Source organism: Populus alba, chromosome 6 (genome assembly GCF_005239225.2).
Source record: "Populus alba chromosome 6, ASM523922v2, whole genome shotgun sequence".
NCBI classification, from domain to species: domain Eukaryota; kingdom Viridiplantae; phylum Streptophyta; class Magnoliopsida; order Malpighiales; family Salicaceae; genus Populus; species Populus alba.
Genome location: NC_133289.1, coordinates 1,092,454 through 1,164,542, shown reverse-complemented (window position 1 = coordinate 1,164,542; position 72,089 = coordinate 1,092,454). Strand labels below are relative to the sequence as shown.

Here is a 72,089-nt window from a genome sequence, read left to right as displayed (position 1 = left end):
GCTTCTTCTTCCCGTCGGCTCTTTATCCAATCTGCTTCTTCTTCTTAATCCATTTCTACTGGGTGTTGACCTTAAATTCAAGCTTAATTACATTTAATTTCAAGAAAGTTAACCTCATTTTCTCACCATAGGTTTCAACAAATAGTTTTTACAACATATTTTTAGGTTTTTTTTGTGAAAGGCTTAAATCTTTTTTTTTATTGTATTTATATGCAGGAGTTGATACTATTTGGTTTATGGCATCTCTATACTCCATTTTTCATTTTTTTGAATTAATTTACATGAAGAAAATTTCAGGGTTTTGATTTAATGAATGTTCACAAATTTAGATATTTTTTATTGCAATATATAATGTAGATATAGTGATATTTGGTCTATGGCATCTTCTACTTGTTCCTTTTTTTTTTTAATCAATGACACCTTTTTATTTATAAAAAAAATACTATAAAGTCCAATTTATATTTATTGGGTTATTGTAATAGCATAATTGCACAATATCTTTGTGTTTGGTATTATGATGAATGGTGCTTTTCAAAAATGTTTTTTTACCTAAAAACACATCGAAAATATTTTTTTATATATTTTTTTATTTTTAACATCAGCACATTAAAATCATAAAAAAAATACTAAAAAAACATTAATTTTATTAAGTTAGATGTATTTTTGAAACACATAAAAACAAAAAGCTATTATACTCCCAAACAATCATTCGTTGTAATTAATACTAGAAGTGTTCTCAAATACTTTAATTTTCGATTGCATCAACCTATTTTGCTAGTGTTTACGTTGCATAAGCATATATATAATTCACTATAAATCATAATCAAGCTAGCTGCATAATAGAAACTTGTGTTGGTGTGCAATAAATTGTGATTTGAATTAGGGAATAATAGATTCACTCTAGGCTCTCTCTTTTTTCAAGTTGGTACTAAATTGTTATATGCTTTTCTTTCAGTTTTCTAGTTTGGTCCGGGCCAACCCTCCCGGTCCAAGTCCTAACCATTGTGCCAAGTCAATCCTTAGGTGGAGATAAAAAATTATGGTAATTAATAGTTATATTAGAAATAAGTTTCAATAATGAAAACATTAAAGCTAATGAGATGGCATTGATGATATCAAAAGTGGTTAGATGTTAATTCTAAATATGGTTTTTTTATTTATACTAATCGATGTATTGTTATGTTATTAATGGTTAAGAATTAAAACTTAAAAGTACATAGATCCATTAAGGTCTCCTAATAAAAAGATTGCTCCCAGACCATACCTTTCAAAGTGATAGGGAATGTTTTTAAAAAATATTAATCCCCATCACCCACTATCCTGCTTGATGATGTCTTAAAAATCCAAGTAATTTTAGGAGTAAGGTTTATGTGTTTCATAATCAATTAATCTATTAATTCTAAGAATTTGATCCATTCTCTCAAGCCAAGGTAGTTAGTAGCTTGCACCTGATGTTAGTAGGCTAAGGTGGGCAATGGCTGGTAACCTATAAAAGATCTTATTTTGTAGATTTGAGAACTCTTAGATGCTTAAGTAAATATTTTTATAGAGAGAGAAAGTGCGATGGTTTTTTTGAGAATAGACTCTGAAATATAAATGCTAAAAAATATTAAGAATAAAGGATTGTGAACTACAGTTTAAATTATTTATAATGATATTCTATAGCCCTAGAGAAACCTAACTCCTATTAAAATAACCCCTTTGGAGGAACTCTCATCTCCAACTCATTAAGATGAACTTTTTATTGGAAAAACTCTCATTGGAGGGAAGTCTCTTCTCCGAACTCGATAGAGGAACTCAACTTCCATTAGATGAACTCCCATCTTTAAAACTCACTCGTTAGAGGAACTCAACTCTCTTTGCAAGAACTCTCATCTATGCGAACTTATTGGAGGAACTTAACTCCTATTATTTTCATCTCTAAATTTAGTGGACGAACTCTTAACTATCATCTCCATCTAGTAATGTTAGATCATTAGTTGAATGCTTAGAACCATCGAAACGGGCCCTAAGATGTTGGATGTATATATTTTCTTTACAATGAAAAAAATATTGTAATAAAACATAGAGAGAGATCAATTTTTAGCTGTATGTTTTGTGTTTATTGTTTTTTCTTGACTCAAATGAAAGTTTATCTTATAAGCTTTTATTTAAGATATATATTGAATATATATTTTCTTTACATATGATATTGAAAAACAAACATAGGAAGAGATCAATCCTTCCAAAGTTTTTTTAAGTTATTTAGATTTATAATATTATATTAGTTGAATTATGGTGTAAATTGGTCATTTCATGATAAAATTATAAAATCATGATATATAATTTGTATTTAAAAAAATAGGAGAGCAATTAAACGTGAATATTTGTTGAATACATGTTCTTAAAGTTTTTGTTGGGTGGTAATTTGCTCAAACTATGCATCACGGTTTGGCTGGATGACAAAAAATTTAGATTCAGAGGCAGAGACGTTCTTAAATTCATATGGCTAGGGTTCGCCTCCCTCTCCAATAACTAACTACCCTAATGACCACTGAACAACAATAGGGAAAAAGAAAAAAAAATGGTAATTTTTTTTTTCTCAAGTTCGTTTTGATCAGTTTTATTGGAACTATGCTGATTTATTTTTGAAAAATGTGTTTTCTAGGGACGCGTCGTCAAAGATTAATTTATCCCATTTGTCTCAAGATATCGTAGATTTATGGAATGAGTGGCAGATTCGGTCACTAATGTTACTCAGTCTCTTTCTTCAAATCTTCCTCTCCATTTTTGGAGAACGACGGAAGTTTTCTACTGCACGCTGGCTTGGGCCTTCTCTTTGGCTAGCATACTTGTCAGCAGATTGGGTGGCAACTTTTTCGTTGGGTATCCTTTCTCGCAGCGAAGCCAACTATAAAAATCCGAACTTGATTCCAGTATTTTGGGCTCCAATCCTTCTTGTTCACCTTGGTGGCCCTGGAACTATTACTGCTTATTCAGTGGATCGAGTCAACATATTATTCCTAAGTCGCCTTCTTCAGCTAGTAACCCAAGTTGGTGTGGCTTGTTATGTCTTGTTCCGGTTATGGAGCAAGAATGCCATCACGTCGGTCGTAATTCCTATCTTAATTTTAGGAATTATCAAGTATGGTGAAAGGATTTGGGTTTTGATGAGAAGCCACGAAGACCATAATGGATCGCAGCAACCTGGTTCGAAAGTGTCTTGCATCCTTTGTGCTGAACTTTTCAACAACAATCGTATAAGTGAGGTCGGATTTCTTCAAGATGCTTATCTTTTGTTCCAAGCGCTCCAGACACTGTTAAACAATTTTGATCTCGTCACTTTTGATCAAAACTTCACCTATGAGTTGGTTTCTGTAAAGAAAGCCGAGGAAGCCTTCCAGTTGATAGAAGTTGAGCTGGGATTCAAGTATGATCGGCTTTATTATAAGGTGACAATGATTTCCAGGCTTCGTATCATTCTCCGCTCTATCACCTTCTTATCCTCTATTTTTGCTTTAGTTTCCTTCTCGTCAAAGAGCAAAAGCGTCTATTCGAGAAACGATAGGATTATTTCTTACGTGTTGCTGATTGGAGTTGTCTGCCTAGAAAGTTACTCTATTATTGTGCATCTCTTGTCCGACTGGGGTATGATTTGGCTTAGCAGAAGTGAAATAGCGTATTCTATTGTCTCCCGAATCACTTATCGTTCTTGGTTAGTATCATTTTGCATGAAGAGCAAAAGATGGTCGAGATTAATTGGACAACACAACATGATAAGGGCTCAATCAAACAAACCAGTGAGCAAAATTCTTAAGAAGTACTTTCCAGGGAAATGGAACGTTGATAGCAGGGAGAAGGTGGACAAGGAATTAAAAGAATTGATCTTCAAACAAGTCCTGAATAAACGTTCAAGGTACAATCCTTCTACCGATGATTTCAATGACCTCGAGATTCTATTGGAAGAGAGAGGTTTAGAGGTGCTTCGAAGCAAGCATTGCTTTCATACATTTGGATGGACTGTCGCTGGTGTAGAATTCATTCATAGCCTCCTCACTTGGCACATCGCTACTCATGTTTGTTACTTCGATGATACTCGGAAGAATACTTTTGACAAGACTCGAAATTGCGTAATGAGCAGCAGATCATTATCTAATTACATGTTGTATCTCCTGGTTAATTGTCCAACTATGTTAGCGACAGAGCCCAGCGAAACAAGGCATGCTGATACTAGAATTCATTTGCGTCGTCTCCTTTTCAGAAATACTCGTAAAGATGTGAAGCTCAACATTCCCTTGGATGCATTATCGTTTCACGAAGCTGAAGTGAATGCATTTTTAAAAAAATTGCTTGAAAGTCCTCCTACCATGTTAAAGGAAATTAATGAACAAGACGAAGGAGAAATGTCAGCCCTACTAGATGGTTGCATGCTTGGTTTGTCATTGCAGTCATTGGATACACAGGATGGTTGGTCAAATGACAAGAAATGGGAAATGATAAGTGAAGTGTGGGTGGACATGTTGATGTATGCTGCAAGTCATTGTAGATGGAAGGAGCATGTCCATGCACTTAGCCAAGGTGGGGAGCTACTCACTCATGTCTGTCTTCTCATGGCACATCTCGGTTTAAGTAAGCAATGTCGACCTGAAGTGAACAATTAGCTGCTCGGTCTCAAAGGCTTGGTGATTTTGATGGGCATGAGGCATAGAGTATTATTGTTATTTCTTTGGATTCGTACTGTTATTCTTAATGCTTCAATTAGGATGGAACTTTCTCATGTATTATTATATGATGCCTTTTGGCTCTATTTCAATATTCCTCTTGATCACCTAGTTTAGTCCTTCTCGGGTTCAGATTTACTTCATTTTTTATGAATATCAAGGAAATTTATAAAACTAGTCATCTAGTGGATGAAAATCCAGCAAAACAAATAAAAGATAAAAGAATAAATACAATGAAAAGCAGCATTATGAGTTACAAACACTAATTACAACTGCCGTTACATACTCCATATTTCTTACAAATCCATATTAGTATATATGAAACTGGATTTATAGGAATGAATCCAAAATACAATCCTGTGAAAGAATAGACAAAGAACAATGATAACTTCAAACATAAATTTGTTCCAAGTATGCTAAATAAGCCAGACAATTCCATAGAAAAATCCTTGCCACACCTTTCACTAAAACATTCCATTAATCAATGCTTGCCAGTGCTGAAACAAATCATCCAAGGAATGACGAATGCGCCATGAAAGGCCCCGCCAACTAACTATTTTGTTTCAGAAATTTCAAGATACCGTGCAATGAAAACGAATGTGATACGTAGAGTTGAGAATACTTAGCATGCTTAACTTTTTGGTTAGCTAATCTTTTTTTATTTGTAGCTGGAGGGTAATATATAATAGTAATAGAGGTAATTATAACATAAGAATATAATTATAATATATTTTATAATGTCCTCTTAAACTGAGGATGAAGGATTTACATAAAGTTTGAATTAAAAAGCAGTAAAACAGAGTAGCAAGAAGCGGCTTAATAAAAATCATTTACAAATTGATCGTGAGAGGAGATATTATATTATTTTTTAAGTTGAAGTATTTAAATAAATAAGGTTTTTAGCCTACATTGAAAAAAATTAATTTTTTCCTTGTGAACATAAAATATATATACTAAAGGGTTTTAAAATCCTATATTATAAAAATAAAATATTTTTTTAGTATTTATATAGTGAACTTTAAAAAGTATTAATAACCAATTAAAAAAATATGAAAAAAGAGATATAGGAGAAAAGCCATATTTTGAAAAAAAAAAAAAAAAAATCAGGTTTCATCTGAGTTTACCCAGGTCGCCTAGGTCATGAGTCGATCCATCAGGTTGACTAGATTTTACCAAGTTGTTGTACTAACTAATCTTTTATCTTACCCGGACTTGTCTAATCAATGAATCTAGACCGGCTCGAGTTTAATAACAGTGATGCCACATAGAAGCAAGGCAAAGTATCATTCTTACAATAAATGGAATCAGCCAAATTAGCACAATAAGAATCACACATATTTATTTCTATAAGTGATCTTTTATAAAAATTAATTTATAACTATGAAGATAAGAGAAAATTATCTAAGAATTGTTTGCACCACCTACAGAGATGATAAGAAAGGAAACTATGAGTAGTGTAACTCAACTGGTCAAGCTCTAATTTTGTTCTCTAGTAGTCAATAATTCGAGTTCCATAAATCTCAGGACCACTTGAGATTTATATAGTCGTTAACTTTATAATCTGTGAGATTAGTCAAAGTACATACAAGCTGATCTGGACAGCACGTTAATTAAAAAAAAAAAAGCACAAAAACCAATGTATCATCAGCATAATGTAGATGACTTAAATAATCCCCCGTTTTAAGCTGAAGACCCAAGAATAAAGAAGTAGATGCTGCACGGCTAAACAGAACTGATAATCCCTTCTGCTATATCAGAAAGGAACGGAGATAGAGGTTCTCCCTGCCTGATGCCTTAGAAGGGGAACCATAAATCAGAGCTGCACGCTTCGAACCAGATAAGCACTCGTGAATCATCTCTCGCCATCTGATGCCAAAACCCATATACTCCATTGTCTCATTCAAATATTCCCATGAGACTGTATCAAAAGCCTTTCTTCAAATCCAAAATAAGCTCATTCGCAATCATGAAACCATCAATAATTTGTCTTCTGGAGATAAAAGAATCATACTGATTGGCTGAAACTCCTTGAACTCCGTAGGCTGTCTTTTTTGGAACTAAAGATATATAAGCACGTTTCACCCCCTTTGGCAGCACACCTGTTCTAAAAAATTCCGAAATAAGATCCATTAAATCATTTGCAATGAACTCGCAAGCTAATCTGTAGAATTTGAAATTAAAATCATCTGGCCCCGGGCTTTTGTCACCATCACAGCTCCACACACTATCTTTGATCTCCTCAATTGTCACAGGACTCTCTAGCCATGAAGCAGATTCTTCACTTAGGAGTTTAAATCCCATAGGACCCAAATGGGCTCGAGTCGTATCAGGGGGCTGAAACAAAATGGAATAATAGTCTACTGCTGCATCCTTAATACTTGCAAGAGTGTCATGGAAAATATCATTGTGATGAATTTGCAAAATTTGATTTTTAGCCCGATGAAAATTTGCAATTACCTGGAAAAATTGAGTATTTCGGTCTCCTAGATGATACCAACTCTGTCTAGACTTTTGGCGGCAAATACTCTCTAAATGTTTGGTACAAATTGTGTCTAGACTTTTGACGCCAAATACTCTCTAAATGTTTGGTACACTGCCATTGATCTCTTATCAGCCCCTTCAAAGTATTCCTTTCCAAATCAGATAAATCACCAGCCTCTTGCTTACGCTCAGTGTCTGCTATATCCGATTCTATCCTCCTCAGCCTGTGTTCTTGCACCCCAAAATGATCCTTGTTCCATTGACGCAGCTTGACTGAAAGGAAGTGTAACTTTTTCATTATAGTAAATCAACCTGGATACATCATGCATCCCTCAGTCCACATAGCCTGCACCACATTTTTAAAGTCATGATGATAAAGCCAGCAGTCCATGAATTTGAGTGGCCTCCATCCTGATTCAGTTTGTTGATGTGCTAAGATTAGGGGACAATGGCCCGAAAGTCCACGAGGGAGACGAAACAGAATCAAGTCAGAAAATTGAAGCAAGCAGGGCGGATTGTAGAAAGCCCGGTCAAGTTTACTCATTGAATGTCTACGAAACCATGTGTGGTAACCTCCTGTGAAAGAGTATTCTATTAAGTCACAGTTTTCCAGGAACTTTTCTTTGAGCTGCTAAACCTGCTGAATTCAAGGAGCCACTGTTTCTGTTGTTGTAACCAAATTTTGACCCACTTATAGTTAAATTAATTTTAAGGAGGGTAAATCTTGAAAAATTAAAAGACCAAGGGTTTGAATGCAAGGATTTAGAAACTTCAAGGACTAGATTGGAAATAACCATTCTCAGCCCAAAAAGCACCGTTTCAATCAGGTGCTGTCCGTCATCTTCGTCTCCAAAACACCGAACGTCCGCCTGCAAAGAAGGAAACAAAAGCGTGAAACACCAGTATCCTAGCCCATTCAAAATACAGAAAAGCAATAACTATCTTCATGATAATTACAACCCGGCGAGATAAAGATTGCACTTCGAATTCGAGTCCTAGCAGGAACCGTCTCCCTCAGTCGTGCTTATCAAGAGGAGAGACGTGAGGCTGAGGGAGAGGAAAATTGACCTCTATAAATACCCAACAATTCACAGCGCAAAAAAAAAAAGGAGGGAGAAAAAGCAGAGCAAAACAGAGCATAAAAATCACAGAGAGCAAAACAGAGCATAAAAATCACAGAGTGGAGTCAGTTCGGCCTTTGCCTTCATCCTTACATAAAAACGACCAAAAAATCAATACCCACAGAAGCCAGCAGCTTCGTTCTCGTTTCTGAAAACAGAGGGAAAGAGATCAGCCAGGCGAAAATCATCAACAGCCGTTCCAGCCCGAGCTTCACCATCGTCTCAACGCTTCTAACAGAACAGGTACGCTCTGTTTCTTCTTCTTTTGTCAAATTAAATGGTCTTTTACACTGTGCAAGTGAATTAATTCACTTGCACAGTGTAGCAGCACGCGTGCGCTAGCGCACGCGTGCTGCTTAGCCCTAGGGGTGAGCAAAACCGGTTCGGTTTGGTTTTTATCTAAAAAACTAACCAAAATCAAATTTTAAAAAACTTAAAAATTCAAACCGAAACCGGTTCAAACCGACCGGTTTCGGTTCGGTTCGGTTTTTTTAACAGAAAAACCAGAAAACCTGTTGAAGTGGTGAACAGAAAGGAGCCAAGATTGAGGAATTAAAGAGAGAAATGAAGAATCGAAGATGAATTAATTAACTTGATTTTGTACAAGAAAGGGAGTCAGAGGCGACACCGGGTGGGAAGAGAGCACCCTAGTTTGCTCCATACAGGAGCGAGGGATTCTTCTAGAAAAGCAAATCAAATTCCAAAGAACTATAAGTCTGTTCTCAATTTCACCTTGAGAAGCTTCGTCCTTTTCTTCTTCACGTGCAAAAGCCCTTTCAGGGCTGGTAAAGTCTGAACGACTTGGGTTCTGGAATGCCAATGAAGATGAGTGAGTGAAGTGTGGATATGTGAGCACGGCTGTGAGGATTGAGGGAGCGGCGCTAGAGAGAAAAGTATCTAGGGTTTTTAGTTAATTAGGTTTCAGGAATTAGAAAGTGTTTTTTTTTTTTTTTTGTATTTATAGTACCCCTTAAACCGAACCGGTTCGGTTCGGTTGGGGTTTTTCCGGTTTCGTAAACCGATACCGAACCGAACCGAAAATTTTAACAAAAAAATAATCGGTTTAAATCGGTTTTTTTTTCGGTTCGGTTTTTTTGGTTGTTTTTTTCTCGGTTTACTCGGTTTACTCGGTTTCTCGGTTTTTTTGCTCACCCCTACTTAGCCCAGCCGGGCCACTGGCTTGGGCCAGTGGCCAGGCTGGGCTGGCTGGGTCTAGCCCAGCCCATGTGGGCTGAGCTGGGCCCAGCCCAAAAATGTATAAAAAATATAAAATTGTGTAAAAAAAATATATGAATTTATTGTTTTTTTTTTATTCGTTGACTTCAGATTCAGAATAAAAATACCCATTCAAATTTATTTCATTGTATTTTAATAAGTTATATAAAATAAAAAAATGTGTGAACCAATAATAATAATAATAATAATAATACAAGATAAAATAAAATAATTTTATTTGGTATATTCACTGACGCCAGAGTCAGGAATATAAAAATACTAATGTAATTTTTATTTTATTTTATTTTATTTTATCTTATTTTTATTTAGCTACATAAAAAATAAAAATGCGTATGCGTAAAAAATAAATAAATTGATTTTTACTTGTTTATTCACTAACGTCAGAGTTAGGAATATTAAAAAATGATGATTTAAATTTATTTACTTTTATACCTACGTAATATTTACCAACGCCAGAGTTGGAAATATCCGTAGTTGAATAATATAAGATAAAATAAAATAAATTTTATTTGGTATATTCACTGACGCCAGAGTCAGGAATAAAAAAAATACTAATGTAAATTTAATTTATTTTATTTTATCTTGTTTTTTTGCTACCAAAAAATAAAAATAATGCGTAACATTTTATTTTACTTTGATACATACGTAATATTTACCAACGCCAGAGTTGGAAATATCTGTAGTTGAATATTCACTGACGTAAGAGTCAGGAATATGACGCGCAAACGACCATAGTATAAACCAACCAAATGTTAGCAATTAATGATAAATATAAGCAATGCAGTCTGCCTTAGGCAGGACGTTAAAGGGGTGATAATATCTTTCCTTTTACGTAACCACTCTCGGACCATAGAATCTCTGTTGACCAGTTAGGGTTCTTAGTAACTGTAATACTAGGTGGCGACTCCTTAAACAAAGAATATCCCATTTAAAAAACATAATGCCAGAAATCCGTTCTTTCCAAAAATATTTAATTAAATTTTTAAAACCGCCGTGATGTCGGGTGCGACATCTGTCATAATAGTTTAAGGGTTTCATTGAAATCCCCTATCAAGAACCAGGGGTCCTCAAATGCATGCTTCAGTAGACATAACTCTCTCCACAACCATCTTCGCTCTCTGGTGCAGCAAGGAGCATATATCCCAACAGCTACACAACGAAAACCACTAGCTTTATGAGCACCGAACAAAGCCACCCAACCATGCCCATACTCAATGTTTGCTACCTCAAATTTAGATTGGTTCCACAAAGCAAATAAACCCCCCTTCCTACCTTCCGCTATATTTCCAAACCACGAAACAGATGGGGCATTCCATAAACGCAAAACAAGAGTCAGAATAATCCTGCATTTTGGCCTCCTGGATGAAACAGACTTCCAAGTCATAATCAGAAATTAACTTCCCAATTACCCTTCGTTTGCTAGCAAACTCCATACCACAAATATTCCAGGACATAATCTTCATGAGAATCATAAAAACACATATCATTCACTTGCACGACAAACACTTACTGCATAGGAAGCTTATTGCTGCTTCTTCCAGTCCTCCTTCTCACGGTCCAGTTGCCTTTGAATTACCCCAACTGAGAGCTTCTCCTAACTGAACCATTTTCCTGGCTTCACAGCAAGACGCCTCCCCTTCACTTTCTTCATGTGAATGTATACTCTGGTTCAGATGCCGAACGTTGCTTTTCCTTGTGTTGTTGAAGAGTCTAAAGATTGAAGGCTTCCAGTAGAAGATATTTATCTTATCTTGGGTTGCTTTGAAAGAATAGTCCTCTGATGCTTGGGTGTGGACAGGTCATTGTTGGGTTGCATAGCATTTGTGTACTTATAGACGTGTGTGTCTTTATGGGCTACCTTTTTAGATGCAGTGATGAGCTGAGTGCTATTTGGGTCTTCTGGACACATTTGCTGGGGAAGGCCCAAACTATCAGTACCCAAATTATGCTGGGCTTCCAACTGGTTTAAGCCCATATTATGATGGACTGAGTCCTGGCCCGCATGAAAGTATGGTAAGGACTCTGGGATTATTGTTTCTTTTGAATAGCAGCTGTCAGTCAGAGTGAGAGTAGTAATTTGCAGCCCTAATCTCTGGAAAGAGATCTTTAACCATTGTGGAAATTAGATTCTGTCCCCCAATTTGGTAAACGCCATTTACTATGACAAGAAAGCTAGGATCATATCTTACTGTTTGCTCCCTCAACAAAATCGGTCACCATCATGTAGTATTTCTTCTCCTGCCACGTCATCGCTAAAAGAATTAAAATTGCCAAACTCGTTCGGCCACTTCATCGTCCATGTCATCTGAGTCCTTGTCCACGTCACCGTCATCTTCTCCTTGTGACAGCATAGCCATGAATTCTGGCATTGTGAAGGATATAGCTTCTGACACAGGGTAGTTCAAAGATTCAATTTCGGCAATACGCACCTGGTGAACTTCCCCATTCAATTTCTGACACAAGATGTTTATATCTTGGATTATTGTGCTTCAATTTCTAGAATTTAGCCTCTAGCTCTTGAAAACTGGATCAACGCCTTATTGGCATAAGATCAATTATTGATATTCATTATTACACGCAAGATTTTTGGAACAATTGAAATTCATGGCCATGTCATATGCTAATTCCGAGTAAGAAAAGCACTAAATATAAGTACTATTAACTTTAATGTGCTGCCCCATCATTTAAAGATTTGGCTTAATTGCGACAAAAGAGATATATTCTCACTTTATTTTTTTCTCTTTTTGAATAGCCCCAGGTAGTTTTAATTTAATTTTTGGGTATAATGCATGCGGTGTAAAGAAAATTCAAATTTCGTTTGATTCTAGCATATGATTTTGAAAGCCTTGTGTTTAATTTTGTTTGACGGAGTTAGCTTGCGAAAAGAAAACGTAAACAACTATGTCGTAATTTATTCTCTTTTTTTGCTCAATTTCTTACACTTTTCTTATACTCTTTATTTTTTTAGTCTTGGCTTGAGACAAGAGAAAGTAATTTATTCTTGTTTTTTTCCCTGTTCAAGAATGAGCTTTGATTTAAGTTGTAAGTGTTTAAATTCCTTACGTGCATCTTTCTATAACAGCTAGCCTATCGAAGCTTTAACTTGTGATGAAAGTAAAACATTTATTCCTTTTTTTCTTACAAATAGCAACCTATGATTTATTTGCTAAAATATATGCATACAAGTTCCCATTCACCGTCACTTTGAATAAACACACAATTTGGTGGCTGGGAAATTGAAGCATTGTTCTTCAGGTATGTTGAGATATGAGTTAATGTGTTTATCTTCCATTTCTTTTAATTAATCCTGATAATTTGATTTGTTGAGCATAGTTAAGGGAGCTCAGAAGGGAAATTTGTGATTTATTCTTGTTTTAAATTTATGCATTACTTGAATTATAAACACTACGTAAATTCTTATGTAATTACTAGCATTTTCTTTGATGTTTCTTTAGTTCAACATCATTTAAGCTGGTTAGAAGTTAATGTGCTAAAAGTGTTATTATTTTCTTATTTTGGTTGCTGGCACACCTGGTCGAACTGAAGGAAATGATCAAACTTGGGCATTCATTCAAAATGTGTCTGAAACTGCTTCAAAAAATAGATTTCCTTTCATATCATAACCTAAATTAATTTGATTCCCTTAAAGACAATAGGATGGCACTATCACTTGACATAATTTGCTACTAAAATAATAATATTAATTATTAAATTGCTTTTATGAATAATTATTTGATCAAATATTTTAATGATAATTAAAAATATATTTTTTCGAAGGTAGTTAAAGGGAAACACTAAATCCACATAGGATTTTCCTGAATCCTAGGTAACTATAGCACTATGCATCACTTTTCATTTATCACTATTGCGCTTCCCATAGCTAAATGGTGAAAAAAATATGATAATGTTTGGTTCTATGAGTTTTTTAGTTTTTATTTTACTTGAATTTATTTAATGTCAAGGATCATAAATAATTTGAACCCAAATTATATATATATATATATATATATATATATATATATATTTGTGTTTAAAGTTTTGATTTAAAATGCACTTTATTAATTCCTTGAATTGTCAATAAAAATTCAATTATTATATATATAAAAAAACTCCTTGAATTATCAAAATTGATAAGGTTTTGCTAGATGAAGAGTCAATCACAATTTTTTTTTTTATAAAGGTTCTGGGAATTTTTTTTAACACAAGGTTATACATCATCAGACCAATACAATTCAAGAATAAAAAGTGTCATTTAATTATATTCATAATTTCCATTATTATTATATGAAAATTTAATGTTCCTTTTAAAATATATATTCAAATTTGTTTTGATTTTTTTTTCAATAATTTTATTTTTTAATAGGAAGTAAAGAGGAAAATTTTATATCATTCACAATTTAACTAAATATTTTTGGACAACTTTAATGTACTTGGAAGAGGAAAAAATACATACCAAAAAGAAAATCCCTAGTTTTCGTATAAATATAATTAAATTTTAGAGTATATGTTTATAAGGAAAAAAATGAAGCACGTATGTTATTTGTGAAATTGTTGTGTGAAACAGATTTTGTTTTCTCTATTAGTCGATAAATATTAACATGCATGTTTATAAAGAGAAAAAAGAATAAAAAAGGGGTGACTTATTTGAAAAATTGATGTGTAAAAAGATTTTTTTTTCCTGTCCTGATAGGACATACCCTCATTTTTAGACATAAAAGTCTTTTAAATAATATTCCTATTTTGTAAGAACCAATAAAAGAATAATTAATTTATCATTATTTTATTTTTCATAATTTAATCTAATATAATAGCAACCAATCAAAAAAATATTTTTCATAATTTAATATAATACGGGTGAGTCAAAATGATGGACATAATGAGAATACATTTGAACACTCAAAAACTTATTCGAGAATACGTTCGAAGACTCAAAAACTTTTTCTTATATATATATATATATATAGACTAATGAAAGGACCTTTTTTTATTTTAATAAATTTATATTTGTCAAACATGAATGATTTTCTAGTTTTCCTATAAATGTTTTTTTAAGAATAATTAAAAGAAAAGGATGAAAATTATTAGAAAACTATTTGGTTAAAGTAATTTAAACCCGACCGGATCCCTGATTAAGAAAAAGTAACTCCAATGTAATTTATTATTTCAACTATTTTTTGGCTTATTTCAAAACAAAATACTAGGCTTGGCTTCTTAAATGAATTACTTAATTTAAAATTGTTTTTTGTTATTAATTTACAAGTCGTGGGATATCTCCGTTGCTTGAAACTGACATTTTTTAGTTTTCTTTAATTAAGTTAATTTTGGCTTATTTCAAAACAAAATACTTTGGAAAAAAAATTTTTTTTAAAAGCATAGGTTAATTTTATTTTTTAATTTTGAATTTAGTTATAATTAAGTTAATTTTGGGATTGTTTGGAACTATGCTGATTTTGTGCTGATTATTTTGGAAATTTTGTGTTGTGATGCCCTAGTCATCAACGATGGATACGCTTCGAATATTGATGTTACTCAGTCTCTTTCTGCAAACTATCCTCGCCATTTTTGGTCGTCGGCGGAAGTGCTTTACTGGATTCTGGCTTCGTTCTGTTGTTTGGTTAGCATACTTGTCAGCAGACTTGGTGGCAACTTTATCATTGGGTATCCTAGTTCGCAGCCAAACCAACTCTGCAAATCCTAACATGATTCCTGTATTTTGGGCTCCAATCCTACTTCTTCATCTTGGTGGCCCGGAAACTATTACGGCTTATTCATTGGCAGACAATGAATTATGGCTAAGGCGCCTTCTTGAGCTGGTAATCCAAGCTGGTGTGGTTTCTTATGTCCTGTTCAAGTTATGGAGCAAGGATACGATCATATTTGTAGCCATTCCCATCTTTGTTTCAGGAATTATTAAGTATGGGGAGAGGATTTGGGCTTTGAGGTTAGAAACCTTAAAGGATTTTAGAAGCGAAGATATATCATCCAGCACCAGAAGTGCATATGAGGTCAGAATTGTTCGTGAAGCTCGTCTTTTGTTCAAAGCGTTCCAGAAGCTGTCCACAAATTTTCTAGTCTTCGATTTTGATCAAACCAAGACCTATGAATTGGTTTCTAAGAAAAATGCGGAAGAAGCCTTCCACTTGATAGAAATAGAGCTGGGATTCCTGTATGATCGGCTTTATTCTAAGGTGACAGAGATTTCTTGGCTACGCGTCATTCTCCACTCTATCACCTGCTTATCCTCTATTTCTGCATTAGTCGTCTTCTCAATAATGACAACGAGAAAGAACGTCTATTCAAAAAAGGATACGGTGATATCTTACTTGTTGCTGGTTGGAGCTGTCTTGCTTGACTGTTATTCTATCACTGTGCTTCTCTTGTCCGACTGGGCTGTGATTTGGTTTACAAGTAGTAAGGTAGTGGGCGATTTTCTCTATCGAATCAAATGTCTTTCTCCGTTACTATCATTTTGTAGGGAGCGGAAAAGATGGTCAAGATCTATGGGACAACACAACTTAACAAGTGCTCAATCAAACAAGCCATTGAACGAGCTTCGTAAGCAGTACTTCGCAGGGAAATGGAGCATTCATCGCCGGGTGGATGTGGACGAGGTTTTAAAAGCATTGATCTTGCAACAAGTCATGGACAAACGTTCAAGGTACGATCCCGATACCAGTGATTTCCTTATCCTCCTTGAGCTATTGGAAGAGAGAGGTTACAATGCGCTTCTAAGCAAGTGTTGTTTCGATAAACTGGGATGGAGCGTGACTGATGTAGAATTCACTCAAAGCCTCCTCATTTGGCATGTTGCTACTCGTGTTTGTTACATTGACGATTCTCGGAAAATTGGTTTTGCCAAGGAACGAAATTGCGTAATGAGCAGCAGATCATTATCCAATTACATGCTGTATCTCCTGGTTTATCGTCCAGCTATGTTAGCGACAGAGCTCAGCGGAACAAGGTATGCAGAAACTACCTTTCATTTGGGTCGTCTCCTTTGCACGAATACAAAGGAAAAAATGGAGGGAAACAGTACCTTAGACGAATTGGATGAGTTATCGGTTCAGGAAGTGGATGCATTTTTCAATAAATTGCTTCTAGATCCAGTACCTGCCATGTTAAATGATATTAAAAGTACATGCGAAGGAGGAATGTCAGCCCTGCTAGATGGTTTCGTGCTTGCTATGTTATTGCAGTCATTGGAGACACATGATGGTTGGCCAAATGAAAAGAAATGGGAAATGATAAGTGAAGTGTGGGTGGACATGTTGATGTATGCTGCAAGTCATTGTGGATGGAAGCAGCATGCTGATGCACTTGCTCGAGGTGGGGAGCTACTCACTCATGTGTGTCTTCTCATGTCACATCTCGGTTTAAGCAAGCAATGTCGACCTGAAGTAAGTAAACAATTAGCTGATCAGTCTAAAAGGCTTGATGATCTGTCTGGACATCAATGGGTCTTTGAGATTCCTCTTGCTTAGCTAGTTTAGTCCTCTTGGGGTTTAGCTTTATTTTGTTGTTTTGATGTATTGTAACTTTTCATCATTTCCGCTGCTTGGTCAGTAAAAACATTGCTTGTTCTTAGTCTTTTAGACCTTTCGTTGCCTTGTTTTCTTGGCATCTTTTATTAATGACACAGGAAAAATAAACAAATCATCAACTCTTAGGCGGATCTTTTCCAGTTTCCCTTTACCAAATGTGGTCACCTATTCCATATGAATTGATGTAATCTAGCTTGTCATAATGGATGATTCTTAGCACTCATGTGCAGGTCTGCTATAAATAGATGAGAATCTGCCCAAAATAGAATATAGAAATGGCTTAGCAAATGTATTTTGGACAAATAAAACAGGTTTGTACTTAAGAGGAGATCTAGTTATTCTATATCAAAGTAATGACTCAGAAGGACAATAACTTTTGATTTATCCGTTGGATCACACTCTAATTTTTACAAGAGCTTCCTTAATTTCCCTATTAAAGCCATTACAACGCTACATGGATTGTTGAACTTTTAGATATTGAGAATCTCACTCGTACCCCCTGGTTTTGGTTGTTATTGTGATTTTGCTTTTTATTTTTGAATTTCTTGCTTCTTTCAAATTTTTTTTTTGTTTTTGTTTTTGTTTCCTAGTTGAGGTAAGGGTTATGACTTATTTAAGTCTTCATAAACCTTCTAAGAAGGTACATCTCCAGTATTTTAGAGAAAATAAACCTACAAATTTGGGGTTCACATTTGCAGCTCTCTTTGCTTATAAAACAATTATGTGTTCTTTGTTTGTTATTGTTGTTGTAACCCATTTTTGGATCCCCGTATAAAAAAGAAAAAAAATACAAAAAAATAAAAAATATAGTCAGAAGAAATCCAAAAAAAAAAAATTGTTGTGAGAATAGGATGCCGAAGCGCTTAGAAAATAGTTAAAAAATGGTTAAGGAGGTTTAAAAATATAAAGATTGAAATTTGTCAGTATATATTTGACTGATGAGAGCCCTGTTGAAAAAAGAAATTCAATTTGAGGAGAAAAGTCTAAAATCATATGTTTATGGACTCAATTAATTTTATTAAAGGTTTAATTGAATTTATGAAGGGTTTGATTGCAAGAAAAATTAATTTTTAAGTCAATTTAGGTTTTAATTAAAAGAAATTAAAGTTCGAGGATCAAATTATAATTTTTGAGAGTTAATTTGGTCAAATCAGGGGCTTAATTGCATAATATTGAAGTTTGATGGTCAATTAGAGACTTGATTGAATAAATCTAAAACCAAGGACCAAACAGAAAAAAGCGCACAAATAGAGGGACTGATTTCAAAAAATTAATGTTTTTGCACCTTTTTTTTTTAAAAAAAATAAAACGGCATGTTTTGTCCATAACTGTTAAAAAAAATAAAAACCAAAATAGTGTCATTTGGAACGGCACTGTATGTCTTCTTCCCTTTGATGCACAAGGGAGGGGAAGAAGAAGCAATTGTTCCCCTACATCTGCTCCTCTCCCTCTTTCTTCCAAAACCCAAAAAAACCAATAAATACCTCCACTTGCCTAAATTCTGACCCGTTGCCTACCACTAAATGAAAAAAAATAGAAGGGGCAAGCTCCTCAGGCGGCCCTAAGACAGCCGCCCAGTGGCCACTCGCCCACCCTACCCCTGTGCCATAACTGGACAGGTTTTTCACTGATAAATACTAGTGGGGGAGATAGAGGGGAAGAGAAGTAAGAGGAAAAAGAAAAAAAAGAGGGGAAAGCATAGAGAGAAGAGACAAACAAAGAGGAGGGAACGAATGAAGAGAAAGATTACAGAGAGAGGGGGAGATTGACCGGGAAGAGAGGTTTCAAGAGAGAGAAAAAATATTCAGACTAAAACAGAAGAGAAACGAAAGGGAATAAAAACAGGGGAGAACAGAGGAAGATTAGGGAAGAAGAAAGAAAAAGAACAAAAGACAGCGTAGAAAGCAGAAGGGAAAAACAGAGACCAGACAGACGAGGGAAAGGAAGAAAAAGCCAGGAAGAGCAAGCCAAAACAAACGAGGGGGAGAGAAAACACAGAGACTGGTGTTTCTGCACCGAGAGGAATAAGCGTCACAGACCATGAAAACATCCCCTTAAACCTGACGACCAACAAAATGTGTGTTGCACTCTAAAAAGTGACCCAAAACAACCCTTCACCATCTATTGTGAAAGTTTCCCTCCCCACTAGAGAGGTCTATGGATTTGAAAAAATTAATATCTATATTTGGAAATGTTGTGGATGTCTATGTACTTTTCTTTTTATAATAATCGAGATAATATATATTGATATGAAAGTTAGAGCCATCACGACGATGGCACTAGAAAAAAGAGTTCCGCACTAGAACAAGAATGACTGGTTTTCTCAATGCTTTGATCTCATTAAACCATGGGAAACGGATTTAATTAATTGCTATAGAAAGGTTTATCTAGCTTAGAGTTGAGGGTGTGCCTTTACATGTATACGGTGCAGATTTTTTTCCAATTCATATGTGCTCTTTGTTGTTAACCATTTTGGGACCCTAAATCTGATGACGTATTTTTGACTAATGAAGGCCCTATTGGTAAGAAAAAATCAATTTGAGTGGAAAACTTAAAATTGGATGTTTAAAAGACTCAATTGGAATCTTTCAAGGTTTAATTGAATTTATTAAGGGATTAATTGCAAGAAAAAATGATTTTTGAAGTTAATTTAGGCTTTAAATTAAAAAAAAATTAAAGTTTGGGGGTTGAATTGTAATTTTAAAAAATTAATTTGGTCAAACCATGGGCTTAATTGTATAAATATTAAAGTTTTATGGGCAATTAAGGACTTGATTAAAGAAATTCCAAAACCAAGGACCAAACTAAAAAAAAGGTGCATAAATGTAGAAGGCTGAAATTGACCAAATCAGGGGGCAAATTGAAAAAATTAAAAGTTTTTTTTTATCAATCAAGAGTCAAAATACACAAATTTAAAAACATAAAATTTATGTGCACAATTAAAAAATGAGAGGCAATTACGTGGTTGACAGATGAGTTTAGTTGGGGTTAAATTACATTAATTTAAAACCCTATAAATACCCCCTAATGTTCAGAGCTAGGGGGCGGAAAAAAGAGAGAAATATCTTGATAAGGAACATAAATGTGAAGGTTTATGAGCTAAACACAAAGGTTTCTTAAGTTTTTAGAGGATAGTAAGTTTTGAGGCAAAACTTTACAAAGGAAAGCAAAAGAAAAATAGTTGTTCTATTTATATTTTTTTTTTATCCAAAGTGAAGTTCATATAGCCTGCTTAGGGTGATATTAATTTTTATTTTTGGTTATCTACAAGCATGTAAATAAAGTTTGGAATGATTATCAAGTAATGTTATGTTTATCCTTTTGTTGCTGTGATTTTGCTTATGTAAGTTTTTGGATGGTTTTTTTGTTTTATGTTTATGATGTAAAAACAAATTTGTAATTTAGTTGTTTTTAATAAATATTGTTGTTTTAGTTTTTGTTTAGTTTTAAATAGTGCATGTTGAAGCAAGGATATTTATTATGAGTTTACTAGGTTTGTTCATAACCAAAATATGTTTAGAAAACCAATTTGAATTCAAATTGCGTGAACATGTAAGTTTTTTTAAGTTATTAGTTTTTGAAATTGAAATCTCGTGCTTGATTTTGATGTTATTTGTTAGTTTTTTTTATTCAAACATGTTTGTGTATGGTAGGATGACTTATTGGGATATAAAAAACATGCTTTAAAGGTAAAAATAAAAAATAAAAAAAAATCCAATTTCTAGGGCTTGACAGTGGTGGGCATTTATGGGTTTTCTAAAGAAGTATTCTTTGTGTTTTTAGAAAGAATTTTGTCTTAACTCCATGATTTGAACAAGTTTTGGTCCACTTTATTTGCATTAAACCCTTCTTTGGACTTGATTAGTTAATAATTTAGAGTGTATTTGCACCAATAACAAGTGTCATACTCAAGATATCACGGTGACTGATTAAAAATTTTTCATGGAAAATGAGAAATATATTTGGCATCTTATTTTTAGAGGAAAAAATATATAGTTTAAGGAATTGTCACCTAGTATTATGATTACTAGGAACCCTAACTGGTCAATAGAGATTTTATGATACAAAACTAGTTACGTGAAAGAGATATTATCACCCTTTAACATCGTACTTGAGGCAGACTACATTGTTGGTTTTCCCTTAAATTAATATGAGTTTATTATGTTATGCTTTTCATGGTCTGCCTATGATATTCTTAACTCTGGTATCAATGAATACTAGACTACAAATATTTTCAACTATAATATTAATAAATATTACGTAACCTAAAATATATAGTATTCATGACTTTGATGTTAGTGAATAAATCTATAAAATTTAAATTAAAAGAAAAAGGAAACTGCTTTTTATTTTTGTGGATCTAACCCACTCGTACGGGCTAGGTCAGATCCCGCCAGCCCGATCCAGTTACTGGTTCATACCAGTAACCCGGCAACCCGGCTGCCGACAGAAGTACGCGTGAAGCCTACGTGCACGGGGGGTTAATTATAATTCAAAGTGAACAGTCATAGGTGAATTAATATTGAGCGGGAGAAGGAAGAAGACTTACCGTGCTAGAGACGGAGCTGTACGCGATGACACACCGGCTGGACGATGCTTCCCCATTCTCTCTTTTCGTTTTCTTTGTCTTGGTCCCTTTTTCTCCGTTTCTGTGTTTTTGTTTGGTTGATGGGATTACTAGGTGAGGGGAAGTTGAAGTCCCCTGTTCCTATCCCTTCTGTTTTTGGTTCTGGGCCCCCCCGCTGCGATGGTTGCTTCGTTAGCTTTTTATAAGGCCCTGCGTGATATTCTTTCATCACGCCTCTTTCTTCCTGGGAGGGGGATAAGGCTCGCTGGCCATGGGTGTTTTGTATAGGGACTCGGAGACCAACAGTCCTGCCATTTCAAGGCTGTTGGTGATGGCTTCCTTCACGCCTCTAATGGCGTCTTGTGGGGCGTGAGAAACACGGACAAGAAAATAGATATATGGCTGTGTAGGGAGGGTGCATCCCTTCCTTCCCCCCTCTCTTCCTTACACAGGTGGGTTCCTTTGTTTCCAGTGGAAGAAGATGAAGAACAGGAAACGTAAAACGACGTCTGAGGCGGCCTTTTTTCATTTTGGCCACTGGGCTTATGACATTGTTCAATCGGGTCCCTCATTCATGGAAACTTTCTCCTTTTTATTTTTATTTTTATTTTTTTACCCCTTGATCAATTGCAATTAGATCCCTAGATTTCGGTGCCTTTTACAAAACAGTCTTTGGCTTTTAATTTAATCAATTCAATCATGAATTGACCCTTCAACTTTTAATTCTTTCCAAATTACCCCTGTAAAAATTAATTAAACTCCCTAAAGTACCACCACCTATTCACTTTAGTCCTTGGATTTTAATTTCTTGCAATTTCAACCCAAATCAACACCAAACCTTGGTATTTCTTCAATTAAGCCCTTGATTGCATTAATTAAATCAAAGTTTAATCAAATCCCCAAACTTATTAATTCTTTTAATTTTTGACCAAATTGACTCTCAAATTTATAATTCAATCCTTATTGGTCCTTAAACTTTTAATTTGTGTTACCTTGAATTAAACTTCAAATTATTCTTCATCCATATTGTTGGGTTTTGATTTGAATGTTCTTCATGTTTTTCATGTTTTTTTCTTGTTTAAGATGTTTTGATTAAGTTTTTTTGAGTTTTTATGTTTTTGGGTGTTAGTTATGTTTTTATTAAGTTTCTTTTGAGTTAAGAACAGGAAAACAGAAAATGGAAAGAAGAAGGAAGAAGGAAAAAAAAAAAAGACCATCGGCCAAGCAATTCACCAGTTCACAACCGCAACACCACTGCCACCAGCAAACGCCACTGTGAGTCACTCTGGGTAATCTTCCTCTCCTTCTTTGATATGTCTAGAGGTGTTTCATTTGCATGCAGAACATGAGCAATTCACGTTCTGCAACAAATGAAATATAATTAGTCGATTATTGTGCTCCGCGCAATAACCAACTAATTATGATTAACTGGTTAATGCACCCAACACAGTAACCAGCTATCTTCTCGGGTTGGACTTCAGTAGTCCAACCCACACAGCTGGGCTGAGTTCAGCCTTGTAGGAAGAAGGGTTTTTTTTTTTTGCCAATCTCGGCGCAGGTATTTTTGGGCTAGATTCTGCCCATTCTAAATTGTTTTTGAAAAACATTCAAAAAAACATTTGTGATTTTCTCACGTATTTTTCTATCTATTTTGATTAATATCGGTTTGTATTTTTATACCGTAAAGATACAAATCCGGTATTAAAATCTTGGTTTTCATCAAAATATTGCAAAAGTTAGACAAAAAAAAAATGTCATGTTTTGATGCATATGACCAAGTGTCAAATAAATCATATCATAATTTCATACGACAAAAAAAAAAAAATTGTGTTAGCATGCATTTTGGCTTTAATAACCAGTTTATTAAAGCTATGAGAACAGGCCAACATTTTAAAAATTTCAAAAAAAAATATTTTTTTTTTTTAATATCTGGGATTATGAACTTACACGTATGACGTACTTCTATTATTAAAATTAGTTTCTTTTGTTGACATAGAACGATTAGGTTTTCCTCGATGAGATAAGAATCGCTTTACCGATAAGAACTTTTCTTAAACAGTAGACAGACCAACAATTAGAAAACACAATAACTCAGTTTTTATTAGACAATTAAACAATGCAGTCTATCTTAAATAGGATATAGTTGGGGTGTTAATACCTTCTCTTTACGCAACTAGTCTCCGTACTCGATCTCTAAGACTAGTTAGGGTTCCTAGTGACCAAAATACTAGGTAGTGACTTCCATTCTATTTTCCCATCGATAAAAGACAAGAATTCATTATCTCCCCATATTTGCCAGGTAGAAACGTAATATGAGAGTGAACGATTGCCGCTATGCCGCATATGTGTGACACATATCATTAATTCCATCAATTTTCATATAAAAATTGACGAAAAGGATTGATTGATAAATTAAGCAATCTCAAGAAGTTGATTGATTAATGTGGTAAAAAAAGGCTTCGGTGATAGATCAAAGTAAAATCATTACAAACTTTTCATACTAAGTTTTTTTTTTGTTTTTAAATAAACTCATGTGTTAAATTTAAATGATTGACTTGCCATAAAAAAAGTAATTTGTATAAAATTTTGTATGAAAATTTGTTTTGTATAACATTACTTCTAATTAACACAAAAAAACCTCAAGAGATTAATCTTGAAAAAGAAACCTTAATAGAGGAAATAGAAATTAACAGAAAAAAAATATAACACAAAATGAATGTTTTACTTCACTTTACTAATTAGATGTACGTATGAAGATTTTCTTCCAAAACAGGAAGTATGACAATGATAATCACAGGATATATAGAAGCCTGCAGCATAAAGTTTTTCCTTGTGACAAGAGAGAGTAAATTATTCTGAAAGAACATTAACATTTCCTCTCTTTTGTAACTTGCAAGTAATCATCATCATTCTACAGGAGTTCAATATCAAAGTATTTTACTTGTGACGTTTTGAGAAATTATGCCGAAGTAAGGTATCTATGTACTAATTCCTAACACAAATTTTCTGGAACCAGCACTTGTAAAACAGCCCAGTTGACTGCATATCATAATTAAGCTGCATAGTCCCAACTAGCAATGCTCTTGCACAATCTCTAGGTATGGTTTTTTTTTTTTTTTGTGTGATAATTGTCGATACACGACGTCGGCCGATGGCTCCGCTCATTTTGTTTATTTAACAAAAAGATTTTATTTTGATTGGGGAAATGAAGATTTTATTGGAGTCGCCATCTAGTAATATGAGGGAACTAAAAATCCTAAATTAGACATTAGTTCCAGAGATTCGGGTACTGGGTTAGTTATGATTAAGGGAAGGTAGACACCACCCTTAAAACATCCTTTCAAAAGAAAAGTTACCCTTACTTGTGTGTTTTTTATTTGATTTAAATGCTATTATATTTTGAGCTTATTTGCAATTTTGTTTTTTTTTTTAAAAAAATAGTTAACGTCGGTCCCTAAAAATAGGAGACACGTTAAAATATGACATTAATCCCTAAAAATAGAAGACTTGTCTAAAATATCGACGTTTAACCCTAAAAAGAAGATTTACGTCTGAGTTACCAAAAAAACAAAATTATGGACATAATCCATAATTGTTTGGTATTTAAATTTTTTTTTTTTTGACATCGGTCCTTTTCTATAAAAAGAGACGTGTCGACAAACAATATTTGTTTATAAAAACAAATATTTTGATATCGTTGAGAAATGGGTATAACTATATTTGAAAATTGAGCTTTGGACCCACAAACGATAACATACTAGGATGGGTGTTGGACCCGCGTTGTTATTCTTTTTTTTTTGTTTATTTTTTTTATTTTACAACATGCAAGAAAATTTATATACAAAATAACAAAAATGTTAGAAATCTAAAAAAAATTACTTGAGCGCCACAATATAGGTAAAAGAATGAAATACCCTCGGATTTATCAGAAATTCACGAAAATGCCACTGGCGGCGCATGTGGCTCACGCGCGGCTACTGTTGGTGGCGGTGAGATTTTCAGGCGAGAGTTCTGGCCAATCGATGGTCAGTTCTGGTAGATCTGAGGTCGAGGATTCTGTTGGTGGTGGTCTCGACGTCCGTTGATGGCTTACGAGGGAGAATCGACGACTTGAAGGTTCGGTGGCCGATGAAGATCGCGGCCTTTTCCGGCCAGATGAGGCGGCGAAAACGATGAAAACCGCCGGGGTTTTGCTTTAAACTAGGGTAACTACCTTTATGTGGTGGTGCGGAGGCTTGAGATAACCGGAAAGTGGAGATCGGAGGAGAGAGAGAGAGAGTCGCCGGCGAGAGGAGAGAGAGGCTCTGAGATTTGCTACGGTGCGGACGCGTGTACGGTGTACCGGTGCCGGTGAAGGATGTTATTTGTTGGATCTTGGATGAAACGATCGGATGGCTGTGATTGGCTAGATCTGCAGGTTGATCCGACGACCCAGATTGTCTGGGTTTGGATCCTGTGTGGCGCGGTGTGCCGAAAGCTTGGTGCACAGGATCAAGTGGCGCAATGGGATTAAATCTTGGATTATTTCAATGGCTGAGATGATTCGGGATATATTTGATATTTTTCAAATTATTTGTTTTTTAAAATAATATCCTACTCTTGCGAAGAAAAACTAAAAAAAACCTTCACAGTGTAACAATTCTTTCTCTTCCTTTCTATTTTTCTAACAATTCTTTCTCTTCCTTTCTATTTTTCCTTCCCCCCCCCTCCCCGTTCCGGCGATTGTCACTGGCTATTTATAGCCAGTGAGCAGGGACATAAGCCTAATTGTAAGAAAAAAAATCGTCCCTGCCTTTGATTTCTGCCTAATTGTAAGAAAAAAAAATAGTCCCTGCCTAAAAATATGTTTTTGTTTTATTATGTATAATAATAAATATTTACATAGATAAAATTAAAAACTCAAATCAGTATTAGAAAAAGCTCGACTCAAACGCTAAAAATCCATTTTAATTACCGAAAATTATGTCGAAATATTAAAAAAACTTTCAATGGGTATCAACCCGGTGAACCGGGTTTTGACCACAAAATAACAGTTTTGACCCAAAATGACCTGAAACTCATTTTTCATCCCGGTCGACATGGTTAGACCCGTATTGACCTGATGAACTCGGTCTTGGCCGAAAATGACGGTTTTTACCCGAAACAGCCCGGAAACTCCTTTTTTACCCTGGTCGACATGGTTTGACCCGTATTGATCTGGTGAACTCGGTTTTGGTCGAAAATGACGGTTTTGACCCGAAACAGCCCGAAAACTCATTTTTACCCTGGTCGACAAGGTTTGACCCGTATTGACCCGTTGAACTCGATTTTGATGGAAAGATGCGGTTGACTCGAGAAAAAATATTTTTTGAATTTTAAAATTTTTTTATTTTTTTTATTTTTATAAATAATAATAGAAATAAAATAACATTCGAGAAAAACTTGGTGAATCCAAAATTGGGTTACAACAGTAATCATCGAGAGTAACTCTAAGTATGGTTTTTGGCTATTATCGAGACGATTCATTGATATAATTAAAGCCCAAAAAGAGAAACACAAAAAATTAAAGCCAGGCAACCAAGTCCTCAAGGTTTAGCTTGTGAGTAGAGAAATTAATTTATTCTATATGAAACCTTTAACGTGGACGTTAAATCTTTCATAAAGTTGCATGTAGCTTGTGATGAGAGTAAATTCTTTATTCTATTCCTTTTGTGCAGTATAAAAAACGTTTAACATTTTTTCTTTGTGAGAGGAATTTCATTTTCAAATTCATAGTGCTGCACAGTCTCCATAAATAGATCACTATCTCAATAAATAAAACACAAATTTGTCGCACTAGGATTGGGACCGCAACTTAAGCTGGTTACACAGCAGCGTTGTCGGCAGAGATTTACTTCAACAAACTTTGGGGCTGCAAGTTTTGAGTGAATGTATGTATATATATGCTTTTGTTTTATGCATTTTTTTTTTATTAATGTTATTTGAGGTTGGTATAAAGGTGATGCTATTTCAATAAGTTTTGCTGTAGAAAGGTTGGGTTAAAAATGAATTTTTTTTTTTTTGTACATAAAAAATTAATGAAACAATTTGTACCTCAATTTGAGCACGTCGTGAACACTATCAAGATATATTGTTCCTTCATATCGTGATATTGTAGTATTTCTTAACAGTATTAACCTCAGCCAAATTAATCCCCTACTAGTAATTTTGATGTTGCATGAGCATTAACTTGGTTCGCCTGTAAATCATAATCAAGTCAGCAACTTAATCAGAAAGTGTTGCTGAGGAAAAGTTGGTGATTTTTTTTTTTTTTGAAAGATGCGTATATTATTTAAAAAAAATCTAGGTGGTAGTAGTACAGAAGCTACACAATATTTTACTATGACAAATAAATGAGTAGGATTTGAATTAGTGAATAATAGATTCAATCCAGGCTAAGTTATTTTATTATATTTTGTTCTGTGTAATTGTATGAATCTCTTTGCTTTGCTGGTTTTTCATGTACTAGATGGTTACCTTAATAAAATGGTTACCTTAATAAAATGGTTACCTTAATAAAATTATCTCGTTTTTATGATAGTTAGTGGTTATATTAGTTGTAAGTTTCAATAATGAAAGCGACGGTGCTAATGATATGATATATATTGATGTAGCCAAAGTGGTGAGACCTAAATATTTTGGGAACATGATAGTGTGATACTATTTTCATAATATTAGGAGTTCATCGACTTTTTCCTTTTATTCATTATATTTTAATTCTTAAACTAGAGAAATACTAAAAGGTTAAAAATGTATATAAATTTTTTTTTAATTATAACGATAACTATCGAAGAACATGAACCAAAAAAAAAATATTAATGCAACAAAATAACTATTAACTCATTAAAAAATATACATAAGAAATATTATAATAAAACTTAAATAGATAGAATATATACTACCAGATTTAAACAGTTTTACCGATAAATTTTTTATCAGTATGTACACTTACAGTCTATCGGTACGTATTTTATCGACGGGCTTACAGACAAGAACAATCCGTCAAAAAAGCTCTTGTCGGTAATTTATGGTATGTTAGTGAATCCATTAGTAATAAATTTACCGATATATTTATAGAAGGACAAATAAAAAAAAAAAAATTACCCACTTCATTATATTGGTATATCCATAGGTAAATTTAACATATCATCGATAGAAAAATCATATGTAATTTCATCAGTATTTGTATTTCAAAGTTAGTATATTCATCAGTAAATATAACATATCATTGATAGAATATCATCAATAATTGTGTTAGTGAGTTAATAGTAGTAGTGACATTTTAAAATTGTGTTCAAATAAAAAAAATGATAGATTTGCTTATTTAAGGTAGAGAATCCTCAATAAAATTTGAATCAGATACGAATACAGACAAACCAAGTATTATGGTGGCCGAATTTATTGTGGGAGGTTGAATTGTGTTGAGATTGGAAAGTGGTTGTTTGATGCAGAAAAAAATGCATAAGAAAGAAGGAAAAATGGGGGAGTGGGAGAGGAGGGTTGAGCATCAAGTTATAAATTAAATATTATCGATGAACTTATCGGCGGAATTATTCCAAAGGTAACTCTATTGATACATACCGAAAACATTTCTCTGATAGCATATTTATGGATGTACTTTACCATTAGGTTAATTCTGTCGGTAACGTCATCTATAAAAGTTAACATCATATTATTGTTTAGCTTTTCTTATTATTTCTTTTTTCATTGCAAATCTCTTGGTATATACTAAGAGAATATTCTTGTTAGCATTTACCAACGAATATAGCGATTAAAAATTTTGTGGGTAAATTTCACCATAATATATGGACGGAAAAATTTCATCAAAGTGTCCATTTATATTTGTCAATTTTCTGGTAGTGATAAAAGAAAAATCTTAAACGAAAAGGTTTGAATCTCAAATTTTAGTTAGGTGTTTATTAGTTTTACTTAAATCTAAAGAAAATTCATCATATAATATTTTATTTAAGATGTATATTGAATTTATTTTTTTCTATACATGTATTAAAAAAGAAAAAAAAGTCTCTAATATGAGATCAGTCCTTTTCAAGTTTTTTAAAAACTATTTATGATAAGTAAAAGTATATTAGTTGAATAATGTGTCATTTACACTGTTATTATTTTTCTTGGTCATCTCTTCATAAAATTATTAAATCTAAATATTAATTTATATTATTTCTTTTAAAATAGGAGAGCAATCAAACTTTAAATTGAATATTATAAAATTTTTGTTATGATAATAATCAAGTTTTATTGATATTAGGTTCAGAAAACCATCAAGTCAATGGATGAATATGTATTGAATACATGTTGTTATATATGAATAGTTAATTTCTTTGTCACATGCTTCACACATGTATTATTTAAGTATATATTTAATATTTCTTTTTAACTTACTATGAATGAATTCAATAATTAATAATTAAAAAAAATACAAAGTCCATATATTTATTATAAAAATCTTAAAAAATGATTAACTTAATAGTTTTAGGTATTAAACGGATGAAATAGATATTACTTATATAAACACAATGAGAATAAAAGATGGTGCGATTGAAAATTAGTTTGCTTATTTACAAATTGGATGATTTAAAGTAGATACCCACTACGTAGAGGCATTTAACTAGTTTTCAATAGTAATTTGGCAGAGACGTTTTAAATTCATATGGCTAGGGTTCGCGTCCCTCTCAAAAACCACCCTAATGACCATTGAACAGCAATGAAGAAAAGATCATTTTGTATGCTGTTTTTCATTTTCTCAAGTTCATTTTGCTCAAATTGTTTGGAACTGTGCTGATTTAGGGGGATTTATTTTTGAAAAAATGTGTTTGCTAGGGACGTGTCGTCAAAGATGGGCTTAGTAAATTTGTCTCTAGATATTGAAGAACTATGGAATGAATGGCAGATTCGCTCATTAATGTTAATTGGTCTCCTTCTTCAAGTCATCCTCACCATTTTAGGAGAACGACGGAAGTATACTGTTGGGTTCGGCGGGGATTTTCTTTGGTTAGCATACTTGTCCGCAGATTCGGTGGCAATGTTTTCATTGGGAATCCTTGCTCGCAGCGTAGCCAACTCCACAAACCCGAACTTGATTCCAGTGTTTTGGGCACCAATCCTTCTAGTTCACATTGGTGGCCCTGGAACTATCTCTGCTTATTCAATGCATGAAGTCGACAAATTATTGATAAATCACCTTCTTCAGCTAGTAACTCGAGTTGGAGTGGTTGGTTATGTCTTGTTCAGGTTGAGAGAAAATTCCTTCATGTTGGTAGCCATTCCTATCTTTATTTCAGGAATGATCAAGTATGGTGAAAGGATTTGGGTTTTCAAAAGAAACAAGGAATCCAATAACTTGTCACCGCAACCTTCTGCAAAACTACCTTGCATCCACATTGAAGATATATTTTCCATCACCGAAAGTTCAAGAGAGGTCAGATATCTTCATGAAGCTCGTCTTTTGTTCAATACGTCTAAGATGCTGTTCCAAAATCTTGATCTCGTCAATTTCGATCAAGAAATCACCTATGATTTGGTTTCTGAAAAGAAAGCCGAGGAAGCCTTCCAGTTGACAGAAATTGAGCTGGGACTCAAGTATGATCGCCTTTATTCTAAGGTGGCAACGATTTCCTGGCATCGCTTCATTCTCCGCTCAGTCACTTTCTTATCCTCTATTTTTGCTTTAGTTTCCTTCTCAATAATGATAAAAAGCAAGAGTGACTATTCGAAAAACGATAGAATTATATCTTACGTGTTGCTGAGTGGAGTTGTCTGTCTTGAAAGTTACTCTATCATTGGGCATCTCTTTTCCGACTGGACTAGGATTTGGCTTAGTAGTTGGGAAAATTTTTTTCCTAATCTCTATCGAACCTGTTGTCTTTCTCTGCTACAATATTTTTCCAGGAAGCGCAAAAGATGGTCAAGATTAATGGGACAACACAACCTAATAAGTGCTCTATCAAAGAAACCAGTGAACAAGCTTCGTAAGAAGTACTTTCCAGGGACTTGGAACATTCATAGCAGAGTGGATGTGGACAAGGATTTAAAAGAATTGATCTTCAAACAAGTCAAGTATAAACGTTCAAGGTACGATCCCGATACCAATGATTTCCCTGTCCTCCTCAAGCTTTTGGAAGAGAGAGGTCGCGAGGCACTTCAAAGCAAGGATTGCATCGGTAAATTTGGATGGAGTGTGGATCGTGTAGAATTCAGTCATAGCCTCCTCACTTGGCACATTGCTACTCATGTTTGTTACATTGACGATTCCAGGAAGAACGGTTTTGCCAAGGATCAAAATTGCGCAATGAGCACATCATTATCTAACTACATGTTGGCGACAGAGCTCAGCGGAACAAGGTATACTGATACTAGAATTCATTTGCATCGTCTCCTATTCATCAGGAATACTCATAAAGAAGCGGACAAAAAACTTTCCATGGATAAATTGGATACATTATCGTTTCCCAAAGATCAAGTGAAAGCATTTTTCTATGAATTGCTTCGAAGGCCGTCTACCATGTTAGGGGAAATTGAAGAGCAACAGGAAGAAAAGTCAGCCCTACTAGATGGTTGCATGCTTGCTATGTCATTGCAGTCATTGAAGACACGGGATGGTTGGTCAAATGAAAAGAAATGGGAAATGATAAGTGAAGTGTGGGTGGAAATGCTGATGTATGCTGCAAGTCATTGTGGATGGAAGGAGCATGCTGATGCACTTGGCCGAGGTGGGGAGCTACTCACTCATGTGTGTATTCTCATGGCACATCTCGGTTTAAGCAAGCAATGTCCACCTGAAGTAAGTAAACAATTAGCTGGTCAGTCTAAAAGGCTTCGTGATTTTACGGCCCGTATCGTCTCAATGAGGTATAAAGTACTATTAGTTTTTTTTTTTTTTTTTTATTAGTACTATTATTTTCAATGCTTCAATTCGGATGGGACTTTGTCATGTACCTATGATTATATTATGCCTTTTTGGCTCTATGCAATTCCTCTTCATCAGCTTTGTTAATTTAATCCTTCAAAGGTTTATCTTTATTTTGTGTTCTGATATATGTTCAGTTTAAAACTTGATTAAGAAGAATTTATTTTCTTTATTATGTAAAAACTGGTCTAGAAATTCTAGATAAATAATAATAATTAAAAAATAAATTTGGAAAATGTTTGAGCTACAAGTGGCTGAACTCTTATTTGTGTTTTTTCCTCTCTTTTCTTCTTGAAACAAATATTTTCTTTTTTTTCATTATCCAAAAACTGATGTGAAAAACACTCTTACTATCAAAATTACACACACAAAAGAGCTGAAAGCAAGTTCAAATACGAACCTCCAAAGGACACCACATGACAGTGGGCTAGCCGTGGATTTGCTCACCAACTGATCAGTGATTTGAAACAATATGTAATCTCAAGTTATTTGCAATAATCGGTTGTAAAAAAATAATAGCAAAAATTATCATAAGATAGGTCTAAAATATCAATATCAGTTACATTATTCAATTTGATAAAATAATGATAAGAACTCATCCGTTATAAATCGAATGGCTTGACTAGTATATATATACTTTTTTTATTATTGATATTCACATTTTAGTAACTATTTAAATATAAAAAAATTTATATTTAAGAATTTTTTATATATTAAAAAAAAGTCTCATGTTCTTAATTCATCGTATAAAATTTAAACCAATTAAATTAAGCTTTCATATCAAATTTTTTTACTAGAAAATAATTAAAACAAGAATAATAGTATAAAACAATAACTTTTGAGATATTAGGTCTACAATAAAACTATAGTTAATAAATCGGAGTTAACTCAAAAATATTACTCATTCATGATCTTGTTCGGATTAATTTTTTTAAAATTATTTAAAATTTAATTTGATAAAATTCAAATGATTTGACTAGTCAATTTGGTTAACCTAATTAAATTTAAGTGAAGTTTTATTGAGTTAACTTGGAGGTTTTTTTTTATTTTATCTATAATGTATCATTTCAAAATTTATAAAATTAAAACTTATCATTTTAAAATAATTCCAAGTTTATTTTCTAATTTATAAATTAATTCAATTAATCCATCGTTCAAGCATAAATATGGAAACAGATGATTTTGTAGGGTCCATGTTTTTTTAACTCCCATGCCCAAAAAGGCCACCTCTCAAAATGGTGTCAAGCTGTACTTGATTTCCTTCTCACACCTGTCCACTCACTCTTGCACTTTGATATAGCGGCAGGCAACCCCACATAACCAACTAACCAACCTAACCTCTTCATTAAAAAATGTCGAGAATCCCACACGAGGTCATTCACGACATTTTGCTTCAACTTCCGGTGAAATCCCTCGTCCGTTTCCGATCTCTATCAAAGCCAATTTGTTCCTTAATCGACGGCCAGGATTTCATCAATCTCCATCTAAACCATTCCATCACTGCCAAATCTAATCACAGTATCATCCTCAAAGAGTGGGATCTTTTCGCTGTTGATTTTGATGCTTTATCTGATGCGGTGGAGGTTAAACAGCATCCCCTTTATTCCGGTGGTGGAACGGAGGTTATTGGTTAGGTTAATGGGTTGGTGTTTTTGAGACGTTCTGAGACAAATATTGCTGTGTATAATTTGTCTACAAGGGAGTGTAAGAAATGTTATGTGGCGGAAACGGAGATTCCACGGCGGGATATGACAGCTGGGTATGTTTATTATGGGTTTGGTTATGATTCTTATGGTGATGATTACAAAGTGGTGAGAATGGCACACTTTGTTAGAGAAGATGGCGGCGGCGATGGTGGTGGTTTGGGTTGCGAGTATGAAGTTAAGGTTTAGAGTTTAAAGAATGATAAGTGGAAGAAGATTGAGGGTTTGCCGATTCGGCTGAGGTTATTAAGCAAGCCCTTTTTTCATATTTTGAATAGGAGAGGGTATGGTGTTTTTGCAGGTCACGCTTTGCATTGGATTGTCCCGCAAAGGCGTCAACTTGGTATTAGAGATTGTGTTCTTGGTTTTGATATTAGGGATGATAAGTTTTTCGAATTGCCGCAGCCGGATTATGAGAACAAGGGTATGAACTTTCAGGTTGATGTTGGGGTTCTAGAGGGGAATTTGTGTGTAATGTGTAATTATGAGCATGTTTGTGTTGAAGTGTGGGTTATGAAAGAATATGGCGTGAAGGAATCTTGGTGTAAGATGTTTTCGGTTCATGCGATTAAGTGGATTGGTGCTTTTATGTTTTTGAGACCTTTGGTTTATTCGAAAGGTGGTGATATGGTGTTATTGGAAGTGAATGGTGAGAAGCTATTGTGGTATGATTGGAAAACTAAGCATGCTAAGGTTGTAAGGGTTCGTGGTGGACCGAGGTCGTTTGGTTCTGAGATGTATGTGGAAAGCCTTATTAGGATTAATGATGGTGATCGAATTGGCTGGAAGAAGCAACAAGAGCTAGATGAGGAGGAGGAGGAGGAGGAGGAGAAGAGGAAGACAAATAGGAATAAGAGGTAAAATAGAGTGAATTTGTTGTGATTGATTCTCTTGAAGCCATTTAATTTTACGGATATAATGAAATGGAACTCCAAGTAATGTTGATAGGTGGAGTTTTTTTTATCTCTTTTTAAGCTATAGCATGTTACCAACTTATGCTATTTGTTGTTGGGACCTGAATTTTGAATTTGGGTGTCAAGTCAATGAGAAGTCGGTCTACATTTTCAATTCGGGGGACAAGTCAATGAGAAGTCTTCTTTTTCAATTGGGATGACAAGTCAACGTACAAGTCAATCTAACAGCTTATGATTGGTGAAAGATTGATTATTTATATACCCTGTGGTCATTTGCTTATTTTGATTTAGTACCTCATGTCAGTTGTTTCTCTCAGGGATGATTTCCTTTCTGTGGGGTTCAAACTGAAGTTGTAAGACCAATAGAGAGAAAGGATACAGGACAATGGCCAAAATGGAAGAAGGTAAGCTTTTTGTACGGCACACTTTAACTAATGCTTTGGTTCTGTTGTCTGGTTTAAACTTTGTAAAGATCAAGGCAATTTGATTTAAGTTTTCAGGTTTCAGAGGACTAATAGCTGCTTCCATTTTCCCAGATATTCATGGTCCTCTTATTCTATTCTCCCCAGGGCTGATACTGGAGTTATGATACATTCTAGTTTGAAGACAGTGAATGGAGAGAAGAATCCTTCATGCTGAACATACCGTGCCTTCTGTAGCAAGTACTATGCAATGCTAGGTTTGTTTTTAGGACATGTTGTGATCAGAATAATCAGATACTTAATGGCTCGACAGTGCAAGAAGACTTTGGAAATCATGTATAGTTTTCCCAGACAGAGAAGCTAGTCTGTTTACTTTTCAAAGTTGTAGGAAACTATTCTGAAATGAATAAAATGAAGTCATCAACCCACAAGCCTACAAATTTATGGGTTTTTTCTTTCTTAATTGCAAATTTATCTGCTTTTAATGTTCATGAGAAGACCTGGTAGCTTGTTTCTATCAAGTTGACCAACCATGTGGTAGATGTCATTGGAACATCTCGCAGGGTACTTGCTGTGGAAATTTATTGTTCTCGTGTTCTAATGACATTGCATATGTACTTTGCCGTGTTATGGGGGAAATCCATTGGAACCATTGGATTTGTCAATTTGAACAAAATAGCACACAGTTATGTTGCTGTGATGTGGAAATGAATATAGATTTGGCTATGAAAATTTCTGGGAAACATCTGATTTTGTCATGTTACCATTCCTTTTTGTCTCATTCATTTTAGCAATTTTTATAGCATTCCTTTTAGCAATTTCACTGTACAATTCTTCTAGCATCATTGCAAGGACTATTCAAGCTTGAGCCAGGTCAATTCTCAAGCTCACCAGTTCAAGACCTTTCATGAAATAGCTGCAATATATGCTTTTGGTCAATTGAAAGAGTCCCCCTTGATTCAGTTTTGTCCCATTCATTTATGGGTTTGTGGTCTGGCCATTTTGCTAGGCTCTCTAGTCTCTTCACAGATGGTGTGGATGGAGGAAATTCATGTGGAAGCTTATGAGGCAATACAAACTATTTTTTGCCGTCCAGGCCAATGCTTGTAATTTCTTCAAGTGCAATCCATTCCTAATAATAGTTTTTTGTGTCCTTTTTAACATTTTTACATGGTTTCTTTCTTCATGAGCTTTGTCGATTCATCAGACCGACTTCAGCCTTTTTTACAATTTCGGGCATGCCCCATCTCCTCCCTTGTGCCAAAAGTGATAAAGCAATTTCCTTGCCTTGCTGCAATGCTTACAAGTTGCTGTAATCAGAGTGTAAAAAAAGATGCTCCTCAAGTAAAATAATGGGCATATTCTGAGTGGGTTGCTTCCTTCTAGGCACTCATGAAGTGACCTTCCGAGCATCTTGTAATCAGTGGATCGATCAACTTGTAGTTTTTTTTTTTTAAATAAAAAATACCAGTGCCCAAAATTTGTTTTTGACAAACTAGAAGGCATCAAAAATATATGTGGAAAAATAATATATCTTAAAAATTACATAAAGATATAGGTTTTGGGTCGTGAAATCCATAGAATGTATTATTCTCAACAACACAGCTTAAATTTGAACGTAATTCATGAATCTATGTTATCTTCTCAAATAGTTTTTAAAATGCACTAGTTTGTTAAAACAAAAAAATAAAATTGACAACGCTATTTAAAGAAAAAAAACACCTCGATCATCTTATCTTTAGTTAAGTTAATTAACCTAGCAGGAATAAGTTTTTGTCTCAGACATGGGAGCTCCCAATATATAAGGCACAAAGGAAATTGATTGCCTTCGATGAGAAACTTTTGGTCTCACCAATATAATCCTCCATGGTTTTTGTCTTTGTTGTTTCTTCTTGTTCTTGATGTAAGAGGAGACATGAAGATAAAGACCTAAATTTGGCACCAAGGAAGTAGAGTTGACAGTGGGTAGTGCAATCCAAGCTATTTTTTTTTCAAAAAAAAAAAAAAATTCTTTTTGTGTGTTGTATATGATCAAGTTTCTCAAAATATACAAAAATCATATCTTGTTAAAAAAAAAAAATTTAGTATGCATTTTGGATTTAATAATAAATTTATCGAATCCTTGAGAATTTGATCTATATTCCAATAATTACTAAAATTTTAATTCATAAGAAGTAATGGTCAATATTCTAATATAAATATTGAACTTACAAGTGAGACCGATATTTAAATATTAGAAGTTCACCTCTCAGAATTCTTCTAAATATTCATCAATTTTAATTTGAATTATTTTTCACCATAACACATGAGTGGTGAAAAACTCTTCCGCCTTTTAAGATAGATAAACTTTGTTAGGGCACCTATATAGATCATTTCCATAAGAATTCATTTAGGACATGAGCTTATATTGAATTCAAAAAAATCATATTTATTTACATGAATAAATCCTCATCCTAAGCTATAGACAGATCACCAGTTAGAAATCCATCAAAAACTTTAAATCACATTCAAACCATATAATGCCGCTAGAAGTACTGATACATTTCTTAACCACAATCAGTCTCTTACCCTTTGAATTTATTTTAAGACCAATACACTCAGATTTTTTAATGACTCTAAACCAGAGAACTTTATGGCAGCTCCAACGATTCGCTGACGCCAATCATCCACGTGCAATAATGATAACGAGATGGCATTCCCGCGCGCTGCTGCGAGCTTATAAAAAAAATATACTTGATAGTGTTATAATTATGAACCAGCGCTAAATAAGCTTAATAGAAACTAAAAGTATGATGGAGCCAATATTTCATGATGGAAAAAAAAAAAAGTTGTGTTGGTGATCAAAAACTTAGAGACTGAACAAAATAATTTGTAGCAGTCCACAGTGTTTTATGAGGAAAGATACAGTGGTTTCGCCATATGATTTAGCTTTTCTGTTAATAAAAAACAAAAAAAATTACAAAGTTAAATTCTCTACCAACTTAATATTAAAAAAAATCAACAAAAATAATTTTGGAAGCAAAAAAACTCATGAGAAAAAACGTTGTAGCAACTGACAATGTTTTGTGAGGAAAACTACAATGTTTTTCCCAATACAATCGACAAAGATAATTTTAGAAAGAATCATAAAAAAAAAACCATCTAGAGAAATACTGTAGCAATTTATAGTGTTTTGTAAGGAAAACAACAACGCTTTCCCCATATGATTTAGTTTTATTGTAATTATAATTTTTAACCAACTCAATATTAAAAAAAAATCAACAAAGATAATTTTGGAAAAAATCATAAAACAATAATGTGGGAAAACACTGCAACAATTCACAATGTTTTAAAGAAAAAAATTACAAAACTAAATTCTCAATCAGCTCAATATTAAAAAAATAAAATCAACAGATACAATTTTTTAAAAATAAAATAAATAAAAAACAAAAAAAAAACCATGTTGGAAACACTGCAGCAATTCATATTGTTTTGTGATGAAAGCTACAATGTTTTCCCACATGATTTAGCCTTATTTGTAATGACTTATTTATAATGACTTCTAATTATAATATTAAAAAAATAACATCTGTCACACGTGTGCGGCGTCACAGCGATAACGTCTACCCTTAATATTGGTATCTTCTAATGTGGAAACTATGGGGAGACAAGTAATTCTTGTCTTTTATTAGTGGAAAAAAGGAATGGAAGTCGCCACCTAGTATTTTGGTCACTAAGAACCCTAACTGGTCTCAGAGATCTAGTATGGGGACTGGTTGCGTAAAAGGAAGGTATTAACACTCCAAATACACTCTACCTAAAGTAAGCTGCATTATTTTATTATTTGATAAAATCTAAGGTCTTGTCGTGTTTTCTAGTTGTTGGTCCGTCTATAGTTTAAGAAACGTTATCCTCAGTAAGGATATTATTATCTTACCTAGTAAAACCTAACTATTCTGACATCAATAAAAGAATTTAATATCTGAAATACGTCTTATGTATAAGGTCGTAATCCCAAATATTAAAAGAAAACAAAATAATATTTTTGGAATTTTTGAAATATTGGCCTAGTTCTCCTGACTTTAATAAACTGGTTATTAAAACCAAAATACATGCTAATACATATTTTTGAAAAACTTTTTGTTGTATGAAAATACAATAAGATTTCTTTATTTTATTTTTGAGAGACTTGGTCATGTATGAAAACAAAACATTTTTTTTTATTTTTTTTTTTACAAAAACTAAGTATTTTAATACCGGATTTGTATCTTTACAATATAAAAATACAAATCAATATTAATCAAAATACAGTAAAAAATATACAAGAAAATCATAAATTTTTTGAAAACATTTTTAGAATTGTTTTTTTAAGCTGGGTCTAACTCGGTCCATATGGCTAAGTTGGACCCGGCAGGCCTAACCGGGTCACTGCCCAAGCCAATGAGCTTCCTCACGCGTGCATGCTCAGTAACATATGCAAATGGTACTGTTTAAGTGAATTATTCACTAAAACAGTAAAATACAAATGTTACTGTTTTACTGTGAACATTAAAATGCAAAAATGGAATCTCATGCACAGAGACGAGGAGAACAAACCTGGTGGCGGAAACGATGTCGAAGACGAAGGTAATGGCGTAAGCTCACAGTGATGCTAGTGACGGTGGAGAGGAAGCCGACGATGCCTCGAAGTGGTTATGATGGTGGCAGGCAGTGTTTGTTGCAGTTTTTCTTCTTCTTCCCCGTGCAGAGGCACCAGCCTCCGTTTTCCTTCCTTGTTTGCTTCTGTTTGGTTCTTCTCCTTTTGGTCTCTAGTGTTAACTTCTTTTAGCTGTTGGTTATTCTCTTTAGCTTCTTCCTCTGGTTTTCTCTCTGAAATGCTCGATTTATAGTTAAGTAGTCGCTGAAGCTTTGGAACTGCTACTGAAGAAGAAGCCGAGGGTATGCCTATTGTTTTTCACTTCTCTTTGTTCGTCCCCTTCTGGATTCTCCCCTACTCTTTTCCCCTATACTCCCACTCTTTCTTTTACTCTTTTTTGTGTTTTTTTTTTTTTCATTTTTCTTTCTGCCCTCTTCCCCCTCTGTTTTCTTCCTTTTCCCTCCGGCTTCTCCCTGTTCTCCCTGTTTTCCTCCTCTGTTCTGCTCTCTCCTTTGTTCTCTCTTTTCTCCCCTTCTATCATGGCCTTTCTCTGGCTTTTATAAGGCCAGAGAATGCCATGGAGTGTCAAGCTTGGGTAACGGTTGGCGTCTCTTTCGTGGATGTTTAGCAGGCATTTCTTTCTGTGGCTTTATAGCCGAATAAATGCCATACGTTTCAGTATTGCATCGTGGGCAGCTGGGGCTAGTTGTTTCCTCTGCTGAAACGGTTCCCTGGTGCAAATGAAGAAGATGATGAATAATGTCCCTTAAAACGGCGTCGTTTGGGATGTGAAATGGCCATTTTTCAGTTTTGGTCATTCAAGTTCTGAAACTATAATTTGACCCCTAAACTTTAATTTCTTCCAAATAAAAACCAAATTGACTTAAAAATTAATTTTTCTTGCAATCAAACCCTCCATAAATTCAATTAAACGTTAGATAAAATTTAATTGAGTCTATAAACATCTGATTTTGAATATATTTTTTCAAAATTGAATTTTCTTGCAAAACAGGGCTCTTATCAGTCAATGATATACTGTCAAATTTTAAAATTTTGCATTTTTGAACCTCCTCAACCAATTTTGGTCTTTTTTCGGCATTCTAACTTCATTTTCTCACTCCTATTATTTTTTTGGATATATATATATATATATATTGTATTTTTTTTATGGGAATCCAAAAATAGGTAACAACAACATCGACAAAGATAATTAAAAAAAAATATTACAAAAAAAAAGAAAAAAACTAAAGAAACTGGAAAAAAAACCATGTGAAAAAAAACTGTATCAATCTATAGTGTTTTGTGAGGAAAGTTAAAGTGTTTTCCCCACATGATTTAGCCTTACTTGTAATTATAAGTCTTAACCAGTTTAATATTAAAAAAAATAAAATTGACAAAGACAATTTTATAAAAAAAACAAAAAAAAAATTATGTGGGAAAAAACACTGTAGCAATCCATAGTAATTTGCGAGGAAAGCTATAGTACTTTCCTCATATATTGTAATTGTAATTCTTAACCAGCTCAATATTAAAAAATAAAATAAAAAAAAATATAATTTTGGAGAAAATCGTAAAAAAACAAAAAAAACCATGTAAAGAAACATTATAGCAATCAACCATGTTTTAAAGAAAAAATTATAAAACTAAATTCTCAATCAGCTCAATATTAAAAAAATAAAATCAACAAATATACTTTTAAAAAATAAAAAAAATAATAAAATACAAAAACCATGTGGGAAAACACTGACGTAATCCACAGTATTTTAAAGAAAAAAATTACAAAGTAAAATTTTTAACTAGCTCAATATTAAAAAAGAAAAATTAACAAAGATAATTTTGGAGAAAAAAAATAAAAAAAAGAGAAAAAAATGCATTGTAGACTACTATTGTAATCCACAGTGGATTGGATGTTGATGAATAATAAATCTCCCACACCTTTTACTTCATTACTTAATCAAGGAGATATATTGATATAAAGTACAACAAGAGATTGTGTCCAAAAATTAAAGAAAGGTACAAGGACTGAAGTCTAACAATAAATAAATAAATAATACAGAAAATTAAAGCCAGGCAACCAAGTCCTCGAGGTTTAGCTTGTGAATAGAAGAATTAATTTATTCTATATACTTACCTTTAATGTGTGCATTAAACCTTTCATAAAGTTGTATATAGCTTGTGACGAGAGTAAATAATTTATTCTATTCCTTCTAAGCAGTATAAAAATTTCATTTCCAAGTTCATAGCGTTCCAAAATCTCCATAAATAAATCACAATCTCCATGATTAAAACACAAATTTGTCGCACCAGGATTGGGAAGGCAACTAAAGCTGCTTACACAGGAGCGTAGTCTGCAAGCTCTGAGTGAATGCATGTATATATGCTGTTGTTTATGCATTAAGTTTTTTATTATTGATATTTTAGGTGGATATAAAGGTGATGCTATTTTATTATTGTTTTAATATATATATATGATTTTGTACCGCAACAACTTTTTGAACACTATCGAGATGTATGGCTCCTCCATACATGTATATTGAGGAAGTGTAGGTCTAATTTGACCTTGTAAAAAAAGTATTAGAAAACATTGAAATTAGATTTCATATATAGATATGAGATCCTAAATAATCTTACCACTGATGAGCTAGTTTTTGTGGTTGAAACTTCACTACGCTATTGCTTGTGTACGTAAATTTTTGTTTGATTCTAGGGCTATATATGATTTTGAAAGCCAGTGTGTTGAACTTGTTGAAAATGTTCCAAAATTTTCAAAAATATGTTTTGAAAACTAGAAAACTCTTTTATTAATTAATTTAATTTATTTTCTTGAAGATGTGTTATTTTGCTACATTTGATGAAGGTAAAATATTTATTCCATGCTCTCTTATTTTCCACTTTCTTATTCTCCAGGAATGTTGAGATGTGAGTTAACGTGTCTATTTTCATATTTTTTTTATGAAAATTTAACTAAATATTAAAGTGTACATGGAAGAGGAAAACAAGCATTTAAAAAAAAAAAAAAAACAAATCCCTAGTTTTTCTATCGATATAACTAAATATTAAAGTTTATAATTAAAAAGAAGAAGAAGAAGAAGAAGAAGAAGAAGAAAAGAAAGAAAGCACGGATGTTATTTGTAAAATTGGTGTAAAGAGATTTTTTTCTCAGGCTAAATATTAATATCTAATGTTTAAAAAGAATATTAAAAGTGTGACTTATTTGTAAAATTGATGTGTAAAATGATTTTTTTTTCTAACCCCTATAGAAAATACGCTATTGTTTAGACAAAGAAATCTTTTAGAATTCCTATTTTGTACGAACCAAAAAAAAAATACTGATTTTTTTAGATTTTGTTTCCTATTTTGATCTTATATAAAATATTTGATATATTATCTATTTTCTTTGACACGTGGATCAATCAAAATGATTTTAATAATGGATGTAATGATATAATTTCCATCGTTGCTCTTATTTATCCTTACAAAATCCTTCAAGGAAAACTAGAATATATATTAGAATAAGTTTTGAGTGTTAAAACTTTTTTGAGGGTTGAGAAGGGTTTGGATTCAATTGTATTAGAAAACTATTTTGTGAAAGTAATTTAAACAAGACCGGATCTTTAATGAAGAACAAGGGACTCCAATATAATTTATTCTTTCAAACTAATTTTTGGCTTAGATCAAAAACAATACTAGGCTTGGCTTCTTAAATGAATTACTTAATTTAAAATTTGTGTATCTAATTAAATTCTTGTGTAGTTTATTTGTCATATTTTACAAGTCGTGGGATATCTCCATTGCTTGAAACGGACTTTTTTAATTTTTTTTTTTTGGTATTAGTTTTCTTTAATTAAGTTCATTTTGGATTGTTTGGAACTATGATGATTTTAGGTGGATTTATTTTTGTTGTTATGCCCTTGTCATCAAGGATGGATTTGCACCATTTGAGTCAAATTGTTGAAAAACTATGGAATGGATGGGAGCTTCGAATATTGATGTTACTCAGTCTCTTTCTGCAAACTATCCTCGCCATTTTTGGTGACCGGCGGAAGTACGCCACCGGATTCTGGCTTCGTTTTGTTGTTTGGTTATCATACATGTCAGCATGTTGAATAAACTCAATCCAGAAACTCCCAGATGGTCAAGGAAGGCAACCACCAGCTGCTACTGACCAGCCGCCATCGACCAGCCACCAGCCGCAGCCGCAGCCGCAGCCGCCAGCCGCCTTCACACTTGAAGGTTGAATTTTCGTATTTTGATTTGTGTATAAATAGAGTGCCCAGCTTATGTTATATGTGTGGAGAGAATTGAGAGGAACACTAGAAAGAGAAAGAGAGAGAGAGGGCGTGTAATTGTTAAGCTTTTGTTAAGTTATTGTAAGCTTTGGATTTTTGTAATAAAACAGTGTGTTTTATCCCCTCTGAGTGTTTCAAAACCACCACAAGTGGTTTCTCCCACCAACAATTGGTATCAGAGCCCCGTTCGTCGGAAAACAGAAGAGTTTTGGGGTATATCCGAATTTTCAAAGTTGTCAAAAACAAGTTTTGATCATTCCAAAGTGTAGATCTCATCAAGGCGAACTCACTGTCGCAAGAATCAGCCTGAAGATCCGGTGACTGTAGCCCACACGCAGCCACTTGCGCTAGAGGAAGACGACGACTGACGTCCACGCGCGCCATATTTGAGCCGCGCCGAGCCGCTTACGCCGAGTTCTAGCCGAGCCGATAGCCGAGTCCAGCCGAGCCGTTGATCCAGCCGCCAGCGCCGAGAGAATATTCCACAGAATATTCCCGGTTCAACCCAACGAACCGCCCGCCGTACAGAATTAGTTTTTTGACCGGTTCACCCATTTTCTGACCAGATTTCTTCAAAGTAAGACTGGTTCCCTACTATTTGGATCATTCCGGATCGATCTACAGTGTCCGTTTGGCCAAATTCGGCTCCCAAAGAGGTGATATAGTCATTCCAAGAGCAAAATGACTACAGAAGGTACACATACACTCATCCCTAAGCTGACCAAAGACAACTATGATAGTTGGTGCATCAGATTGAAGGCATTCCTTGGGTCACAAGAGTGTTTGGATATTGTACAAACTGGTTATGATGAACCAGAGTCCAAAGAAAGAGAAGATGTTTTACAAGAGGCACAAAAGCAAGCCTTGAAAGTCAACAGAAAGAAGGACAACAAAGCAAAGACCATCATCTACCAAGGTCTTGATGAAGATACATTCGAGATCATAGCTTCCGCTGAAACATCACATGATATATGGGAGGCTCTCCAACAGAAATACAAAGGTGCTGATAGAATCAAGAAGATTCGTCTTCAATCTTTACGAGGAGAATTTGAGTTGTTGCAAATGAAGGCCTCGGAGTCTATTTTTGATTATCATACAAGGATTATGGTGATAGTAAACCAGATGAGAAGAAATGGAGAAGCCCTCATCGATTCTCGAATTACTGAGAAAATTTTGAGATCCATAGATCCAAAATTCGATTTTGTTGTTGTCGCAATTGAAGAGTCCAAAGAAGTGGACAAGTTGACTGTGGATGAGCTTATGAGTTCTTTGCAAGCTCATGAGCAGAAGATTGTAAAGCGAAATGGAGATAAGGCAATTGAGCATGCCTTACAAGCAAAGTTGTCCCTCAAGGACAGATATGAGCAAGGGGAGACTTCATCAAGTGGATACACCACTTAAGCATGAAGTCAACAATCCAGAGGAGGATTCCTGAGATTCCAAGGAAGAGGTTCTTGGAATACAAGCTTTAGAGGAAGAGGTGGCAGAAACACCACCAGAGGAGGCCGAGGACAACAGGCATTCACTCCCAGAGGAAGAGGAGGCGGTTACAATAACCGTGACAAGAGGAATATCCAATGTTATAGTTGCAATCAGTTTGGGCACTATATCACTGAATGCAGAAAAAAAAGCTCCGTTAGAGATACGGGAGCAAGCCAACTATGTAGAGAAGGATGACAGAGAAGAAACTGCATTTCTTGTCCAACAAGGACTTGATGAGAAAAAGGAGGATATATGGTATCTAGATACTGGAGCCAGCAATCACATGTGCGGCTACCGAGAGTTATTTAGTAATCTAGATGAGACCAAGCAAGGTCTAGTTACTTTTGGAGATACCACAAAGGTTCCATTCAAAGGTAAAGGCAACATCCCAGTCAAGTTGAAGAATGGTGATTCCAGTTACATCGCCGATGTGTATTATGTCCCAGCCATAAAGCAGAACCTAATCAGCTTAGGTCAACTTTTGGAGAGAGGCTATACTTTTTACTCGGAGAATTGTCATCTGGCAATTAGAGACAACAATTGGAGATTAATGGCCTACGTGAAAATGTCCAAGAATAGGATGTTTCCTTTAAACATCCAGTATGATGCAGCAAGGTGTTTGAGCGCCATCACCAATAGTGAAGAATGGCTTTGACACCTGAGGCTTGGACATTTGAATTTCACAAGTCTGAAGATGCTAGCAAGCAAGAAGATGGTCAAAGGTTTGCCTCACATTGATCATCCAGATGAAGTCTGTGAGAGTTGTGTCCTCAGCAAACATCACAGATCCAGTTTTGCCAAAGAAGTCAACTGGAGAGCAAAGAGGCCACTGGAGTTAGTACACACAGATGTGTGTGGCCCAATAACACCTATGTCGACTGGACAAAATAGGTACTTCCTCACTTTTACTGATGATTTTAGTAGAAAAACGTGGATATACTTTCTGAAGAGGAAGTCAGAAGTATTCAATTGTTTTAAAGATTTTAAAGCAATTGTGGAGAAGCAAACTGGTTATACGATCAGAACAGTGAGATCTGATCAAGGAGGAGAATATACAGCAAATGACTTTGAAGCCTTTTGTACACAACAAGGCATCCGACATTAGACGACACCAGCCTATACACCATAGCTGAATGGTGTAGCAGAAAGGAAGAATCGCACGATTCTTGACATGGCAAGAAGTCTGCTCAAAGCAAAGAAATTGCCCAAGCAATACTGGGCTGAAGCTGTATCATGTGCAGTGTATCTGTTGAATCGCTGCCCGACCAGAAGTTTGCAAGGTGTCATTTCAGAAGAAGCATGGAGTGGTCACAAACCAAGTGTTACTCATCTACGAGTCTTTGGTTGTGTGGCATATGCAAAGATCCCAGATGCAAGAAGGAGAAAGCTCGATGATAAGAGCGAGAAATGCATCTTTGTCGGATATGGTGAAAGAAGGATGGGATACAGGCTGTATAATCCCATCACGAAGAAGGTGATTACGAGTAGAGATGTTATCTTTAAAGAAGATAAATCTTGGGAATGGAATGGTGATCAAGGAGCAGTCAAATGGATCACCACTGATTTGATCCTTGAAGGTGAAGAAGTACCAACAGTACTTGCAGAAGAACCAATTGTACCTGTAGAAGAACCGATTGTGCCAGCAGCTGAACCACAAAGTCCAGTGTTTATACCAGCAGCTGAACCATAAAGTCCGGTACACAGATTCCCTGTATTCAACAGGAGGAACACACCAGGAGCATCATCATTAACACCACCATCAGCATCCTCATCAGAAGGACCAAGAAGGATGCAAAATCTTGAAGAGTTGTACGATACCACTCAGGTTATGGAAGATACAACTCTGTTTTGTTTCCATGCAGATAAGGACCCACCAGAAAAGAAGAAAGAAATAGGTGTCAAAAAGGTCTACAAGACGAAAGCCAAATTAATGGATGAAGGCTACAAGCAGAGAGAAGGCATTGAAAGGAGAAGTGTTCATGCTTAGCATGACATCCCTCGATTGAGTTTAAAGGGGAGATTTGTTGAATAAACTCAATCCAGAAGCTCCCAGATGGTCAAGGAAGGCAACCACCAGCTGCCACTGACCAGCCGCCATCGACCAGCCGCCAGCCGCCTTCACACCTGCTGCCGCCAGCCGCCTTCACACTTGAAGGTTGAATTTTCGTATTTTGATTTGTGTATAAATAGAGTGCCCAGCTTATGTTATATGTGTGGAGAGAATTAAGAGGAACACTAGAAAGAGAGAAAGAGAGAGAGGGCGTGTAATTGTTAAGCTTTTGTTAAGTTATTGTAAGCTTCGGATTTTTGTAATAAAACAGTGTGTTTTATCCCCTCTGAGTGTTTCAAAACAACCACAAGTGGTTTCTCCCACCAACACAGCAGACTGGGTGGCAACTTTTTCACTGGGTATCCTTGCTCGCAGCCAAACGTCCAACTCTGCAAATCCTAACTTGATTCCAGTGTTTTGGGCTCCAATCCTTCTTCTTCATCTTGGTGGCCCTGAAACCATTACGGCTTATTCGTTGGCAGACAATGAATTATGGACAAGGCGCCTTCTTGAGCTAGGGATCCAAGCTGGTGTGGCCTCTTATGTCTTATACAAGTTATGGAGCAGGAATACCATCATATTTGTAGCCATTCCCATCTTTCGTTTCAGGAATTATTAAGTACGGGGAGAGGATTCGGGCTTTCATGATAGCAACCTCAGTGAATTTTAGCGCCGCATACCAATCTTCTGCGCCACGACGTTCTTGCCTCCCGTTTGAAGAGTTATACCACATCAACGATAGGTCACATGAGATCAGAAGTTTTCATGAAGCTTGTGCTTTGTACAGAACGGTCCAGATTCTGTCCAAAAATCTTCCTCTCGCCCATTTGGATCAAAGATTCACCTATGATTTGGTTTCTGAAAAGAAAGCCGAGGAAGCCTTCGGGTTGACGGAAATAGAGCTGGGATTCATGTATAATCGGCTTTATTCTAAGGTGACAGAGATTTTTTCTCTACGCATCATTCTCAACTCTATCTCCTGCTTATCCTCTGTTTCTGCGTTAATCTCCTTCTCAATAATGACAATGAGCGAGAATGTCTATTCAAAAAATGATACGATGTTATCTTACTTGCTGCTGGTGGGAGCTGTCTTGCTTGACTGTTACTCTATCACTGTGTTTTTCTTCTCCGACTGGGGTATGATTTGGCTTAGTAAAAAGAAATATATTGTTGTCTGTCAAAACTATTGTCTTCCTCCGTTACTAGCATTTTTCAGGACGCGGAAAAGATGGTCAAGTTCAATGGGACAGCACAACCTAATAAGTGCTCAAACAAAGAAACCAATGAGCAAGCTTCTTAAGCACTTTATGCGGAAATGGAAAATTCCTAGCCCGGTTAATGTAAACAGGGATTTAAAAGCATTGATCTTTCAACAAGTCATGGATAAACGTTCAAGGTACGAACGATTAAGGTACGATCCCGATACCAGTGATTTCCTTATCCTCCTTGAGCTATTGGAAGAGAGAGGTTACAATGCGCTTAAAAGCAAGTTTTGTCATAAATTGGGATGGAGCGTGACTGATGTAGAATTCAGTCATAGCCTCCTCACTTGGCACATTGCTACACATGTTTGCTACATTGACGATTCCAGGAAGAACGGCTTTGCGAATCATCAAAATTGCGCAATGAGCAGATCATTATCTAACTACATGTTGTATCTCCTGGTTCATTGTCCAGCTATGTTAGCGATAGAGCTTAGCGGAACAAGGTATGCTGATACTAGAATTCATCTGGGTCGTCTTCTATTCATCAGGAATACTTATAATAAAGAAGCGGAGACCAACATTTCCACATATAAATTCGATACATTATCGTTTCCCAAAGCTCAAGTGAAAGCATTTTTCTATGAATTGCTTCGAAGTCCGTCTACCATGTTAAATGAAATTAGAGAACAGGACCAAGGAGAAAACTCAGCCCTACTAGATGGTTGCATGCTTGCTATGTCATTGCAGTCATCAGAGACACAGGATGGTTGGCCAAATGAAAAGAAATGGGAAATGATAAGTGAAGGGTGGGTGGAAATGCTGATGTATGCTGCAAGTCATTGTGGATGGAAGGAGCATGCTGATGCACTTGCCCGAGGTGGGGAGCTACTCACTCATGTCTGTCTTCTCATGGCACATCTCGGTTTAAGTAAGCAATGTCCGCCTGAAGTAAGTAAACAATTGGATGATCGGTCTAAAAGGCTTGATGATTTTCTCAAGACTGTTGTCTTTGGGAATGAGGTATAGCTAGAGTACTATTGTTCTTCTTCTTTTTTATTATTATTATTTTTTCGGATTAGTATGCTTCAATTAGGATGGGACTTTGTCATGTACCTCTGATTATATTATGCCTTTTTGTCTCTCTGCAATTCCTATTCGTCAGCTAAGTTAATTTAATCCTTCTGGGGTTTAGCTTTATTTTGTTGTTCTGATAAATGTTCGGTTTAAAACTTGATTAGGAAGAATTTACTTTCTTTATTATGTAAAAATTGGTCTAGAAGTTCTAGAATAATAATAATAATTATTAAAAAAGAAAATTTGAAAATATTTGACACACAAGGGGCTCAATTCTTGTTTGTGTTTTTTTTAATTATTTTAAAAATTAATGTGATAAAATTCAAATGATTTTACTAGTCAATTGGTTAATCCAATTAAATTTCAGTGAAGTTTTTTATTGAGTTAACTTGAAGATTCTTTTTATTTTATCTATAATGTATCATTTCAAAAAATTTTAAAATAAACTTATCATTTTAAAATAGTTCCAAGTTGATTTTCTAATTTATAAATTAATTCAATTAATCCATCGCTCGAGCATAAATATGGATACCAGTGATTCTGTAGGGTCCTTGTCTTTTTTGTTTTTACTCCCATGCCCAAAAAGGCCACCTCTCAAAATGCTGTCAAGTTGTACTTGATTGCCTTCTCCCACCTGTCCACTAACTCTTGCTTTCAGATATAGCGGCAGGCAACCCAACATAACAAACTACGAACTAACCAACCTAACCTCTTCATTAAAAAATGTCGAGAATCCCACACGAAATTATTCACGACATTTTGCTTCAACTTCCGGTGAAATCCCTCGTCCGTTTCCGATCTCTATCGAAGCCAATTTGTTCCTTAATCGACGGCCCGGATTTCATCAATCTCCATCTAAACCATTCTACCACTACCAAATCTAATCACAGTATCATCCTGAAAGAGTGGGATCTTTTCGCTGTTGATTTTGATGCTTTATCTGATGCGGTGGAGGTTAAACATCATCCCCTTTATTCCGGTGGTGGAACGGAGGTTATTGGTTCGGTTAATGGGTTGGTGTTTTTGAGACGTTCTGAGACAAATATTGCTGTGTATAATTTGTCTACAAGGGAGTGTAAGAAGTGTTATGTGGCGGAAACTGAGATTCCAAGGCGGGATATGACAACTGGGTATGTTTATTATGGGTTTGGTTATGATTCTTATGGTGATGATTACAAAGTGGTGAGAATGGCACAGTTCGTTAGAAGAAGATGGCGGCGGCGATGGTGTGGTTTTGGGTTGCGAGTATGAAGTTAAGGTTTATAGTTTAAAGAATGATAAGTGGAAGAAGATTGAGGGTTTGCCGATTCGGCTGAGGTTATTAAGCAAGCCCTTTTTTCATATTTTGAATAGGAGAGGGTATGGTGTTTTTGCAGGTCACGCTTTGCATTGGATTGTCCCGCAAAGGCGTCAACTTGGTATTAGAGATTGTGTTCTTGGTTTTGATATTAGGGATGATAAGTTTTTCGAATTGCCGCAGCCGGATTATGAGAACAAGGGTATGAACTTTCAGGTTGATGTTGGGGTTCTAGAGGGGAATTTGTGTGTAATGTGTAATTATGAGCATGTTTGTGTTGATGTGTGGGTTATGAAAGAATATGGCGTGAAGGAATCTTGGTGTAAGATGTTTTCGGTTCATGCGATTAAGTGGATTGGTGCTTTTATGTTTTTGAGACCTTTGGTTTATTCGAAAGGTGGTGATATGGTGTTATTGGAAGTGAATGGTGAGAAGCTATTGTGGTATGATTGGAAAACTAAGCATGCTAAGGTTGTAAGGGTTCGTGGTGGACCGAGGTCGTTTGGTTCTGAGATGTATGTGGAAAGCCTTATTAGGATTAATGATGGTGATCGAATTGGATGGAAGAAGCAACAAGAGCTAGATGAGGAGGAGGAGGAGAAGAGGAAGACAAATAGGAATAAAAGGTAAAATAGAGTGAATTTGTTGTGATTGATTCTCTTGAAGCCATTTAATTTTACGGATATAATGAAATGGAACCCCAAGTAATGTTGATAGGTGGAGTTTTTTTTCTCTTTTTAAGCTATAGCATGTTACCAACTTATGCTATTTGTTGTTGGGACCTGAATTTTGAATTTGGGTCTCAAGTCAATGAGAAGTCGGTCTACATCTTCAATTCGGGGGACAAGTCAATGAGAAGTCTTCTTTTTCAATTGGGATGACAAGTCAACGTACAAGTCAATCCAACAGCTTACGATTGGTGAAAGATTGATTATTTATATACCTTGTGGTCATTTGCGTATTTTGATTTAGTACCTCATGTCAGTTGTTTCTCTCAGGGATGATTTCCTTTCTGTGGGGTTCAAACTGAAGTTGTAAGACCAATAGGGAGAAAGGATACAGGACAATGGCCAAAATGGAAGAAGGTAAGCTTTTTGTACGGCACATTTTATCTAATGCTTTGATTCTGTTGTCTGGTTTAAACTTTGTAAATATCAAGGCAAATTGATTTAAGTTTTCAGGTTTCAGAGGACTAGTAGCTGCTTTCATTTTCCCAGATGTTCTTTCTCCTTTTAATCTATTATCCTCAGGGCTGATACTGGAGTTATGATACATACTAGTTTGAAGACAGAGAATGGAGAGAAGAATCCTTCATGGTGAACATACTGTGCCGTCTGCAGAAAGTACTATACAATGTTAGATTTGTTTTTAGGCAATGTTGTGATCAGAATAATCAGATACTTAATGGCTTAACAGTGCAAGAAAACTTTGGAAATCATGTATAGTTTTCCCAGACAGAGAAAAGCTAGTCTGTTTACTTTTCAAAGTTGTAGGAAACTCTTCTGAAATGAATAAAATGAAGTCATTAACCCACAAGCCTACAAATTTATGGGTTTTTTCTTTCTTAATTGCAAATTTATCTGCTTTTAATGTTCATGAGAAGACCTGGTAGCTTGTTTCTGTCAAGATGACCAAGCAAGTGGTAGATGTCATTGGAACATCGCGCAGGGTATTTGCTGTGGAAATTTATTGTTCTCATGTTCTAATGACATTGCATATGCACTTTGCCGTGTCATGGGGGAAATCCATTGGAACCATTGGATTTGTCAATTTGAACAAAATAGCACACAGGGACTCCCTAATTACCCGAAGATTGAATCCACTGGCCTGGTGGTATTGAAGCAACAGTTATGTTGCTGTGATGTGGAAATGGATATAGATTTGGCCATGAAAGTTTCTGGCAAACATCTGATTTTGTCCTGTTAGCGTCCTTTTTGTCCCATTCATTTTAGCAATTTTTATAGCATTCCTTTTAGCAATTTCAATGTACAGTTCTTCTAGCATCATTGCAAGGACTATTCAAGCTTGAGCCAGGTCAATTCTCAAGCTCACCAGTTCAAGACCTTTCATGAAATAGCTGCAATATATGCTTTTGGTCAATTGAAAGAGTCCCCCTTGATTCAGTTTAGTCCCATTCATTTATGGTCTGGCCATTTTGCTAGGCTCTCTAGTCTCTTTACAGATGGTGTGAATGAAGGAATTTAAAGTGGAAGCTTATCAGGAAATACAAGCTATTTTTTTGCCGTCCAGGCCAATGCTTGTAATTTCTTCAAGTGCAATCCATTCCTATGAATAGTTTTTTGTGTCCTTTTTACCATTTTTACATGGTTTCTTTCTTCATGAGCTTTGTCGATTCATCAGACCGACTTCAGCCTTTTTTACAATTTCGGGCATGCCCCCTCTCCTCCCTTGTGCCAAAAGTGGAAAAGCAATTTCCTTGCCTTGCTGCAATGCTTACAAGTTGCTGTAATCAGAGTGTTAAAAAAGATGCTCCTCAAGTAAAATAATGGGCATATTCTGAGTGGGTTGCTTCCTTCTAGCCTTCTAGGCACTCATAAAGTGACCTTCCGAGCATCTCGTAATCAGTGGATCGATCAACTTGTAGTTTCTTTTTTAAAAAAATAATAATATACCACTGCCCAAAATTTGTTTTCGACAAACTAGAAGGCATAAAAATATATTTGGAAAAATAATATATTTTAAAAATAACATAAAGATATAGGCCGTGGGTCGAGAAATCTATAGAATGCATTATTCTCAACAACAAAACTTAAATTTGAACGTAATCCATGAATCTTTGCTATCTTCTCAAATAGTTTTTAAAATGCCCTAGTTTGTTAAAACAAAAAAAAAATTGACAACGCTATTTAATGAAAAAAGAAAAACACCTCGATCATCTTATCTTTAGTTAAGTTAACCTAGCAGGAATAAGTTTTTGTCTCAGACATGGGAGCTCCCAATATATAAGGCACAAAGGAAATTGATTGCCTTCAATGAGAAACATGTGGTCTCACCAATATAATCCTCTTCATGGTTTTAGTCTCTGTTGTTTCTTCTTGTTCTTGATGTAAGAGGAGACATGAAGATAAAGACCTAAATTTGGCACCAAGGAATTAGTAGAGTTGACAGTGGGTGGAGCAATCCAAGCTATTGTTTTTTCAAAAAAAAAAAAAAAAAACTTGAAAATAATATTATAGTTAAGGTGTATAGTTTGAGGAAACAATCGTGGAGGAGGATTGGTGATGTGTCTTATTGTGTGTTCACTATCCTGGTGCAAATGGGGTTTTCGCCAATGCTGCTTTACATTGGATTGTGGGTGAGAATCCTGAATCGAATGTGACAAATATAGCTGTTGTATTGTGACAAATATACAAAAAAATATATATAATAAAAAATAAATATTCGTTTTGTGTGTTGTATATGATCAAGCTTCTCAAAAATATACAAAAATCATATCTGGTTGAAAAAATAAAAATTTTTTTTTTCAATATGCATTTTGAATTTACTAATAAATTTATCGAATCCATGACAATTTGATCTATATTCCAATAATTACTAAAATTTTAATTCATAAGAATTAATAGTCAATATTCTAATATAAATATTGGACTTACAAGTGAGACCGCTATTTAAATATTAGGAGTTGACCTCTCAAAATTCTTCTAAATATTCATCAATTTTAATTGGAATTATTTTTCACTATAACACATGAGTGGTGAAAAACTCTTCCGCCTTTTAAGATAGATAAACTCTGTTAGGGCATCTACATAGATCATTTCCATAAGAATTCATTTAGGACACGAGTTTATAATGAATTCAAAAAAATCATATTTATTCACACGAATAAATCCTTATTCTAAGCTATAGACAGACCATCAGTTAGAAATCTATCAAAAAATTAAAATCACATTTAAACCACATAATGCCACTAGAAGTACTAATACATTTCTTAACCACAATCAGTCTCTTATCCTTTGAATTTTTGTTAAGACCAATACACTCGGATTTTTTAATGACTCTAAACCAGAGAACTTTGTCGCACCCCAAAAAATCCTGGCGCGCGGCATCGACTGGCGATTTTTCTCGTTTGTTATGTTTTGCTGAATTTGATTCGTGGGAGTCGCCACCTAGTAATTCATTAAGGGCTACTAGAAAACCTGATGTACTGGTCTTGTCAGAGATCACGGGTAAGGGACTGGTTGTGGTTAGGGAAGGTATTAGCACCCCTAACACACCCTACCTGAGGTAAGCTGCTCCGTGTTCTGATGTGATTTGAAAATTTAAAATATTAATTAAATTCTAAGGCTTGAATAAATCAGTTATTAAATCCCCGAATATATGTAGAAACTTGTTCTCACATTTTCGTGGAAAATACAACTTGATTTTATTTGTCCTCGAGATATTTAACCATATTTAAATTAACAATTAAATCTTTTTGTCCTTTTTCTATAATTCAATAACATAAATACAAACAAATACAAACACACACACAAATTTCTTTTTATTATTTTTTGTTTCTTTTCTTTTCCTTTCTTTTCTTTTATATCCACATTTACATAAAATACAAACAATAAAAAAAAACCACAAAATTAACCAAATATTACAATGAAAATTACAAAACAATCTAAAACTATTCACCACCGCCACTGGCGGCGCGTGGACCCACGCGCTGCCGCGAAAAAACAACCGAACAGGGGGGGTCTGCAACGACCTCCTTCCCCCTTCCCTTCCTTGCCGGCGGTGAGAACGGCGTCACCTGCAAAGCCAAACAAAACCCCACATCCAGTCTATTTTAATTTTTCTTTACTTTTCAGATCTGATTATCCCTTCCTTTTTTTTTCGGTGCGTTTTCCTCTGCTGGTGACAGATCCAGCTTCTGTGGCCGCTATTGGGCAGTTCTGGCGGCGGGGATGCTGCTGCGGTGGAGATGTTTCCTCGGTGGTGAGCAGAGCGGGTCCGTGGGGAGGAGCTGCTGCGGTTGGCGGACGGCGTTGATGGTCCGGAGGAGGAGGAGACACTGCTGAGAAGGGGAGGTTCTGTTGCTGGTCGTTGCGTTCGGGCCGGTTGAAGGTAGTGGAGTGGGCGGTCCGTTCACGGTGGCTGAGAGGGAGGATCGGCACTGCTGGTTTGAGGGGAGAAGACCGGGCTGTGGGAGAAGGAATCTTGGCCGGCGGCTGCTGGAAAAGGAGAAGAACCAAAGCTGAGGGAGGTGGAGTTTGTTTTCAAAGAAAGGGGAAGCTGGCCGGTTCCTTCTTTTTGTTGGAGGAGAAGGGAGGCCACCGTGGTTGCTTTGAAAATGAGCAAAAATAGGGAAAAATGGTGATGGCTTCGGGGCGTGAGCAGGGGAGATGAAGGAAGGAGCTGGTGAGGTCGTGGCTGAGACTTTCGGTTTCAGAGGGAGAGTCCGCCCAGAGAGAGGCTATGGCTGAGGGGAGCTGTTCGGGTTTTTTATTGGAGGAGAAGGAAGTAGTGACCGGCCGGTTCAGGAGAGAAAGGAGGACAGATCGGGGGGGCAGAGCCCGTAGCCCGGGGAGAGTGTGTGGCTGGTTTTTATGAGGGGAAAGAGAAGAAAAATTAATTACAAAGGGGCTGTCTTCGTTTTGCATAGGGTCAGGGAGAGTGGGCAGATAGTGAGGGGGAGCGTATGTGGTCGGCTGGAAACAAGGAAAAAAAAGACCTGGGTGGGGGCTGAATTCCTAATTTTTAGCCGAAAGAGAGGGATTAAATAATGGTCTTGGGCCAGGGGGAACGGCTAGTTTCGGGTGAAGAGAAAAAAAATTCTTAGGTTGCCCCTTCTTCCATAATTCAAAATTCCCTATACATAGGCAAAAATATTGTTTCGGCCTCAAAATTGGTCCCTTAATTTTCTTTTTTTTGTAAAATTTGATTTTTCTTGTTTTTTTGTATTTTTTTTTTAAAACGAGCAATATCAACGTCGACTCAAATACGGAAAATCAATTATTTTAAAAATGACGCGTGAAAAGTCGAACGCGTTCAAAAGACCCTTAAAATTTTATTTTTTTTCTTAGACGACGTTGAAAATGCTAAAATGACAAAAATATATTAAAAACATATTTTTTTGGATTTTCTTTGTTTTTCTCTATTTTTGGATTTTTTTGAAAATATATCAAAAACATGGGTCAAAAATTGGATAGCAACAGATGCCCCCTCTTTACAATGCTTACGAAGCAAAAATCCTCGATGTTTTGCATAGTAAGCTTTGTAAAGAAAAACTTGTCTTTCTATTTGCTCAATATCCACTTCATCAGCAATCTTCCTTTTTTTTTTCTTTTTTTTTTTATTATCCTGAGATCCCATCTGGCGACCTCCTTTAAACAAAACCAAAGAATGTGTGTAACTCGGTCAACCTGAAATCCCATATGGAGATTCCCTTTAACAAAAGCTACATGAGATCCCATCTGGCGACCTCATTCAACTGGAACAAAAGAATGTGTAAGAAATGGTCTCATTATAATGGGTGACCTACCCAAGTGGAAAGGAGGAAGAGTGGTCTCATTCTTTGGGTGACCTACCCAGGGGGAAGAATGGCCTCATTCTTTGGGTGACCTACCCAGGTAAAAAAAAAAGATGGAGAATGGTCTCATTCTTTGGGTGACCTACCCATAAAAAAATGGTGGTCTCATTGTGATGGGTGACCTACCCAGGTGAAAAGGAGGAAGAGTGGTCTCATTCTTTGGGTGACCTACCCAGGGGGAAGAATGGCCTCATTCTTATGGGTGACCTACCCAGAAAAAATGGTGGTCTCATTGTGATGGGTGACCTACCCAAGTGGAAAAAGGAAGAGTGGTCTCATTCTTTGGGTGACCTACCCAAGGGGAGGAATGACCTCATTCTTATGGGTGACCTACCCAGGTAAAAAAAGATGGAGAATGGTCTCATTCTTTGGGTGACCTGCCCAGAAAAAATGGTGGTCTCATTGTGATGGGTGACCTACCCAAGATGGACAAAAAAAATATGAAGTATGGTCTCATTGTAATGGGTGACCTACCCAAATGGAAAAAATATGATGAAGTGGTCTCGTTGTGATGGGCGACCTACCCAAATAGAAAGAATGTGAAATGCGGTCTCATTGTAATGGGTGACCTACCCAGATGGAAAAAATATGGAAAACTGCGGTCTCATTGTCATGGGTGACCTACCCGGATGGAAAAAATATGAAGAACGGTCTTATTATGATGGGCGACCTACCCAGATGGAAAAAAAATGTGATATGACAAGTGTGAAAAATAGGACTTACCTGGCAAAGTCCTGAGGGGATGACAGAAGAAGGGCTGGAAAACTTGGTGCTTCCTGATAATTCCCGATCATAGGGTTTGAAAACTCGGTGTTTCCTGACTGCAAGGGTTGAAAACTCGAGGCTTCCCGATTGCAAGGTTGATCTTTCCATTTCTTTGGGATTTTCCTAATGGTAAGGTTTATCCCATCGTCCTTTTATTCCATGATCAAAACCGATTCTTTATTATCATCACCACAATGCTTCTTTCTCTTTCCACCATCTTGCTGGACCTCATTAAAGATTTTCCTGTAACAATTCAAAAATATGTGCAAATGGTTTTTTTTTTTTTTTTGAGGTTAGATGATATGAATGCATCCTTACCTGATTCGAAATATAGGTCCCCCCCTCCTTGATGCTCCATCGTCATAGGGTTCCCTTGTTTGCATCCCAAAGCTTTCTTTGTTCTTTTGATGCATTGGCTCATTCATGTGCTAGCCATCCACTCAGCTGTAAATGCAATGCCCATCCCGGGCTGTCTTCGATAATTACCGCTTGCATCGTTCATCAAGCTTGACCCTGCCCCCAAGTGTGGTACTGCTTGATTTATCATGAAGGATTTTCTCTCTTGGATTCTTCTGAGAATTATCCTTTGATTGATTGTGTGCATCATGTCAACACCCCATCAAGATTGTCAATCAGTCATGAACTTGCCTTCGGTTGAAACAACATTCAAGTATGTATGGTCACCAGCCTTCATGGAACTGCCAAGTCATCCAGACATGGATCTCATGCTTTGCAGTAAACAACTCATCATTGTAGGCGCGATGTATTTCTCTATGGATTCCTCTTAGCTTGTCAAATCAGATCGTGAAAATAACTGCTTTGGCATCATCAACGTGTTCATGTTATCACCCATATTCATGCGGTGAAGTGCGCATTTGAGCTTCAGAATAGATGGTCCCATAGTCAAACTTAGTGGTATGCATATGTTCGATGTTCATTCAAATGCATTCACCCGATAACATCTGTCAGGAGTCATAGCCATGTTTCAGAGGGTGACCCAAGATGAAGATATGAAAATATCCTTCAAGTGCAGCGTTGCTCATCAATTGCTGTTGAAGTTCACTAAATCATGGATTGTCTTTGAACAACATTGCCCCAGCAATGATATGAATGCTCGTTCATTAGTTTATACTCAATGATGTTTTCCTTTGTCATTGTCAGATGATAATCATAACTTTCCGGGACTTTGATGACTCATCATCTGATTCTTTCTTTGCCCCCAGCTGATTAGAATGTTGTTTGCTTTTCTTCCAAGGGTCCACTGTATTGCCCCTAAGTGGTCAATGTTTCAAGGAGTGTCGAGAAATGTTGATGTCAATTTTGTCAAGGATTTTGCAAACTCAATTGATGTTCTTCTGTGTTTGATAATCTTCCTTGTTCTGGAATCAACTCTCGTATTTCAAAGATCATGTCTATTCAAAGTCTAGTTTGTTGAAATGAAATCAAAGATGTCCATTTTGAAAATCTTTTGAAAATCAAGCTTTTTGATCAAAGACCCAACACACGTTATTCGAAATACACAGTCCTTTGATTGTCTTATATTTTGAAAACAGAAATTGACCCAATGTAGGATTAAAAATGGCTTTTTCCATGGTTCTTTGTATCAATTTGAATCCTTGATATTGGGTATATCATTTGATAGTCTATGATGAGGTGACCTTTGCATGAATTTCAAAAAACAAAAATGCTCAAGTCAAAACTTAGGCTTTATCAAGAAAGGTTGTTTCTCTTCTTATAACTTGTTTTATCAGCATGCATAATAACCAATAGCTTAATTCATGAAGTCACGACCCTTATGGAAAAGCTCTTCAAGTTTTGAGAGCGCCATTTATCGGTTCAAATTGCTTGCTTGATTAAAAAGGACTTTTAAAAGCACGTAATGCAGGCTATGGTTCATGGCTATGAAAGAAAAGGAATCTCAAAGGCTCAAAAGGTGTTTGAGGGTTTCAAAGACATAGGATCAAACATCAATTATTCATCAACTCTCTTTCTCTTGTTGTCTTTGTAGAGGAAACGACATATAACCTTGTTAACCTCAAAGATCAGACTTCTCTTAACATAAGTCATAATGCAAATCCACCTTTCCTTGATGAATAACCAACCTTAATCATCTGATAACATCAGAGGCTTTATAATGGACACCGAAAGTCACGTTTATAACTTAGTCTTTTTTCTGGTATTGACTTTTGTTGTGCCTTTCCTTGATTGAAATTTCTTTTGCTCTTCATAGACTTGATAGGCGTTCTCCTTCCTTTACCTTTGACTTTTGTTCTAAGCCTTCCCCTTTATCCATTAATCATATTAATGTCTCCAACATATCTATCATTTGCCCCCAGTGTGGGGTGTGATCCTAGTCAGGGTTTTCATGAAAAGATATTTTATCCAGCTCAAAATGGGACTACAAGGGATATAATCTTTAGAAAGTGAAGGGAATATCAAAGATGGCCTTTTCTCATTTCAAGCAAGGTCGGTTAGAACCGATAAATTTTGACCTCATCCAGTGTAATGATTGGGACTTGTAAGAATCATGATTCACGAGTCCATAACTACCGAATCCACTACATGTCATTATGCATACTGTTAAAACTTAGCTATATGATGTGTGGTTCAGTTTCAGGAGGTATGAGTTCAAAATTGTTTAGTCACCTCATGTTATTTTCAAGCATCGAGTCATTTCTGTAATCAAAACACTTTTAATCTTCCGGCTTGATTAACCTTTATCGCATGTTGGAGTTTGATCAAAATATTTTGTCAGAATAAAATGTTAAACATCTGTTGATTTCAAAACAACAAAGAGACAAAAGCAAGGCATGTTTCGTTGAAGGATGAGATGTGATCCCAAAACAAAATGCAGAATTCCATAACAATATGATTGACAGTCCATCACCATTTTTGAATCAGCTTTTCTGGCAATATCTGTGTTTTGCCAAACACTTTTGATCACATGTCATTTTGATGATGTTCGGGGAACAATATAGCCAATGACACCCTTCTTCACCGACTCCACTTGTCTCTTGCTCACCAATTTTCAGACTCAATTCTTGCAATTCTTGAAACTGTTCACTTGAAATGGTTGAGGACCCCACCATGACATCACATCTCTTATCTGGATTATACCAACTAGAAATTGGTGGTTGCATGGGATTTGTCGGAGTCAAGCAAAATTCTGGAATCTGGCAGATGCTGGTCGACAAACTTAAACGGCAAAGGAATGTCCCATCTTGGCAAAGACATTTGAGCAATTGATGCTACCGTGAGACCTGGCTATACCCCACAATTAAGGGTTCACACCGTCGAAGTCATCTCTTGATTCACCTCTCATCATTGTTCTGGAATCCATGGCAGATCCTTCAATCTTTCCTCTTTTCATAGCTTGTTCAATTCTTCGGCAAATCCTCACAACATCATTTCAATCTTCCAATGTTGTTGTGGTTGGCTGCGAATTGTTAGAAAACTTTCCAACAGCTTGGTAATCTTGGCAGTGCATAAAAACTTGTAGTATCGCCACTACCGACGTGTGGAATCACACATTGTCTCTATTGGAAGAAAACGATGAACATGAATCTCCTCTATTTCTTCTTCGATTTCTCTCGAATTGTGCAGCAAACAAGCACCAATAGAGGGAGTTCTGCTCTGTTGAAGTTTCAGTCTTCTTCATGTTTTTCAGTCTAGGCATGTCTCTTCTCTCTACTTTTGCGTTGTAATGCCGATACTGGTAGGAGAAAATTGTGGACAATCTGAAACCACTACATCCCTTCTCGGATTTCCCATTTACAGATCCACAAATAGATTTCTGCCGAGAGATCTCTGCAACGTTGAAGTTTGATGTCTGCTCCATGTTTTTCAAACCAAATCTGGCTCTTCAACCTGCTACAGTTTCTTCATGCTGAAACTGATGAGAGAAATATTTGTAGCATATGCAACTTATAAATCCCCTCTTGCATTCCTGACACGACCAAAAGCTTGATGTCTTTTCCCAAGTGCAGGAGTGTCGAAGTAATAAATAACCCGGCAAGACCGGGGTCGAACCACAGAGAGGTTAATTGTATAAATTATAAATAACAAGACAACAAAACAACAACAACAATAACAATAACAACAATAACACTCAGTACGTGGCGTTGTTACACCTGAGAATGATCCAAAAGATCGGGTCACAGGTTTCCAGCCTATATACTAAGTTTATGAAAAGATCAAGAGGATATATTACAGAATGTAAATAATAATAATAATAATAATAATAATAACAATAATAAAAGCAGAAGATGAAGAAATTAATGAGAACTTTGAGATGAAAGATTAACGTAAGGATTAAACAATGATAAAAACAAATGTCAAGGTTAGAGGATCCACTAATGGTACTTCAAACAAGTATAATATAAACTCTTATTACTCAATTGGAAACCACACATAAAGGAGGTTCCAATCAGATTATAAATTGTTAACATGATTACATTAGTTATCTTATTCGAATAAAGCTAATACTTGTAAATGTTGGCAGGCATTCATGATTATAACTTATGTTAACAACAAATCAAGTCCCTTTCATAGCTCAGGTGTCGGTTATACCATACAGTATGGGCTATAAAAGTACCAAGTATTTGTTGTACCAAGTGTTATACAACATAAATCTAGATTAACCATTTAACAAGCAAAGTATTAAAAGTGAACAAGATAACAAATATAAAACATGTTAGTATCCATCGTTAAGGTCCATGTTAAGTTTATATTATACTTATTCTTACACCATTAGTGTGCCCTTTTCACCTTGACATAATTAACTTAGCTAAACATAATGAAAGAAATAAACATAAATAAACAAGATAAGAACATAAATGAGAAAGAAGTTATCTAAGTAAAGGAAAGGAAATGAAGTGCATAAACTTGATATTAATGAAAGCAAGACATAAGCAATACAAAGAGAGAAAGCAAGAGCATGATCTTGATCTGGAAACCAAGATGCCTCAATACATGGTAAGTGCCTCCTTTTATAGGCCAAAATTTGGAACTATTGATTTGTTGACTAATTGATGAGTGGGTGGCCATATCTTGACTAGATAACAATCCTTATCTTCTTGTCTGATCAAGACGTCATTGCTAACATCATAATTTGCCCAGAATCCTCAAGAATGTTCTAGGAAATTATCTCAGCTTTCCAACAAAAAAAAAGATGAGGTCATTTGGACTTCTAGAACTCAAGATATGGGCTGAACACTAAGTAGTGTTTGGGCTGCAGGACAGCTTCGGACTTCTTCGTTGTTCCTTTCATTTGGACTTCAAAACGACCTTTTCAAATCTTGGGCTCCTCATGAAAGTTGTAGGCCTTTGTCTTACCTTTCCATCCATATAAAGTGGACCTAAATCCGAAATCTAGAGCTCCAGATATGATCCAATTACCGAGCAATGTTCCGGTTTGGACTGCACCGACATCTCTTTTCTAAGTTTGGTCATCTCTTTGTCCTTTAACTTTCAATGCTTAAACTCATCAATCAATCCTTTTATTTATGTGATATTCCTGCATTTAAAATGAGCATTTACCATAAATTAAGGGATCTTATAATATCAAACTTGTTATTATGAAACATGTTTTAGTTAAGGAGTTATTGATACTTCAAGTGCAAAATGATGATATAAAACCTTGATAAACATGCACTTTTAAGTACTAATCACACCCCCCAACCAGCTTATTACTAGTCCCTAGTAATCTAAAGCGTTAAAATAGAGAAACAATTTGCAAGTTCCACAAAGCAAGGCATTCATCATTCAACTTACATTAATCTATCCAGATAAACAAACTCTCATTAAATTTATATTCCTGCTTCATACTTCGTAAACAAGATATTAATAAACCTTCTTTTTGTGTGCTCAATGAAAACATAGATGATGGGGCTTTTGTTGGAAGAAAACAATATTATGTTCAAATGTTTAAGGTGAACTTCCTTGGGTTGGGATTATTATTATTTTTTTTTTTCTTTTTTTCTTTTTTTTCTTTTTATTTATATACACATACAACTTAAAACACAATGTATCTTTAACCCATGTAACGAGTTTTAGGCTAATGACTCCCAGACCAGTTGATCTTAGGGCATTAGGTGTTGAGACACCCCTACGAGCTTAACAACTCGGGTTGCAGATACTGATACGTAGATAGTGCAATGTTTGATTCCCTTAAGCTTTTCTCCTTAACCCATGTAACAAGCTTTGGGCCAATAGCTCCCAAGTCAGTTGACTTTAGGGTATTAGGTGTTAAAACACCCCTTCGGGCTTAATTGCTTAGGTTAGGGAGGCTACGAAACCAAACTTATCCACGTTTTATTATCATCAATACTATCTTTTTTTTTTTTTTTTTTTTTTTTTTTTTGCAAATTATATACTATCCTTTTCCCTTAGTTGTTACCTTCAACAAAAGAACATAATTAATGTAATAATCCAATGTGCAACCCACAATCATATGTTAAAGTGTGTGTGTGTAAATGAAGGTTTAATAATACTTGTTAAATGAGTATATGAGCAGAATCAAGTGATAACAATGTGAGAGTTTGTAAACCTGAATATTTCAAGAAGTATTATGATAGACCTTGGTAATGAAACTTACTAAGATGCGTCTCTAGAGTCAATAAAATTGATTCCATACTCTGCCATCCTAATAACAATTTTGTCAAATGGTTTTAATAATAGCAAAAACAGTTAGCAAATTAGTTTTTTTTTTTTTTTTTTTTTTTTTTTTTTTGAAGTACTACCCTCTCCCCCCAACCAAAACGAGACATTGTCCTCAATGTTCGAAGGTAGAAAGATAGAGTATAGAAGACATCACCTGAAACAGCGAACAATGACAAACCTGAAACACACTTAAACAAACATAAGAAGTAACAAAACAAAATAATATGCTATTAATAAAACCAAAAGACACAAGGTTTCACAGATGAAGGCTCAAATCTAATCTAAGCTTTTTACGGCTTTCCTTAGTTGACCAATCTAGACGACTCATGCAGGGATCAATGACAGGGATGAAAGATTGTAGTTGGTCAATCAATTGTTCAGCAGTAGCAGCAGAGATTATGATTCGTCGTGCCGAAGATGTTAGAAATTCCTGTTCCACAGCTTGATCAAGGAAAGACAGCAACTTATCATAAAAACCATTAACATTTAACAAACCTATGGGTTTATGGTGAATGTGCAGTTGGGCCCAAAATGAAATATGAAAGATCTCTTCCAATGTGCCCAGACCACCTGGTAAGGCAATGAAGGCATCAGCATGGTTAAACATGGTATTTAGTCGGTCAGACATTGTTGGGACCTGTAGTTCCTCTCCAATTGTTTTTCCAATGATGTCCCTAGTTGCTAAAGCTTTGGGGACAACCCCCAAAACTTGACTGCCTCCTAAAAATGCAGCCATTGACACACCTCCCATTAACCCAAGGCTACCTCCCCCATACACTAAATGAATCTTTCTCTCAGCTAGTACCCGACCAAGATGATTTGCTGATTCTAAAAACTCTTTTTCTTTCCCAGAACTGGACCCACCGAAAACACAAATATTTCTTATATGATGACTTGAGGAACCTGCCATTTCTACACACTTCTATATTTGATGAATATATGGGATGAGTAGAAATGAAGGGAAGGAAGAGAAGAGTTTATAGATGAAAAAGTGAAAATGCAATCATACCACCTATATGTAGGCCAGCTGTAGTCTCACAAACTCTCTCTCTCTCTCTCTCTTTATTAATTATTTATTTTGAAAAAGCATCTATGTACAGGTAGTTGTGATTGTGGCTCACATCTTCCCTTGGTTTTACGTCCAAGAACGGCTTAAACGCCCTCTATGGGTCGGGGATAGGCTTCCCATCCAGTTTTCTTAAAAACTGGCAAACAGGGTCTTTTTTAGTCAGATTCCCAAGACTAAGTCGATCATGTTCTTTATGGAATTGTGGCCATAAATCATGAATTACACGATGCACATCTCCACTAGGATGCGTCTCAAGGGTCAACAAAAGATTATCTAAAGACCCCTTACTCAGGCCATCCTTAATGAATTGTATCTTATCTTCACGGTTTACAGATACCATTCCTAAAGAACGACATGTTGCATTACAAGTCCATCTGGCACATCTGTGACAGACTTTCAGTCGTTTTGCACGACGTTTCTTTGCAAAAGTGCTTTTACCTGTTCCAGGCATGTGTGAAATGAAAGAATTGGAGGACTCACCTGATAATCGGACCTTTGCTTCAATTAGCCAGCGAATATCTTCAGGAATTCCATGATTCATTAACAACTTCAATCTTGCACACCTAGCACGGTAAATTTTTGTAATCGCATTCTGAGGCAGAGCGGGAAAATACCTTTTCAACTTTTCAAGAGTGGTGTCCATTTTAAAATTAGAATTGGGGAAAATATTCAAAGAAGGGAGAAAGAGCAGAGAATTGTACAAATATATACAAATATCAGTTATTTGGGAAACTGAAAGAACCGACTTAAGAGTCACGGAGTACCGTTATCCGCCATTTGACCGGGGTGAGAGACTAGCAAAACAAAAGTCACACTAAAAAGCAAAAAAAATGTGAGAAAAACAAAATAATCAACCTTTATCAATAAGATTATTCAAACCAATGGATTCATTTTCACTAGGAAACTCATCAAAGTAAGCTTTTAAACGATGTTCATTTACCTTCAAAACATTGTCATTCTTTGGATTCTCAATATCAAGGGCCCCATAAGGATACACATGTTTCAAAATAAATGGACCGCTCCATCTTGATCTTAGTTTTTCAGGAAATAAATAGAGTTGAGAATTATAAAGCAAAACTTTTTGACCAGTATCAACTTTTTGACAATTTTCACAAGTTTTGCAGAATGCATGTGTGTCCTTGAACATGGTGGGCCAATAAAATCCATTTTGTAAGATTTTGGCAGTCGTCTCTCTTGATGAGAATTGACTCCCACATGCTTCAGAATGACAAAGTTTAATGACATTACTTACCTCATTGTCGGGAATGCATTTTTGAAATATTTGATCAGGACAATTTTTGAATAAGTAAGGGTCATCTAAGTAAAAGTTCTTCACTTCGTTCAAAAACTTTCCTTTGTCTTCGGTACTCCAGTGAGCTGGCAAATCTCCTGTTGCAAGAAAATTGATATTTTTAGCAAACCAAGGCATTGAACTGAGAGAAAGTAAGGATTCTTCAGGAAAGTAATCATTGATTGGTGTGATGTCAGATATCAAATCTGTTGTCACTCTTGACAAAAGATCGGCATCAATATTTTTGGTGCCTTTTTCATCCGTGATTTCTTCCTGAGAATAAATCATTTGCAAATCTTCATATTCATCCAACTCAATTTTACTCAAAGTAGATTCAAGTTGATCATGAACTAATTCTTCAATATGATCTACTTCTTGTAAATCATTATCATCTCCAGGCTGCTTGCAAACGTTGAAAATATTCATCTCTAATGTCATGTTTCCAAAAGATAACTTCATGAGTCCATTCCTACAATTAATCAATGCATTAGAAGTTGCAAGAAACGGACGTCCTAAAATAATAGGAAATGAATTACATGCTTCAACAGGTTGCGTGTCCAAGACAATAAAATCCACAGGATAAATGAATTTATCGACTTGTACTAACACATCTTCAATTATTCCTCTAGGCACTTTTACAGATCTATCGGCGAGTAAAAGAGTTACAGAAGTTGGTTTTAACTCACCTAGATTGAGACTTTGAAAAACTGAATATGGAAGTAAATTCACACTAGCTCCAAGATCAAGTAAGGCTCTTTCAATTTTATGTTCTCCAATAAAGCAAGAAATTGTAGGACAACCAGGGTCTTTATATTTCAAAGCATTATTGTTTTGAAGAATGGCACTTACTTGTTCGGCTAAAAAGGCTTTCTTTTTCACATTCAGTTTTTCTCTTCACAGTGCACAAATCTTTCAAAAATTTAGCATAGGAAGGAACCTGTTTAATAGCATCCAACAAAGGTATATTGATCCTTACCTGTTTGAAAATTTCAAAGATTTCAGAGTTGTGATTGACTTTCCTTTGTTTGGTCATGGCATGAGGAAATGGAAGTGATGGCGGGGAATCAGCCTTTTCTTTGCAATGTTCAGGTTCAACCCCTTCCTTACCCTCAGAGATAGACTCATCATCTTTCTCACAAGGTTCAAGAATGGGTTTTTCAATAACCTTACCACTACGAAGAGTGATGACTGATTTGACTTGATCCATGTGTTGGCTTCCAGAACCACTTGCATTTGCATTGTATTGCCCCTTTGGATTTTGCTGTGGTTGAGAAGGAAACTTACCTTTCTCTTGGAAACTGAGAGCAGATGTTAATTTTGCAAGAGCATCTTTAAAACCTGTCATGCTTTGAGCAAGTTGAGTGTTGATTGTCTCCTGCTTTTCAATGAATGCATGGAATGTGTCCTCAAGATTTCTTCTAGGAGGTGGAGCATAAGGAGATGCATATCCATGAGAATTTTGAAAATTATGGTGTGCTTGAAACGGTGGTTGTGAAGTTTGTGCATTGTTGCTATCACTCTTCCAACTGAAATTTGGGTGATTTCTCCAACCAGGATTGTATGTTTGCGAGTATGGGTTATGGTTGGGCCTTTGGAAACTGTTTAAAGCATGGGCTTGTTCATGGAGGCATTCCTTAAAAGAAGGCAAAGTTGGACAATCATTTGTTGAATGTTCATTGGTTTCACAGATTTGACACACAATGTCTTGAACAGATTTTAATTGACCACTTTTTTTCAATTCAAGTGCTTCGACTTTTCTAGCTAAAGATGCAAACTTGGCTTGGAGGTCATGATCTTCCCTAAGGTTGTGCAAACCTCCACTAGATGTATAAGGTTGAGTTTTACTTGGTGCCTCATAAGTACCTGTGGTGTCCCAATTTTGAGCATTTTCAGCTAGCAAGTCTAGATACTCCATTGCTTCATTAGGGTCTTTATCTTCAAAAGTTCCATTGCACATCAATTCAACCATTTGCCTATCTCTAGGTGTTAAACCCTCATAAAAATGTGAAACCAATCTCCATGTTTCAAAACCATGATGTGGGCAAGTATTAAGCAAATCTCGATACCTATCCCAACATTGGTAAAATGTTTCTCCTGGCTTTTGAGTGAAAGTGATGATTTGTCTTTTAAAAGAGTTTGTTCTGTGAGATGGAAAAAACTTCTTTAAAAATTGTTGTTGCATATCATCCCAAGCACGAATGGATCCTGGTCTCAAATTTTGTAGCCATGTTTTAGCTTTATCTTTTAATGAAAAAGGAAAAAGCTTTAATCGAATGGTGTTCATGCTACAATTTGAGTCATTATAGGTATTACAAACCTCCTCAAATTCCCTTAAATGCAAGTATGGATTTTCTAAGTCTAAGCCATGAAAAGATGGTAAAAGTTGAATAATGCCTGGCTTAAAATTAAAATGAGATGCATCAGGAGGGAAAACTATGCATGAGGGTGCACTTGTTCTTGTGGGATTCATGTGGTCTCTAAGTGTTCTCATACGGTTATTCTCATTATTCTCATTATGAAGCGATTGATTATCTTCTTCGGCCATATTTTCTGAAAATGATGAGGATACCCTACAAAGTCGACCACTTAATGTACGTGACCAAACTCGCATGCACGTGTAAAAAGAGAAAAAAAAAAAAGGAAGAAAAGAGAAGAGAAGAAAAAGAAACAAAACAAAACAAAGAAAAAAAAAGTTAAGTAAAATGAAAAGTGAAAAGAGAAAATAAATTAAATATTATAATTTATACAAGAATTTACCTCCCCGGCAACGGCGCCAAAAACTTGACACGACCAAAAGCTTGATGTCTTTTCCCAAGTGCAGGAGTGTCGAAGTAATAAATAACCCGGCAAGACCGGGGTCGAACCACAGAGAGGTTAATTGTATAAATTATAAATAACAAGACAACAAAACAACAACAACAATAACAATAACAACAATAACACTCAGTACGTGGCGTTGTTACACCTGAGAATGATCCAAAAGATCGGGTCACAGGTTTCCAGCCTATATACTAAGTTTATGAAAAGATCAAGAGGATATATTACAGAATGTAAATAATAATAATAATAATAATAATAATAATAACAATAATAAAAGCAGAAGATGAAGAAATTAATGAGAACTTTGAGATGAAAGATTAACGTAAGGATTAAACAATGATAAAAACAAATGTCAAGGTTAGAGGATCCACTAATGGTACTTCAAACAAGTATAATATAAACTCTTATTACTCAATTGGAAACCACACATAAAGGAGGTTCCAATCAGATTATAAATTGTTAACATGATTACATTAGTTATCTTATTCGAATAAAGCTAATACTTGTAAATGTTGGCAGGCATTCATGATTATAACTTATGTTAACAACAAATCAAGTCCCTTTCATAGCTCAGGTGTCGGTTATACCATACAGTATGGGCTATAAAAGTACCAAGTATTTGTTGTACCAAGTGTTATACAACATAAATCTAGATTAACCATTTAACAAGCAAAGTATTAAAAGTGAACAAGATAACAAATATAAAACATGTTAGTATCCATCGTTAAGGTCCATGTTAAGTTTATATTATACTTATTCTTACACCATTAGTGTGCCCTTTTCACCTTGACATAATTAACTTAGCTAAACATAATGAAAGAAATAAACATAAATAAACAAGATAAGAACATAAATGAGAAAGAAGTTATCTAAGTAAAGGAAAGGAAATGAAGTGCATAAACTTGATATTAATGAAAGCAAGACATAAGCAATACAAAGAGAGAAAGCAAGAGCATGATCTTGATCTGGAAACCAAGATGCCTCAATACATGGTAAGTGCCTCCTTTTATAGGCCAAAATTTGGAACTATTGATTTGTTGACTAATTGATGAGTGGGTGGCCATATCTTGACTAGATAACAATCCTTATCTTCTTGTCTGATCAAGACGTCATTGCTAACATCATAATTTGCCCAGAATCCTCAAGAATGTTCTAGGAAATTATCTCAGCTTTCCAACAAAAAAAAAGATAAGGTCATTTGGACTTCTAGAACTCAAGATATGGGCTGAACACTAAGTAGTGTTTGGGCTGCAGGACAGCTTCGGACTTCTTCGTTGTTCCTTTCATTTGGACTTCAAAACGACCTTTTCAAA

General features: G+C 35.3%; 4 protein-coding genes and 1 pseudogene across 4 annotated transcripts; all 5 read left to right on the top strand.

The window, feature by feature from the left end:
- The first annotated feature begins 2,729 nt into the window (after nucleotides 1-2,729).
- Nucleotides 2,730-4,640, top strand: LOC118046151 (uncharacterized). Its single transcript, XM_035054945.2, has one exon. The coding sequence runs from the start codon at nucleotides 2,730-2,732 to the stop codon at nucleotides 4,638-4,640; it is 1,911 nt and encodes a 636-aa protein (XP_034910836.2).
- An 8,083-nt stretch (nucleotides 4,641-12,723) lies between these two features.
- LOC118046177 (uncharacterized) lies at nucleotides 12,724-17,130 on the top strand. The gene is made up of 2 exons (XM_035054970.2): nucleotides 12,724-12,793; nucleotides 15,031-17,130. Exon 2 carries the CDS (start codon nucleotides 15,040-15,042, stop codon nucleotides 17,017-17,019), a length of 1,980 nt encoding a protein of 659 aa, XP_034910861.1. The 5' UTR covers nucleotides 12,724-12,793; nucleotides 15,031-15,039; the 3' UTR covers nucleotides 17,020-17,130.
- A 13,385-nt stretch (nucleotides 17,131-30,515) lies between these two features.
- Nucleotides 30,516-32,738, top strand: LOC118046152 (uncharacterized). The gene is made up of 2 exons (XM_035054947.2): nucleotides 30,516-32,527; nucleotides 32,723-32,738. Exons 1-2 carry the CDS (start codon nucleotides 30,516-30,518, stop codon nucleotides 32,736-32,738), a joined length of 2,028 nt encoding a protein of 675 aa, XP_034910838.2.
- Nucleotides 32,739-33,867: 1,129 nt separating this feature from the next.
- On the top strand, nucleotides 33,868-36,087 carry LOC118046165 (F-box protein CPR1-like; annotated as a pseudogene).
- A 14,867-nt stretch (nucleotides 36,088-50,954) lies between these two features.
- LOC118046166 (F-box protein CPR1-like) lies at nucleotides 50,955-53,204 on the top strand. Its single transcript, XM_035054958.2, is given in 4 exon segments — nucleotides 50,955-51,544; nucleotides 51,546-52,262; nucleotides 52,635-52,721; nucleotides 52,818-53,204. Coding segments are annotated over 3 exon segments (1,239 nt in total). The 5' UTR covers nucleotides 50,955-51,062; the 3' UTR covers nucleotides 52,675-52,721; nucleotides 52,818-53,204.
- Nucleotides 53,205-72,089: the final 18,885 nt, after the last annotated feature.

Bases quoted from the DNA above. Each gene is read 5' to 3' on its own strand.
- LOC118046152 (XM_035054947.2), top strand. From the start codon at position 30,516: ATGGGCTTAGTAAATTTGTCTCTAGATATTGAAGAACTATGGAATGAA.
- LOC118046151 (XM_035054945.2), top strand. From the start codon at position 2,730: ATGTTACTCAGTCTCTTTCTTCAAATCTTCCTCTCCATTTTTGGAGAA.
- LOC118046177 (XM_035054970.2), top strand. From the start codon at position 15,040: ATGGATACGCTTCGAATATTGATGTTACTCAGTCTCTTTCTGCAAACT.